The sequence below is a fragment of the Gossypium raimondii genome, chromosome 11 (genome assembly GCF_025698545.1).
Source record: "Gossypium raimondii isolate GPD5lz chromosome 11, ASM2569854v1, whole genome shotgun sequence".
NCBI classification, from domain to species: Eukaryota; Viridiplantae; Streptophyta; class Magnoliopsida; order Malvales; family Malvaceae; genus Gossypium; species Gossypium raimondii.
The window spans coordinates 39,097,960-39,170,048 of record NC_068575.1 but is presented as its reverse complement, the minus strand read 5'-3'; the positions used below and the strand labels follow the sequence as shown (position 1 = coordinate 39,170,048).

General features: G+C 32.5%; 2 protein-coding genes across 3 annotated transcripts; one reads left to right on the top strand and one right to left on the bottom strand.

Moving 5' to 3' along the window:
* The first annotated feature begins 48,072 nt into the window (after window positions 1-48,072).
* On the top strand, window positions 48,073-58,822 carry LOC105803947 (kinesin-like protein KIN-4A). 2 transcript variants are annotated; one of them, XM_052623805.1, is made up of 26 exons: window positions 48,073-48,629; window positions 49,291-49,437; window positions 49,540-49,689; window positions 49,858-50,111; window positions 50,293-50,480; window positions 50,563-50,687; window positions 51,221-51,257; window positions 51,924-52,015; window positions 52,168-52,275; window positions 52,365-52,478; window positions 52,664-52,757; window positions 52,950-53,062; window positions 53,479-53,577; window positions 53,654-53,767; window positions 53,880-53,996; window positions 54,095-54,175; window positions 54,701-54,772; window positions 55,255-55,348; window positions 55,426-55,457; window positions 55,823-55,920; window positions 56,001-56,099; window positions 56,249-56,470; window positions 56,870-57,032; window positions 57,532-57,687; window positions 57,766-58,052; window positions 58,213-58,423. In XM_052623805.1, exons 1-25 carry the CDS (start codon window positions 48,513-48,515, stop codon window positions 57,976-57,978), a joined length of 3,099 nt encoding a protein of 1,032 aa, XP_052479765.1. In that variant the 5' UTR covers window positions 48,073-48,512; the 3' UTR covers window positions 57,979-58,052; window positions 58,213-58,423. The 2 variants fall into 2 exon arrangements, with proteins under 2 accessions (XP_052479765.1, XP_052479764.1); XM_052623804.1 differs by lacking the exon at window positions 58,213-58,423 and adding an exon at window positions 58,430-58,822 and having other exon boundaries at window positions 48,074-48,629.
* Window positions 58,787-61,417, bottom strand: LOC105803948 (probable inactive receptor kinase At5g67200). The gene is made up of 2 exons (XM_012636406.2): window positions 59,971-61,417; window positions 58,787-59,496 (listed from the first exon to the last, which is right to left on the bottom strand). The coding sequence occupies exons 1-2, from the start codon at window positions 61,397-61,399 to the stop codon at window positions 58,934-58,936; spliced, it is 1,992 nt and encodes a 663-aa protein (XP_012491860.1). The 5' UTR covers window positions 61,400-61,417; the 3' UTR covers window positions 58,787-58,933.
* Between the last annotated feature and the right edge of the window lie 10,672 nt (window positions 61,418-72,089).

Here is a 72,089-nt window from a genome sequence, read left to right as displayed (position 1 = left end):
TTGATTTCACGGTTCACTCTTTCAACTTGTCCATTAGACTGGGGGTGATAGGCAGTAGCAATCTTGTGCTTAACATCATATTTGTCAAGCAACCACTTAAGCCATTTGTTCACAAAGTGAGAACCTTCATCACTATTAATAGCTCTTGGTGTCCCAAATCGTGTAAACACATGCTTATGTAGGAATCACATGACTACCTTAGCATCATTTGTAGGGTATGCTTCAGCTTTAACCCACTTGGACACATTGTCCATAGCAACTAAGATGTATTTGTTCCCATATGAAGAAGGAAATGGGCCTAAGAAGTCAATGCCCCATACGTCGAACAATTCAATCTCCAAAATGTTTGTCAAGGGCATCTCATTCCTCGATATATTTCTGGTTCTTTGGCACTTATCATAGTTCATCACATAAGCGTAAGCATCTTTAAATAGTGTAGGCTAAAAGAAACCTGCTTGCAAAATCTTTGCTACAGTACGTGAGCCACCAAAGTGTCCCTCACTTGGAGATGAATGGAAATGGTATAAGATCTCAGCAATCTCACTTTTAGCTACACGCTTTCAGATTATATTACCTGCACACTGTTTAAACAAAAATGGATCCTCCCAAAAATAATACCGACTATCATGAAGGAATTTCTTCCTTTGTTGGTATGTCATTTCTCGAGGAATTATTCCACATGCAAGATAATTGGCAAAATCAGTAAACCAGGGTATTTCATGAATTCGACTTACCTCAAATAAGTGCTCATCTGGGAAATTCTCGTTGATAGGCACACCAGACTGGGTTACCTTATCTTGCTCCAACCTCGACAGATGATCAGCTACGTGATTTTTGAAACCTTTTCTGTCTTGGATCTCAAGGTCAAATTCTTGGAGTAAAAGTATCCAATGAATTAGCCTTGGTTTTGCATCTTTCTTCGTAAGCAAGTATTTAATGGTCGTATGGTCAGTAAATACTATAACTTTGGTACCTATAAGATATGAACAGAATTTGTCAAAAGCAAAAACTATAGCAAATAGTTCCTTTTCAGTTACCGTATAATTGAGTTGGGCTCCCGTCAAGGTTCTACTTGCATAGTAAATGGGGTGGAGTACTTTATTTCTTCTTTGACCCATCACAGCTCCAACAGCATAATCACTTGCATCACACATCAACTCAAAAGGTGAGTTCCAATCAGGTGTAACGATTATTGGGGCTGTAATTAACCGATTCTTTAGATCTTCAAAAGCTTCCAAACAAATTGAACAACCGATTCTTTAGATCTTAAAAAGCTTCCAAACAAATTGAGCATTGTATCTTTTTCTAACAACAAACACAACGACTTAGAAATTTTAGAGAAATCCTTAAAAAACCTTCGATAAAAATCGGCATGGCCTAAGGAACTTCTGACTCCTTTCACATTAACTGGGGTCGGTAATCTTTCAATTACGTCCACCTTTGCTTTGTCAACTTCAATTCCTTTCCTTTCTTTGAGATCTTGTGACCTAAGAAAATTCCTTTATTGACCATAAAATGACATTTTTCCCAATTAAGGACAAGATTCGTCTCTTCGTATCTCTTCAGTACCTTAGCCAAATTACTCAAACAGATATCATAAGTGTTACCAAAAATAGAAAAGTCATCCATGAAAACCTCGACGAAATTTTTGACCATATCAGTAAATATTGCCATCATGCATCGTTGAAAAGTTACAGGTGTATTGCATAAACCAAAAGGCATTCGCTTAAAAGCAAACGTACCATACGGATAAGTAAAGGTTGTTTTATGTTGGTCCTCCGGGGCTAGAACTATTTGGCTATATCTCGAATAACGATCTAAAAAATAATAGAATTCATTACATGCAAGTCAATCTAATATCTGATCCATAAAAGGCAATAGAAAATGGTCCTTCCGAGTGGCTTTGTTCAGCTTTCTGTAATCAATATAGATTCTCCAACCGGTAACAGTTCTCTTTGGAATCAACTCGTTACGCTCATTTTCAACAATCGTGATTCCACATTTCTCCGGCACACACTGCACCAGACTTACCCACGAACTATTTGAAATAGGATAGATGATTCTTGCATCTAACCATTTAATCACTTCATTTCTCACAACATTTTTCATAATAGGATTGAGCCTCCTTTGCCCGTCAATTCGAGCTCTTTGACCTTCTTCTAAAATGATTTTATGCATGCAAAAAGAAGGGCTTATACCTCGAATATCGCTATGGTCCAACCAATTACTTTCTTAATTTTTTTTAGAACAGCAATTAGTTGCTCCTCTTGATCTTTTGTCAGTTCCACTGAAATAATCAGAGGCAAAGTAGAACAATCACCTAAATACACATATTTTAAATGGGAAGGAAGTACATTAGTTTGAGTTTAGGTGGTTCTTCGATTGACAACTTGGGTTGCACAAATTCTCTGACTTCTAACTCCAACAGTTCAAACCGTGTGGATTGAATATAATTTCTTGGATTGGCTTTCATCAAAGCCATGTTTTCTTCACCTTCTTCATCCTCCAAAGGGTCAAGGTTTAAAGCTTTCTCCAATGGATCTTCTTCAAAATTGCTTTCCAAAGAAACCAAGGTTTCTATCTCCTCTATAATTGAACACTCCTCTACCGGATCGAGAAATTTCATTGCTTTAAGAATGTTAAAGGTTACCTGATCGTCTTGAACTCGCATGGTGAGTTCACCTTTCTGTACATCAATTAACGTTCTTGTCATGGCTAGGAAAGGTCTCCCAAGGATAATTGGTACTTCCTTATCTGCTTCAAAATCTAAAATAATAAAATCAGTAGGAAAATAAATTTATCGACTCTTACCAAAACATCCTCGATCTTTCCTTCGGGATATGCTAAAGATCGATCCGCTAGCTGAAGCGTCACAGTTGTAGGTTTTACTTCACCTATCCCTAACATCTTGAAAATAGACTTAGGCATTAAGTTAATACTCGCTCCTAAGTCACACAAAGCTTTACCACAGTAAGATTCACCAATGTTAATGAGTATAGTAAAGCTTCCTAGGTCTTTCAATTTCGATGGCAGTTTGTTTTCCAGGAACGCACTGCACTCCTTTGTCAAAGCAACAGTCTCATACTCACTCAGTCATTTTTTCTTGGACAGTATATCCTTCTTAAACTTCACATAATTCAACATTTGTTCTAAAGCCTCCACCAACGGAATATTGATGTGTAACTACTTTAGAACATCCAAAAACTTCTTGAATTGCACCTCATGTTTCTGCTTGTGTTGCTGCAATCTTTACAGATATGGAGGTGATGGAACTTTCGGTTGAACCGGACAAATTTTTTGAGTAGGTAAATCTGCATCCAAAAAAGATGTTGAAATATCTGAATTCACTAGGTTAGGGTTTACCTTGTCAGACTTTGCAGATTCTGATTCCTTTGGTGTAGGAACTTCAACAGCTGGTTGACTTTCGTCCTTTTCAACATGCTCATCATCGACATCAATCAATCGGGGTTCCAGAGTCTTTCCACTTCGCAATGCCACTGCCTTGATATGTAGTAAAATATCAAACTTGTACTTGGACTATCTAGCATGCAACCTAAGAGTGATATTTAATTAACTCAAGTATTCACAAAGCAAACAAAATTAGTTTAAATGATCAAGAGGTTTATAAATCTAGAGGCAACTTAAATTTGTATATGTACAAGTGTGTTATCCATCAAGTTGAACTATGTAGATACAATATAAATACTTAAAGCAAATCAAAGATGTTCATCAGAGCAAACACAAGCAAGTCAAGATAGTTGTGCAAGTGAAAATTTTGGGTTGCAAAAGTCTTCTAGGCTTGTAATGTTTTGAGGCTCAGGACGGCTTAGAGTTCAAACGACAGGTAGCTCAAAAACGGTTTCAAGTACTAGAAATAATTAACTAATTTTATTTTCTTTGTGAATACTTGAGTCTAATAACTTGATCGCCCTCTCGTCTCCCTCGCGAACAGCAGGAGAAAATCAACACTAAAAACAACAACTGAATAAAATATTAAGTGCAGTGTATGCAAGTATGACTAGTCAGTTGTAATATTTATAGTGTTACAATGGAATACCAGAGTATTCCAAGGGTCAAAACCAAAGGAGTCAGCGATTTAATGATTTCTATTTAATCAAACATGCAAGAAACATAATGGACATGAAAATGAAAAGCAAAGAAACCATCAAATTAAAACTTAAGGAAAATATAAAACTTTTGATTTTATGCAAGAAAACTTAAAGAACATGAAACTAAAGACATTCAACCAGAGAATCTAAAGCAATAAACATAAAAGGAACAAAATTTAAGCGATTTAAAGTAAAAAAATTGAAATACATTAAACTAAAACTAGAAATATCTTACAACCAAGGTATAAGGATTGAAAATGCAAAAAATCTAACCTACATCGATAACTAACTTAAATAACATTAAGAATAAAAAGTAAGTGTAGAAAAATAAACTCTAAAACTAAGAAAGAATAAGAGAAAATAAAAACTCTAAAAAACTTATAGAAAAACTAAGAGAAAACCTAGAGAAACTAAAGCAAAAAACTAAACTAATGTGTGCGTCTTTCCTCTTTAGCCAAAATTGGTTATTTTAGGTGAATGCTGATGAAATTTTGTTGCCAAAATTGCCCCTACACGAGTCTTCTGTGATTGGTGGACTGGGTGGACAAAGACTATCTTTTTATCTAATTGTGTCCCCTTCATGATGTTGGTGTCGTGATACCCAGAAGAAAATATTGTGATACTCCAGTTAGTTTCGAAGTTGGGGGTATTCTTTAAGGGTGGATATTGCGATACCCAAAGTGGATATTGCGATACCACTGAAGGGTGATCTCCAATCTTCAGCCTGTTGGAGGTATCATGATTCCCAAATATGAATATTGTGGTACCCCTTCCTTTGGTACTGTTTTTGCTCATTTTCAACCTCCAACATATTGGGTCACAAAATTAGTAAAAATGAGACATTTACACTTATTAACTTAAAATCTAAAAATTATGAAAAACTATGAAAAATACGTTACTTTCCTTAATAATAAGGTCCTGAAGTATGCCAGGAAAGCCTAATTTACCATATCAAATTATGGCAGATCAATACCCATGCTTGGATATTGCGGTCTCATTTTTGAGTGCCTCGATCCTCTTCAATTCAGCACTATCAGGGGCATCATGACTTTCAAGCTTTGATGTCACGATACCCCCTTCTAGGTGATATTTTTGTTCACGTTCGAGCCTTCGATGACTCACTACAGGACTCAATCAACCGTTATGTTCTCAATGGCACATTTGGCCATCTTGGGTCTCAAAAATAGCGTAAAACAGGCAAAAACCATTTATTAAAATAAAATTTGAAAAGAAATAAAAAGTAAAGAAAAGACATCTAAAGTGCTTGAGAATAAACTCCTTATGTGTAATGGAGAGCCTAATTTGACGTATAGAATCACAACATATCAGAACTTGCAAGGCCTAGTCTTCTATGAGGAAGTTCTTGGAATTCTTTCCCACCTCCAACATTATGGTCGACGTTAACCACGTGGAGTGGAGGTGCATAAGTCATAAAATCTGAATAGGGTCCTCCAGTATTGTCCGAACCTTCACCATTAGAACCACTCTCTTCTAGTTCAGTAGGAATGACCTCTGGTTAAAAAATGCAATTTTTGAACATCCAGCTCAGACTTCCGGATTGGATCATCACCGATTTTAGATTCCTCTCCGTTTATAGCTTCATCTCCCTCTTCGTTCCTAGCTTTCTCTTTGTTATCAACCCTGGTTGCATGTCTAGGGTTAGATGTCCTTTCGCCGATGTAGGTTGTAGGGAGTAAATCATCCTTTCTTGTAAACCCTACATTAAAAACCAAAACTACTTGTGGATTGCCCACCAATGTAACTTGATGGCATACTCGCATAAGTGTTTCCAACATAAAACATCATTGTTGGGAAGTTGAAATTGAAAGAACTCATAGAATGTCGTTTCGGGGTCTCCAAATTTAGGTTACCAATTAACCTTGATTGTTTGCCAAAGTTGAAATCGAAGGCTGAAATCGATGAATGCCTTCCCATTTATGATTCCGACATTTCTTGATAGGAGCTTTGTAACAATGCTGTGAAACCATCGTCTAACTGTGTGGTTGAACTTTCTACTTATTGTTCTGGACATAAATTTATTGGACCTGTTGTCAAACTCGGACCACTTTCCTCGACATTGAAAAAGTGGATATATAACTCTAGTATAACATTTTCCATTAGAGCAATGCCTATCAATCATCACCTCGACATCAATGTCGCCTTTGACCTCAAATATGTCATATCTAACAGGGTTTAGTGACATTAGATATCTATAGTTCAAGCTTGTAATTTCCTTCGACTTAAAGTCAACACTTTCCTTCTAATTCTTAACCGAAGCTTATTCAATTTTATTATCTGATTGAAAGCCAATTATATAAATTGGGCTGATATAAAACAACCTTAATATTGACATCACAAATTTGATAGTCATAATAAATAACGACTCTAATTTGTCTACTTATCTTCGCCCAAATAACCTATTTCACATGTTTAAAATGAAAAAAATTAAACAGAAAAATAAGTACACATTATCCAAATTAAAACAATGACACTTATTTGAATTAATTTACTTTTTTGGGTCGATTTTTAAACTTTAGATTTTAGCATCAACAATTGCATCCTTTTGCAAACCTTCTTATGAAAACAATCTGCTCGGAATATGGAATCTCTACACAGAATGTCTTCAACTTACAATAAATTTTAACACTGAATATGAAACATGATTTCAAAATGTTAAAAAAAGATTGGAAATGATAAGTAAAAAAAAAACGCTTCTTATTAGAAGTATTTTCCTAAAAAGTTCTTAAAGATAACATATTATCTGCTATGGAAAAGATTGGATGGGATGTGTTAATTTTATCTCAGGATTTTCGGGCATCTGAAATTTTATCATGGGATTCTTGGGTGTAGGGTTGGGGTTTAAGGTTTTTTAGGTCACAGTTTTAAGAAACTTGTCGTGGAGGATGCGCTTAGTTGGGACAAAAACACATTTTATAGGAGGCATTTTCATATAGTCTTTTCAAAAATAGCCTATTTCCTTAAATTTTGAGGGAAAACGACTTAAAACCCTAATATCCTTTTAAAATCAACATATTTTCCTAATTAAATCAATATTAGTTCATTTCACATCTATTATGCGAATGGAAAAAACAATATATAAAATAATTATTTAATTAATAATTCTTTTAAAAAATAATGGTTATTTTTAAATAAAAAATAAAAAATTATTAAAAAATTGAAAGAGAAAAAGTAGGAAAAAAAAGAGGTAGGAGAAAGAGTAGGCAATTCACCGGCAACTAATCACGTCAAAATTTCCCTCATTTTTTCACTTTTTGTTATTAGTCCTTTTCTTTTCTTCAAAAAAAAAAAACAAATCTAGCCTTACAACTGACATCATTTCCTCCTGACTCTAGCGATGACCACCGTCAAAGCTCTCTTTGGCCTCTTTTTCTCATTCTTTTAATCTTTCTTGCCTGAAGATAACTTGAACCTTTTCAAACCCCCTTTTCAAATTGAAAATCTTATTCCTCCGATCTCAAATATATTCGCTAATCTGACCTAATTTTCTAGTATTGAATTGTCTTTGCCAAGCTCTCCCTTTTGACCAAACCGATCATTGACTAGAGCCCCAAAGCTCCAAACCTGAAATACTAATGTTGTTCTTCACTCCCCCATTTAATCCCTTTGTGATTTCTTCTCTTCTTTTTGTTTCCCTTTTTCTTCCAATTCCCTTTTTTTTTATTTTAATATTTTCAAATTCTCATTGAGGCTTCGAAACAGGTTTTCTTTTACTATTGTAGTCATGGTTGGGTTTATTTTGATTGGGTTTTTTGGTTGATGCTTGAGTGGGTAGGTATTTGTGGCTAATGGGAGGCATCAATTGTAGTGAGAGCGATGGGCTGTGAAGGTTTTTAGGTTTTGGTTGTTTATAGGCATGGATCGTAGGTTATAACTGTTGATAAGTCAGGTTCGGAAAATGCAACGAAAACTAAATTTAGGGAAAAGACGGAGTTTTAATTTTTTTTCAAAACAAGAACTTGGTTGTGATATCTAAAGTAATAAACACTTAATCAAAATTGTACCTTTTCGATTCATCTAGGATGAATGCTTCAACCGAGTAGTCTTCTCCGTCATCCTCAAACTCACGTTTGCCGAGTGTGGGCTTGCTTCAAATCAAAAAAATTTTCACAAAAATTACTAGTGGGGTAATTTCATAATTTTTCTAAAATTTTGGGACAAGATGTAAATAAGAAAAATATCTCTAGAAATTTTCTGAAACAATTTCTTCAGAGAATTTTCTCTCTATTACTTCCTCTTGAATTCAAATGTGTGTAAATAATGTCTCAATGCTCTTTTTATATGCAGAGAGTTTAGAGAGTTCAACCATGATTAAACTTAATGAGTTTAATATTAAATTAATAGAATATTTATCTACAAGATAAACATTAAGTTAAATTTAATATTAAGATATTCACTTTAAAATTAAATTAATAAAATAATATTCAGATAAATATTAAATTAATATTAATATTAATATTATATCTATTAAAATAATATGATTTTTGAAATAGTTAATCTCAAATCAAATTCTCTAGTAGAGTCCTAGTAGGAGTGTAACTCTTCCACTACTCAACCATCGAAGACCCACTGTCACTTACCTTTTTCGGCCACCGGAATGTTATAGTTGCAGTCGTCGGCATCCCCAGCTGATTCAATTTCTACCAGATTGAACCGGGCCAGTGAAAACCCGACTGGTTCAGTCTAGCCACCAGTGGGACCATCGGCTCGGTTTCACATACCAAGCCCGATTCCACCAGTTTTTGAGTCCTAGTCTTGGTTTTGGGCTCCCAAGACCAATTTACGATCTTAGGTCCAATTTTCAAGTTCAATTACCCATTGGGCTAATTGTCTGAGTTGAAAATTAATTTTCAAAAATATCATATTAATTTTAATTAATTTGATTAATTTAATTTTACTTGATTAAGATTAATTTTCTTAAAAATCACTTAGAGTTTCCTAATTAATTTTTCAAGAAAATTCTTTAATCAAATTCTCTAGTTGAAAAATTCTTACGACCACCCAATTTAATTCCGCATCGAATAAATTGACTCAATTAAATTATTTCCAAAGTCGTAAAATTTACTTCTAATTCAAATGCAGTCTGACCAAGCTTTTGTTTAGCCAGTGGAAGGGCTAATCGAATATATACAATTACACTATGTTTGGTTTGGTGCATTGGCTATGCCAATACACCCCTAATCGGTGGGCCCCACCTAATCCCCCTCTAATCTGTTACTTTCCTAATCGGTGAAAACCACCGATTTCTATTCCCCCTCTTTTCCCCAGATTAGGTGACGCTTCAGCAAAGCCTCCCTGTTTTACCCTCCCCCGATCCCCTTTGTTTCTCTTCTGTTCCTTCTAGCTTCATCCGATTTGCTTCCTTGTTTCTTTGCCTTTCATTTCTGCCGATTTACCCTCCCAGTTTCTTTTCATCCGATTTTCTTTTCTTTTCTTTTCTTTTCTACCGATTTGCTCCCTCCGTTTCTTTTCTTTTCTTTCTTTTCTACCGATTTGCTCGGTTTACATCGATTTGCGCCATCGGTCAGCTTTTCCTAACTCGATAGAATAATATCCGCTTCTCAAGTTTGATTGCTATTTTTGCTTGTAGCATTTTTTATTTTTTATTTTTTTTAGTTCTGACCTTTTCTTTAGATAAAATTTCTTTTGTGTTTGATACGTGTGATTTTTTTTTTTGATAATTAGCTTGGAGAAGAGCTTGGAGATATTTATGATATAGAATTGCTTCGTGTTTTCCTCCAAGGTTTGTCTTGCTACAGACCTGCTTCTTTTTCTGAGTTCATTTGGTTTGATGTTGAGCAATTAGACTATGTATTCCCCTCATTCTAGATTCCATGTTTACATTTCTGATGAGATATTTTCTTTGATATCCATTTTGCAATTGCATTATGCTCTTGATGGAACAATTTGGTATTTTGCCTTGAGTTTGCTTTATTGTCATCCCATTATCTTCATATGTAAATATGACCTGCTTTGTATGTTTGAAAACTTGGCCCTTTGACTGAGGTCTGGTAAATCCGCAGTTTTTTTTGGATGGAGCATATGGGATTGTCTAAGTTCTAATCCTCAATAATTGATTAGTGACCCAGAAAACTTTAGTTCAAGCAAATATACAATGGAGGGTTGAAGCTTTGTCCTCCTAGGCCTGGTTATTCTATTATAAGTTCTGGTTTCATTTTTGTCTGTTTCCTTTAACAAGTTGGCAACTCATGGACAAGATAAAAGGAAATCAAGCGAAATTCATAATATAACCAAAGTAGACAAATAGTTTTCATCATATAGCTACCTATTATACAAATTATTTGAATGAAACTTTTATAATTTTCAAAGAAGCATACTAAATGATTAGCTTTGTTTTAGACTTTTAAAGAATATTGTCAACTTTGCTACTACACACAAAGTGTGGTAAAGACCATTATATTGAATCTACATTTCTAACTAGTTTCCTCGACACACTAGATTTGTTTGGAGTGGATTATTAATGATCAAAACTTTACAAAGTTGCCGTAAGCTTGTGGGTTGTCATTTGTTATTGGAAGTCGGTGCAAATTTTTGACTGTTTTGTACATTGGTAAGAAATTTTATTAAATTATCTTGCATTAATAGCATGGTAGTTCCATAGAAGGGGAAAAAAAGCATGGTAATACTCTAATGTTTGGTTGTCTGCTATGTTACTCGGACTTGGGTGTGAGTGGCAGATTTGGGTGTGTATCTAACACAGATATGTTCAATTCTTTCTTAGTTTTTCCATATATTTGGAGGGTCCTTGGAGGGGGGTATATCCTCGTACCCTTGTCCAAAAATGTGCTGGACACGGGTGGTTCAAGAAAAACGAAAAGTCGGAACAACATAGGTTGTCTGTACCATACTATCTTATGCCGAAAATATTCTGTTTATGGAACCCACCTTTGGTTCATTAGTCCAATAAATTTAGTATTGCTCAATGCCTGCGAAATGATTATCTAGTTGCATTTACTTATTTATCTTGGTTGACTTGAGCATAGCCATGTTTGTTAGCTTTATGCATTGAACAAACACTTGCCCTTTCTCTTTTTGCATTCGAAATTTTTACCTAAGATAATTGTTGCCTCATGGACATAGGCCATGGCCCCCAACTAAACAAGTAAACCCATTGCAAAAATGATTTTGTTCTGTCAAGTTGGAACCGAGGTTTCCAAGATTTATCAAGTGTAATTGGTGACTGATTTTTCCAAAGTGGGAATCTGGCATTGAACTTTTATTTATTTCACTCAAGTAATTGGGTGGATTTACCATTAAAGGGACAGCTAGAATAAATTGAACATGGTGTAAGCATCAGTCGCTTTCACGACCAGAGATATATGAACTAGGTATAAGCATGTTGAAGTTCGGTGTTAAACATTCTATTTGCTGATTTTTGGAACTTGGCTTGTTCTCTATTTTAGCTAATGAGATTCTTGCTGCTTGCATAAATTGTTATTTGCTATTTCTGAATTAGGGGATGTTGAGTCAGTTTTAAAGTTACACTATTTGATCTGCACTAACTCCTAGGTGATAAAGGAAGTTGAAATTTAAGCTTATGCTTTGTGCCTCTATGCACTTATTCTATGGTGGTTATATAGACTTCTTAACAAAATGGCAATTATTGTGGTGTTTTTAAAGTCCCAAAATGGCAATTAGCCTAATTGCAATTATACTATGTAAACCTAGAATCTAATTTTAAAAAAGAAAAATAAACATGCAAGTTTCTTAACAAAAATATGATAAGCCGACAATTGTAGAAACCCCTTATATCATAGGCTTAGTATGATTTGATTTTCCTAAAGGAAGTAATAATTCCTCGTTGCAACTACTTAAATCATTATATCATATAGATTGGGATAAGAGTATGATTTCAAGAGCATGTGTTTTGAACATCGCCATGATAATACAAAGGAAAAAGTCACCATTAAGATCAAACAAGTAATTAATTTCATCAAAGAGCATTCAAAAAAGCATTCAAATTGGCTTTCAAAAAAATTGTAAAAGCATTCGAGAAGACTTGTAAAAGCAAGTAATTAATTTCATTAAAATACCTTTCCTTTAATTAATTTTCATGCCCTTCATGATGTTTTAGGGTGAAAGAGTTTGTAATCTATTTCTAAAGCTAAATTATCATTATATTTTTCTTTATATGACATTTCACCGACCAAAGTAAGCTAATTGATCGATATATATATATATATATATATATATATATATATATCTAAATCTAGATCAAAATAAATCATATATAATAAAACTAAATTAAAATAAGACCTAAATGAATGAAAGTAGAAAAATAATGTTGCTTAGAAAATCTTTTCACATTTGAACCTACCATGTGAAGAAAATCTAATTAAACTTGGGTCTCCAAATTCATATTTATTGAACCCTTTTTACTATTTATAAGGAAAATTATATATAAATTTGTTTTCAAAGTGGTCAATAATGTGAAATCAAGAAATAGCAATTCCTTCAATAATTATAAACCTTAATTATTTTAATCAATAATTAAAATAAGGACTTTAATATTTTATTATTAAATCAAATCCTCATTCTTTATTTTATTTGTTTTAAAATTAGAAAACCTTAATTAAACTAATCATAAATAAATATTTATTAATCAATGTTCAAACTTTGAACATGCTTTATTAAACTAATCAATGTTAAAACTTTGAACATGCTTTAATGAACTAATCAATATATTTATACTTAACAAAATGTTATAAAAGTTTTAAAACTTGAATTATACATATACCAACAATTAATTTTAGGTCAATTATACATACACCAACAATTAATTTTAGGTCAATTATACATGCTTTATAATTTCTTTATTGTTTGGGTGATTGATAAATAAATGAAATTAAAGTTGCAACGATATCATTTAGTAGATACTTTTTGCTTCGTGTGTTCTAAATTTGTATTGTTTATTTTTATTTGATAATGTGTAATTGCAACTTCAATTCATTGATAGTGTATTCCAATTTTAATATGTTGCAGTTATGGCTCGTCTGCCTTTAATTGCACAAAGTGTGAGGCGTAAAAGAATTGGTATTGCTGTGACAATATGGTTGGAAATCTGTAGAATTGCGATTTGGTTCTTATTTAGAATGGGTGCCAGCCTTAGCCTACATAGACAAAGGATTAGGTCCTATACCTTAGATTTTTATGCAAAACGGGATTATGTGAAAAGGCTTGTATATGCTAGTGATAAGACCTGTATTGAACAAGTTAGGATGAATAGAACTGCCTTTTTTAAACTATGTGAGATGTTAGAATCGATAGGGGGATTGAAGTCATCAAGGTTCATGCTTGTTGATGAGCAAGTAGCAATGTTTTTACATACCATCTCCCATCACCTGAAAAATCGAGTTATCAAGCATCACTTTAGAAGGTCCGGGGAAACTGTTAGCAGAGCATTTCATAGTGTTTTAAATGCTGTCATACGCTTAGAAGATGTCTTATTTAAAAAGCCGGAGCCAATTACAACCGATTCTTCTGACACAAGGTGGAAATGGTTTAAGGTATTAGACTGAGTTTTATATATAGCTTGTACAACATTTAGTTGACTTAGATTTAAATTAGTATTCTAACTCAAGGTTTTATATCATGTGATATAGAATTGCTTAAGTGCTCTTGATGGAACCCACATCAAGATTAGGGTGCCAACAGTTGATAAACCTAGATATCGAACCCGAAAAGGTGACATAGCAACAAATATGCTAGGTGTTTGTACACCTGAGATGCAATTTGTTTATGTTCTTCCTGGTTGGGAAGGTTCAGCCTTGCCGATGGACGGGTGCTTCGAGATGCCATTAGTAGAAGACATGGACTAAAAGTTCCTCATGGTAAAGTGTATAGTTAGAGGAATTTGAATTATTCATCAAGATCAAACTTTGTGTGCTGAATTAATCATTTATTAAAAAATTTATTTTATAGGTTGTTATTATCTAGTTGATGCTGGATACACAAATTGTGAGGGATTTCTTGCACCATTTAGAGGACAGCGATATCATCTGAACGAGTGGCGTCAGGGTTATCAGCCAAGTTCTCCGCAAGAGTTTTTTAATATGAAACATGCCTCAAAGACATAATGTCATTGAAAGATGCTTTGGCTTATTAAAACTTAGATGTGGAATACTTAGGAGTCCATCGTTTTATCCTGTAAGGGTGCACAATAGAATTATTATTGCATGTTGTTTGCTCCATAATTTTATTCGAACCCATATGAGTATTGATCCCATTGAAGCGGAGGTGGGAGAAGGATTACCTACTAATGTGGTGGATGACGATGAACCGAATATCAAAAATATTCATCCATCGGATGCTTGGGCTACTTGGAGGATGGAACTAGCCAACCAAATGTTCGATGAATGGCAAGCATCTAGAAATTAGTTAGGTTTTGGGACAAATTGAGTTACAATTAATTTGTTGATGTTATTTTATGTATCTAGTTTATGAAACTTTGGTGGTGCTTGATTAAAATTCTGTATTGTACTAAACTTTGTTGAATTATAATTTAATTATCTTTTCATTCAACATGTGTTATCTCATTAAATTTAGTATTGAGCTTTTGATTCATGATATTGAACTAACGATATAATATTATAAACTGTTCACCTTTTGATTCATGATATTAAAAACAATAAATAATGTTAATTTTTTTTTTCTTAAGATAATTATGTCAGGTGTTCCATAATCACATGCTTCTTCTCAAGCTTCTCGAGGAAGCAAAAGAAAATGGATTCTAGAAGAAGATGCAGCCTTGGTTTCTTGCATGGTGGATTTGCACAATGTAGGAACATTTAATGCTGATACCGGGTTCAAGGCCAGTTATTTGAACGAGCTAGAAAAAATGCTAGAAAAGGCTTTACCAAGAGCAATGTTGAAGGCGAAGCCAAATATTGAATCTCGGATTAGGTGCCTAAAAGGAATGGTCATCGCTCACGACATGCTTCATGGCCAAAACAATGTTTTGGTTGGGATTTACATAGGCAACTCGTTGTTGTCAAGATGCGCTTTGGGAATCCTATGTAAAGGTAAAATGTATTTCAAGTATTTATTTGTTTTTTACAAAACTTATAACTAATATGATTTCTCATTTTTTAGAGTCACAAAGAAGCCTCTCGCTCGGACATCGTTCTTTCCTTACTACAACCACCATCGCCATATACGCAAGAGATCAAGCGATTGGGAAAGACGCTCAAACAGCTGTTGATGTTCTTGAAGAAATACATGCTGAGGATGAATGTACTACAGATATGAATGACGAGAGAAACACATTCTATGACTACGAAGCTGACGTCTCTTTAGACGACATGGATGTTTTTGGTACAGATCCGCGAGGAGATAGAGACCAAGGGGGTTCCTCATCTTCAAACAAGAGAAAGAAGAAATCTGATGCTCGTGATAATGTGTATTCTTCATTTGATGAGGCTGCCACTTTGTTGGGGGAAAAAATCCAGGCCGTTGGTGATCAAATCAGTAAGAGTATTGCCTCCGAGGTGGTAGTTCAGCAGAAGTCAGAAGAACATCAAAAGATGGAAGAGAAAGCTTCAAATTTATATTCACCTTATGGTCAATTGAAGGTTTAACCGACGATCACAGTATGATACTTTGAGTAAAATTCCGATCATCCAACTCAAATGATCGCTTTTCTTTAGTTTACCTTCATGTCCCGATTGGAATGGGTCAAGATTTCTTTCTCACCATTAAATATCAATGTTCAAACTTTTGATGTTGTAAAACTATATAACATATGGATTATGATGTACAATTTCATTTTCATCTAACATTTTCTTAATATAAGTTAATTATGTTTATGCGAATATAATTCTCAAGTTATATATTGATTTTAGTAAATTCATATAAGAACATTTTATTATTAAGAATTTTATGAAATTATATATCACTATTAAATTATATTTAATATTAATTATTTTAAATTGTATAAATTCATATAAGAAAATTTATTATCAAGAATTTTATGAAATTTAATATTAATTATTAAATTATATGTAATAATTATTATTTTAAATTATACAAATTCATAAAATATAATTTATTAGTTATAATTATTTTAAATTTTATTAAATCATATATTTTAATTAAAATATATTTAATATTAATTATTTCAAATTTTCATTTATTGTATCATATATTATGATTTGAGTAAATTCATATAAGAATATTAATTATTAAGAATTTTATTAAATTATATATTTTAATTATAATATATTTAATAATAATTATGTTAATTTATATTTTACAAGATCATATATTATGATTTGAGTAAATTCATATAAGAATATTAATTATTAAGAATTTTATTAAATTATATATTTTAATTAAAATATATTTAATAATAATTATGTTTAAATATGATTAAAATATTTATTATTGATAATAATCTTATTAAAATTTAAATAACAATAACAATAATCATTTACCAAAACAAATTTATGCTAAGGGTATTCTAGTCATTTTAGTTTTTTCCATTATGCTATTACACCTCTATTCCATTCAACCAAACACAAGATTACTATTACGCCTCTATTCCATTACATTCAACCAAACAGTTGATTTGCTATTACACCTCTAATCCAATACAGCGAACCAAACGCACCCTTAGGCTCTAGTAATTGCAATTATGTCCAGAAGCATCATTCTGATAATTCGCAATTCCTTAATCACGGAGTCAGTCCACAATAACCATGATTGAAAACTCCTTATTGTATACTCTTTACAAAAACAATTCATCCAACTATTTTGTCCAATGACCTTATCATATGTGTTACCCTTATATGATATCCTTAATTCCTCTGAGTTAAATCTATTCACTCATTAAAATCCTATTTTATCTCATTGTCACCATTGTGTCTTCTTAATGATTAATATGATCATTTTAAACAAATGAATGTGATAAATTGCTCGTTCAAGAACTAGCAACCCGTGGCCACATTCCATATTTATCAATCCACACAATGCCAATGAGAGGATATCGTTAATTGTTTAATTGAGCTATGAATTCCAATTTTTCTAGTAAAGTCATGCCATACACAAGGAATCTACCCAACATACTAGCTATCAGCTTGATCATCCTTAGAGCATAAGCCTCCAATTATATCAATGCACATGAGTTATATACGCATGGTTACAGACGAACTCAGGATTTAGGTAAATCTCACCATGAATGTCACAAGTGAATTAATTCACAAACGAATTTAGAATTAATTCATGTTGGGTGCGGTCCAATGTATCATTCTACTAATGAATACATCTATGTCTCTACCCGTGGAGTATACTGCTCTGATAGCCAAGACTAGCCATCTCTTCAATTGGAATTGTAGACGACATAATAACCCTTCTCAGTATTTGAATCAAATGCTCACTTTGATTTTTTATGGGATTACGGACTTGTTTAGATTACATACTAAAGTAAGTTGTCTTTCTCACAATGTAAACGTTCTTACGATGCCACATATCATCAGTTTGAACTTAGACAATCAATGAACTAATATTTGTTTGTCACAATTTCGCTATGCATGCAAAATATGAAATACGAAAATACAAAAGACATAATAGTAAAATGTGAAACTTATTTATTTATCGTTCAAATACATAGAAAACAATTACATGTTTACTAAAATATGGACACATTTCCTAAGAATCTCCCACTTGTCCTAGTGAAGTAAATGTGTCATGTTTCGCATTCCCATATCCTCGACGTGTTTGTTAAAACTCCTAGTTACAAGAGTCTTCGTATATAGATCCGGAAGGTTATTTTCAAAAGCTACTTTCACCACATCTATAATTCCTTCAGCTACTGTCTCTCCTGTCAACTGATACTTCTGATTAATGTGTTTCGTCCTCTTGTGACTTCTCATTTCATTGGTATTAGCTATTGTAGCACTGCTATCAAAGTACAATGATATAGATTTTTCCATACCAGAAATGACTTGAAGATCGGTTAAGAACTTTAGAAGCTATATTATTTCTTTCGTTGCCTTAGAAGTAGCCATATACTTGGTCTCCATAATAAAGTCACCGGTGCAAGTTTGTTTTACACATCTCTATACTATGGCTCCACGGCCTAGGATAAAAACATTTCCTGATGTCGATTTCCTCGAATCTTTACAGGTTTGGAAGTGTAAGTCTGTGTGTCCAATAGGAGTAAGTTTCTCCCCAGAATACACAAGCAAATAATCCAATTTTTCATTTAAGATACCTTAATATATGCTTTACAACTTGCCAATGCCTGAGACTAGGATTCTTCTAATACTGACTAACCATTCCTACTACGAAAGATATCTGGATGTGTGTAAAGTAACACATACATAAGGCTTCCAATTGCCAAAGCATATGGAACCTTACTCATATGCTCTATTTCTTCTGCTGTCTTAGCACAATCATCTAGTGAAAGATGAAAACATGATGTGGTTGGCTGAGTGCCTGATTTCTCATTGATCATTGCAAAATATTCTTGTACTTTACCGATATATGAAGCTTGTGATATAGTTATCATTTTATTCTTTCGATCTTTAAGGATTCGAATTCCAAGAATATAACTAGCTTCACCCAAGTCCTACATGCTAAACTGTTGAGCTAACCACAGTTTAACCGATGACAATTCTTCTACATCATTTTCAATATGTAGAATATCATCGACATACAAAATGAGGAAGACCACCTTTTTGTCCTTTATACACTTATAAACACACGGTTCATCAACGTTTTGCTCAAACCCAAAAGTTTTGATTGTTTGATCAAATCTGTGACACCTTATACTCGACCAAGTTATTGGATACGAATATAAAATGCCACATTCTGTTGCCGAAGCAACTTACTTTTCTATATTACTTTTTTCTAGAAGGGAAAGTAGTGGTAAAATTATTTTATAAAAACTTCGGCAGCATTTCTACATATTTTACGTAAAAACCCTGTAAAAATTTAGATTTCACAATATATTCACATTCAAATCATCTTCCAAATTAATTCCCCACACTTCGATTTCTCAAAACATACCAACAAACTAGATTTCAGTGCTTTACTATTTCATCCAAAAATTAGTTATAAAGTACTAGCAAAGAAAACAAAATGAAAATATTTAAATTTAGTTTATGACATAATATTATATATACATGCCTAGGTACATGCCATTTATATCAACTATAAAGTTAACTTTTCACCAACATTATTTGAGTTGATCTTTGGTTCTTCGAATGCTATTGGAACGACCTACCGAATCTAACTACATGCGCACGAAAAAAATAGACAAATCGTACGCTGAACAATTTTTATGCTCAATGGTGCTAATATCATATAAATCATTTCATTTGTATTGAACATAAATTAAATTATAGAAATAAATTAAATATGATTATAAATATCATTAAGAATATTAGAATAAAATAAAGTTCTAATATTAATAAACTTTAATATTTTGATATTGACAAATCAAATAAATAAAATAAGCTTTTTAATTAAATTCAAAATCGCGTAATTAATTTAATTTTGACAATATGGAAATTAAAAAAATTCAAATTTTTTTTTCTTTTCTTCAAATTTAGACCTTGTACTAAAGTTTAGACTCATAACCAGATACACAAATCTGCCACCCCGAGTTGTTCGACAACGATGGCTATCACAGTAGTCCATGACCCTTTAGGAATTGGGACTGCCCACAACCCTTTGGGAATTGGGACTAATAATAATAACAGACTAATTTGGCCTTTCCTCCCTCGACCCTCTAGGAATTGGGGAGTTCTAAATCCTCTAATATAAAGACTCTATGACATGCCAACTATATCTGATATACTCTAACATAGTGTAACGGGGTAAAAAAAAATTTCATGATCCTTTTCAATTCCATTTTCATATAATTCTCATTTCAATTTCGTTTCATATTCAAATAACATATCGCTTAATGTAAAATTAGGCTTCCAATTCAAAACATATTAAATATTTTCTTGCTCAATCATCTAAAATTACAATACTTAACTCCAAATCATAACCATGAATTTGCTAAATATTAACTAAATCATTCAAACTCATCCAAAACTCATAAAATAAAATAAATATAATTAGTCACAGAATTAAATATTCTAAAGCTTTATGTAATGAAAATAAGATATTAGCACAAACAGAAGTTTCAATCGTTTTACTCATTCTCTTTGCCTTTTTCCTTCAAGATGCTCACTTCAATTTTAGCTACAATAGGAGCAATTCAATACGAAACAATGTCATTTATCCATTTTAATACTAAGACTAATAAAAACAAACTTAAATATGCATGACTAATAATGTTGGCAACTTAAGTTTCCTAGTCTGAAATTCACAAACCTTTCAACTCGATTATCCGTTTCAATTCCATCTTCACTAGAATACTCACTGCTTCACAAGCTATCATTTAGCCCTAATATTACACAAAATGATCAAGTTTCTCTACTTCCCCTTCACCACAGCCAAATGAACCAAGTAAACTTTCCATCCATTTTTATTTCTTTTTCACACTTCTAACAAGCTAAAATTTAATCCCTATACTTTCACTTTAGTTCCTATACTTTCCCAACTTATTCAATTTAATCCCTAAACTCAATAACAAATTTTTAACTTAACCACATGCTCCTACTAATAATTCTTTATGTTTTCATGTCTAAAAATTTCCTCTAAAAACGATCACAATTCATTATACCATTATTTATTTATAGATCCCTTATTCAAGGACTCCTACTATAAAATTTTTTTTAAAGTGGGGATGTTACAATTCTTCCCCTTTAAAAAAATTTTGTCATCAAAATTTACCTGAAGAGTTACGGATATTGTGATCGTAATGTATCCTCAAGTTCCCAAGTAGCTTCTTCTATGTTAAGATTCCTCCACAATAATTTTACCAAAGGAATTTATTTGTTTCTCAATTCTTTTATCTCTCTTGCTAAAATCTACATTGGTTCTTCTTTATACGATAAATCGGGTAGTACCTTGATGTTTTCCATTGATACAATATGAGATAGATTTGACCTATATCTTCAAAGCATTGATACATGAAACACATTATGGATTCGATCTAATTCCGATGGCAGAACTAGCTGATAAACAATAGGTCCGACTCTTTCTATAATATCATATGATCCAATGAACCTCGAACTTAATTTTCCTTTTTGACTATATCTCATAATATTTTTACACATAGAGACTTTTAGAAATAATTTATCTCCCACTTAGTATTCAATTTCTCTTCTTTTCAAATCAGCATATGACTTCTGCCGATCTGAAGTTGCTTTTAATTTTTCTTTAATTAGTCGAACCTTTTCTTCTGTTTCTTGTATTAATTTTAGGCCAACCATCTTTTTTTTCATCAAGTTCATTCCAGCACAAAAGAGTACAACATTTACGTCAATATAGAGCTTCATACGGTGCCATCTGAATACTTGATTGGAAACTATTGTTATATGCAAATTCCGTAAGTAGTAGATACCGTTCCCAATCACTATCAAAGTCAATCATACAAGCTCGTAACATATCTTATAGAAATTAAATCACATGTTTTGATTGGTCATCTGTCTGAACATGAAAAGCTGTGGTAAAGTTAAATATATTGCCAAGTGATTCATATAATTTCCTTGAAAATCTTATTGTAAATCGAGGATCATGATCAGAAGTAATAGACTTTCGCACACCATGAAATCTCACTATCTTAGCTATGTATAATTTTGCAAGCTTATCTAATGACCAATTCGTCCTTACTGGTAGAAAATGAGCTGACTTCGTCAATTGAGCCACTATAACTCGTATTGTGTTATGCTTCTTTCGAATGAAAGGTAAACCACTAACGAAATCCATAGTTATTCTATCCCATTTCCACTCGGGAATCGATATAGGCTGAAGTAATCCTGCCAAAACTTGGTGTTCAGCTTTCACCCTTTAACAAGTTAGACACTTTGCAACATATTCTATAATCTCTCTCTTCATACCTGGTCACCAATACAATTTTCACAAATCTCGATACATTTTCGTACTTCATAGATGCATAGTATAAGAACTATTATGCACCTTTTGAAGTATCTCATTCTTCAATTGAACCTTATTTGGCACATAAATTCTTCCATGAAATCTTACACAACCATTATCCCCAATATCAAAATCTCTCGAGCTATTATGGTCAATTGATTTTCATTTTTCCATCATCTTATCATCATTTTGTTGAGCCTTTCTAGTTTTCTCAATTAACTGCGACTTCATTTTTAATTCAGCTAATAATGCACCATCATCACAAACACTCAACTGTGCAAACATTGATTTCAAATCAACAAGGGATTTTCAGCTCAAAGTATAAACAATAACATTTATTTACCTAGATGATAATCAATCACACAATCATAATCGTTTAACAGCTCTATCCAATGACGTTGTCTCAAGTTCAATTCTTTCTAGGTAAGAAGATATTTCAAGCTTTTGTGATTTGTGTAGATGTAGCATTTTTCACCATATAAATAGTGTCTCAAGATTTTTAATGTAAAAACAATCGTTGCTAGCTTCAAAATCATGAGTTAGATATTTGCATTCATATGGTCTTAGTTGTTGTGAAGCAAATGCAATCACTTTTCTATCTTGCATCAAAATGCAACCAAGACTATTAAGTGAAACATCACTATATACCACAAACTCCTTTCCTGATTCTAGAAGTTTTAACATTAGAGCTTCTGTCAACAATTTCTTAAGAGTATCAAAGCTTTCCTAGCACCGTTTATCCCATTTGAAAGGGGCATTATTCTAGAGTAGTCAAGTCAAGGGAAACGTTATCTTTGAAAATCCTTTAATGAATATTCAGTAGTATCCCGCTAATCCTAGAAAACTGCAGATCTCTGAAACATTTTTGGGTTGTTTCCATTCCAGAATGACCCCAAATTTCTTTGGATCTACACGGATACCTTCGGCTAAGACTATCTGCCTAAGGAACACTAACTTAGATAACCAAAACTCACATTTTCTAAGTTTCCCATAAAGTTGCTTTTCTCATAATTTCTGCAGTACGATCCTTAAATGTTGATCATGCTCCTCCTCGGTTTTTGAATAAATTAAAATATCATCAATAAAAACTACTACAAATAAATCTAAATATGGTTAAAAAATGCCATTCATGAGATCCATGAATGCATCGAGAGCATTAGTTAACCCAAAAGGCATCACCAGAAATTCATAATGTCCATATCTGGTTCGAAAAATAGTCTTCGGTATATCACTTTCTTTCAACTTCAATTGATAATAACCAGATCTCAGATCAATCTTAGAGAATACTGCTGCACCTTTCAATTGATTTAATAAATCATCAATACGAGGCAAATGATATTTATTTTTTATTGTCATATTATTTAATTTTTAATAATCGATACACAATCGCAACAAACCATCTTTCTTATTTACAAACAACACTGGTGTGCCCCAAGGTGATACGCTAGGTCGTATGAAGCTCGATCTAATAAATCTTAGAACTATATTTTCAATTCTTTCAACTCTTTTAGTGACATGCGGTAAGGGGCAATAGATACCGGAGTAGTTCCCAAATAAAATTCAATTGCAAACTATACCTCTCGATCAGTCGAAAGTCCCGGTAATTCTTTTGAAAACACATTTAGAAATTCACAGACCATACGAATTTCCTCCAATTTCAGACTTTTCTCAGTCGAATTTATAACATAAGCAAGAAACACTTCACAACCCTGATTAATGAACTTATCTGCCTTTATTGTTGAGATTATTTGGGCAAGACCAACTGGTTTCATACCTTTCACTTCCATCTCTTCACCATTTTAGTCTTGTATGATAAACTTTTTCTTTCTACAATCAAGAATTACACCATGTTCTGACACCCAATCCATTCTCAAAATCACATCAAATTCGTCAAATGGCATCAACAGTAAATCGGTCAAAAATATTTTACCCTGAATCTTAATAGGGCACCGCCTACACACTTGATTTACTATCACCGAATGTCCCATTGGATTTGAATCATTTATTCTATCTTCTGATATCTCAACTATTAGTTTCTCTATATTAATCATCCTATTTCTCATGTATTAATGTGTAGAACATGGATCTATCAATGCATGAATAGATAGAGAAAATAGAGAAAAAAATACCAGAAACAACATTGGTGGCATCACTTTCCTCTCTAGTCCTGACTGTACAGACTCTAGCAGGAATGGTAGCCTCCACACGACTCGCAGATGAATCAGTGACTCTCCCCTGACTGGCTTTTCCACTGCCACCACATCGGGTACTACCATGACCTCGAGGTGAAAATTTTGATCTCTAAGATGACACAGGGGTAACATGAACCTTCAGAAAATCCCGAACATAATGCTTGTAACGACCTGTTTTTAGTAAAATTAGAACAGTAGTTTTGGGACCACAAATCCGAAGCCAAAAAATTTATTTTAACATTATTTTGTGTTCTATAGCATGATAATATGGTGGTATAAAAAATTTTTTAAGAAATTTTTCCGTTTACATGCTCAATTTGTGAAAAAGGACTAAATCACGTAAAGTGCGAAAGTTGTGTTCTATTAGCTAAATAGGTTAAATAGCTATAGAACTTTAAAGTGGAGGCCCTTATATGGTAATTAGACCATAAAATAAGTTAGTGGATATACATGGCTTCGTAATTGAGTAATTTTTAAAGTTAAGTATGGGTAAAATGGTAAAAATGCAATTAATGATAAAAATAAATAAAAAACAAAAACCAAAAAGCTATCATCTTCTTCTATTTTTCATGCCATAGCCGAATTCACCATAGGAGAAGGGAAGAAATTTTTGCTCAAGCTTTTTCTTTGCATGTAAGTGCTATTTCATCCCGTTTTCGTTGATTTTTATATTTTCGGAACCATTGTAGCTTAATCTATCTAAATAGGGGACTAAATTGCAATATGGTTGAAAGTATAGAGTTTTTCCATGAGAGCATATTAGTTTTTCTTGAAATTTACTAGAAGAAAATGAACCATTGTTGTTAAATAAACAACTTTTGTTAAGTGAATTTTGATGAAATTGTTAATTAGTGGGGTTAAATGAGCATATATAATTTTTGGCTAGGCTTGGATGTAGTGAAATTTCACGAATTTCATTTTTTACGAACCTAGGGACTAAATTATAAAAAGGTCAAATGTTTAGGGGCAAAATGATAATTTTGTCATAACATGAAATTTGATTAATTGAATAGAATAAATATTAAATTAGTTAAATTTGATTATATAGATTAAGAAAAGCCACGATCAAAATTAGATCGAGGCAAAGATAAAGTAGTGGATTGATCGGTCGATTGTCTCCGTGTAAATTTGAGGTAAGTTCGTATGTTTAATAAGCATTAAATTATATGTGCTTAAATGCTTAATTGATATAATTGTGATGATACGACACCATGGAAATTCTCGACGAGGTATCAGCAATGTATGGATCCCGATTGAACCTTAGAAATAGATAGGGTAAAATGACATATCATTAGGGGTTATCGTGTTTTGGGTGCTGGTCTCGTACGTCCTACCGGTGGCTGAGTTTCTGGCATGTGTTGCGGTTACTTTACAGCTTGTGTGAGCATCACCGTGTAGTTACGTCTTGACTGACAGCTTGTGTGAGCAGACCTAGTGATGGCTCGAGAGTGAGCATTTATATGAGATATGAGATAGAGGTGGTTTTGACCACGTATTGGCACTTAGTGCGCAAGATACCCGAGTATCCGATAGTATTCCAAATGGTTCAACAGACACAGATGATGATACGAGGTTATAAGAGTTTATACGAAAAAGTATAGGTATTTTTGTGAAATACGAAAAGTAATTCATAGTTGTATTAATACATGACTAACATGATTGCGATTATGTGTTAGGCTTTGGGGCAATTGAAATTTACCTATATTTTAATTATGCTTATCTAAATTATGGATGAATGGTAAGTTGTATTTATTAGCCATACGAACTTACTAAGCTTAATTGCTTACTCTGTTTTAATTTCTGTGTTTTATAGTGATTTAGAAGCTCGTTCAGTTTGGAAGTTGTTAGAGATTGTGTCGCATTATCAAACTCTCATTTTGGTGCTTTAGACTTTGTTATTTTGGTTAAATGGCATGTATAGGTCTTTTGACTAATGTGGCCTATATGTCTTGTTGTGTTTTAGCCATTTGAGATGGCTTGTAAGGTGGTCACATATTTTGATATGTATATATGTTCAAATGGCCCTTTGATATGTGTTGTATGATTGCTATATGAATGCCTTACTTGTGAAATTGTGTTTGGCATTAATTGGTTGAAATAGAGATGATTATGTAAGCTAAGTTTTAGGCACAATGTCTCATATATGTAATTAACCATTTAGGTAACCTTTGAAATATGTTTGGTATGTTTTAAAGTGGTCAAATGAATGTGTTTATGGATATAATGTTGTGGTGTGAATGTATATGCTATAAACTTGATATTGGTTGGACTTGAATGCCTATTTATGCCATGGTTTTATGTATTTTGATGTGTATAAGTTGACACCAATTTTTTTGAGAAATATGGCTTCGAAAATGGCCTATTTTTGTCCACACGGGCGAGTGTCTGCCATGTGTGACACACGGCCAGGTGACACAGCCGTGTGTCCTCTGTAATTTCCTTAGAAAGCAAGTCAGTAGCTTTACATGGCCTAGCACATGGGCGTGTGACTTGGTCGTGTGGCACAAGTTAGTATACCCTCCAATTATCACACGGGTATGTGAGCCCATTTCGAAGGGTACACGGCCTAGTACATGGGCATGTGGTCTGGCCGTGTGACCTAAGTTAGTGAGTTACACGGGGTCAAACACAAGCTGGGACACAGCCATGTGATCCCTTTTTGAATGCCCACACGGCCTGAGACACAGGCGTGTCTCACACGGCCTGGCCACACGAGCGTGTGTCCCCTGCACTTTAAAATTTCAATTTTTTTAAAAATTTATTGAATACTTAGTTTACTCTCGAACCCCTTTTAATGTCTATTTGGGGCCTCGAGGGCTCGTAATAGGGACTGTATGAATGTATTTGAATGAATTTTGATTTGAATAATAATTGATTATGAAATGTATGATTGTTTAAGTCATAAGTCCGGTAATGCTCCGTAACCCTGTTCCGGCGTCAGATACGGGTTAGGGGTGTTACAATGCTCCATCGAACCACATGTAATACATGCTCCAACCTTACGCTAGCACTCTTTTTTATGACTCTTCCCACAATAATCGCACTGAGGTATCCAAGTAGTACGATTAGGACAATCTGTTCTTGCTATTAGAGTAGATGACCCGTTTAGATTTTCTTTTGCCATCAGCACCAATTTGAAGTGTAGTGGATCTCCCTTGGATTCTGAAATTCCTGGCTCATTTAGAAGGTGGTTGTGAGCTATAACCAATCGGCCTCTTTCCTTGAACTTTATCATCCATTTTCTCTTTATCTAACCCCATTGGTTGCTCTACCATTTTAGCTCTTTCTACTATATCCTCAATCTCTGTAATCCTATGAGAAGCCAACTAAACTTTAATCTCATCTCTCAATCCTTGGCAGAAGCATTTGCAACTACCTTCCTTAGTAAAAACCAATTCTAGAACATACTTGGACAGACGAAGAAATTCTCGTTCATAATCGGTAATGTTCATCCTTCCTTGTTTCAGCTCAATAAAATATTTCTTCCTTTCTTCTAGCTACAATTCTCCAACATACCTCTTAATAAACTCAGTCTGAAACAACTCCCAATTAATTTGATCTGCACAGTGGGAATGGACCACTGTTCTCCACCAATGGAAGGCATCTCTTTGCAATAGAGACATAACACACTTCAAACAATCAGCTAGGGTGCATTCTAGTTGTTCGAATATCCTTTCAACTGATTCTAACCATTCTTCAGTAATAGAAGGATCAACACCTATCACACCTCTAAACTCAGTGGCCCTATGTTTTCTTACTTCTTTAATCAAAGACCCTCTTTGTCTAGTGGGAGGTGTAGGCTGAGCTGCAATACCAACAACTCTCTGTAACAAATCAATAACAATATGCAATAATGGATCATCACCTTGAGCTGGTTGTCTCTGTCCGAAAGTTGTCAGAGATTGATGAACACTAGTTCCCTCTTCACCAGGTGATAAATCTTGAAAAGAGTTATATTTTGAGCCTCTAAACTTGATTAAATGTCTATACTTAAGTAGATATATTTGCATTTTTAGGTTATTTTTAGAACATTGCATAATAAAGCTTGGATTGTGCCTTGAATGCCATTTTATGTTACTTTTCCTGTTGGGAGAAAGAGAAATGGTTGTTGTATGCAGTAGGTGCAGAAAAGATGAAGAAAATGAGTAAAAGAAGGAAGAAAGTGAAGGAAGTGAAATATTTCTATGGCAAAAGGTTGGATTGATTGCCAACATAAATGCCATGGCAATTCCAAGATAATGTTGACGCAACACTTAGTCCTTGTCACTCTCAGCCAACTGTTCGTGTACCACATAAATCCACCTAAAAAAGAGGGAGAAAAGTGTGTACTGAAAGAGGGGGACCTATTTTATAAAAGAAGAAAGAGAAGAAAGAAAATGAGGATTTTTTGGAGAGGAGGAATTAGAGACGATTTAGGGATTAGTTTTCTCTCCAGAAAAATCTAGTGGAAAATTCCAGAGAAAAGGGAAGAGGGTAGTAGCTTAAGAGGAGAGAAGTGACGCAAGGGAAGGGGCTAGCAATCAACCCTGGGTCTTGCATGATTTAGCAGCATCGATGTGAAAGCTGAAGTGGCGAAAGCTTCCTGTAGTTCTACCTTAATTCTGTTAATTAATTTCTATGATTTCTAAATTGTTGATGATGATGTTATAAATATGAATTTGCTAATTTAATCATATGAAAAACATAATCTTCATCTCGAAACATAATTTTATAAATATGAACTAAATCATTCAAACTCATCCAAAACTCATTAAAAATAAAATAAATATAATTAGTCACAATAACTAAATATTCTAAAGCCTTATGTAATGAAAGTAAGATATTAGCACAAACCGAAGTTTCAATCACTTTACTCCTTCTCTTTGCCTTTCTCCTTCAAGATGCTCGCTTCTGTTTTAGCTACAATAGGAGCAATTCAATACGAAACAATGTCATTTATCCATTCTAATACTAAAACTAATAAAAACAAACTTAAATATGCATGGTTAATCATGTTGGCAACTTAAGTTTCCTAGTCCGAAATTCGCATCAACTCGATTATCCGTTTTCAATTCCGTCTTCACAAGAATACTCACTGCTCCACAAGCTATCATTTAGCCCTAATGTTGCACAAAATGATCAAGTTTCTCTACTTCCCCTTCACCATGGCCAAATGAACCAAGTAAACTTTCCATCCATTTTTATTTCTTTTTCACACTTCTAACAAGGTAGAATTCATCTTCTAATCATTTCCTATAAAAAATATACCTACTTCACTTAATTTTTCTAAGCTTCCATCAATGTCCTTTAATGCCAACTTTCAAAATACTTGATAAAATAAAAAATATTAGTATATATATGTAAAACAAGCTTCAAAGATTCAAAATCTATGAAAAATTGAAGAAAACCATACATTATACTTGAATTTGAAGGAAAATATTGAAGCGATTTTTTTCTTTCCCTTTTGTTTTGTGAATAAGAAAGAAAAGTAAAGAAAGTTGAACATCTTTCTTTTATTTATATTATAATAATAATTAATAAAATAATAATATTTTAAATAATTATTAAAAATTATTGTTTAATTAAAATATGATTTAAAAGCCATCATGAAACCTTTGATTTTTTAAGTAATGGTAAAATTGTCGTTAAGTATTTTCTTTCAAAATAAAATGAAATACTTGCACTTTAGTTATTATACTTTCCCAACTTATTCAATTTAATCCCTAAACTTAATAACTAATTTTAACTTAACCACATGCTCCTACTAATAATTCTTTATGTTTTCATGTCTAACAATTTCCTCTAAAAATGACCACAATTCCTTATACCATTATTTATTTATATATTCTTTATTCAAAGACTCCTACCATAAATATTCTCTCTATTTTTTAAGTGGGGATGTTACAAAATCTTTTATTTCATGAGCGGGATGCCTACTTAACAAGATAGTCAGAAGGTTGAACCATATAAATGGTTTCATCAAGATAGCCATTCAAGAATGTTGTCTTGACATCTATTTACCAAATCTCATAATCGAGGGCAGTAAAAATGGATAAGAATATAAAAATTAACTTGAGCATGACTACCAGAGAGAATGTCTCATTGTAATCGATGCTTTCTATCTATGTGTAGTCTTTCCCTATAAGTCTAGTTTTATATGTTTCCACTTTTCCTTCTGTATTTCTCTTCTTCTTGTAGATCCACTTACACCATATAGGTTTAGTCCCAACCGATAAGTATAGAAGTTCCCACACCGTATTGGATTTCATAGAATCCATCTCGATATCCATGACCTGTTTTTGATCAATATCCTACATAGCCTCCTCGTAAGTGAGTGGGTCATCATCCTCATGATTGACTTCTGTATTATAAATACTACCATTATAGATGAAGAAGTCTGGTTTCTTAGAAAATCTCCCACTATAAAGGATTCCCCTACGGTGTTGATTGTTTGTAGGTCTTTCTAAAAATTTCTCAAGAACTGAACTTGGTGATTGTTCTACAACTCCCGAAAGTTCCTCTACTACCACTTTACTTTGATGCTGAAAGTTATCCATGTAGCTATCCTCGAGGAAAGTAGCATGAGTAGAAAATTTGATCATATTATCTTTCGGAATGTAGAATAATCCACAAATTGTTCCTTTAGGATATCTTACAAACATGCACAATTTAGTCCATGCATCTAACTTCTTTGCATCTTTATCCAGAAACTGTGCTAGACAACCCCATATTCTAAAATGATTTAGAACTGGCTTCTTTCCATGCCAAAATTCATAATGTGTCTTGCAAGCAGACTTGGTTGGCATATCATTCAAAATATAACAAGTCATTTGTATCGAATATCCTTAGAAGAAAGTAGGGAGTTGTGAATAGCTTAACATTGAACGAACCATGTCAAGCAAGGTTCTATTCCTTCTCTTAGTTATGCTATTCTGCTGTGGAGTGTCCAACGTAGTCAACTAGGATAAAATCCCATTCTTTATAAGGTATCCTAAGAACTCATCAGACAAGTATTCCCTACCTCGGTTAGACTAAAGATTCTTTATGGATAAACCTAATTGATTTTCCACTTCTGCACGAAACTCTTGAAATTCATCAAAGTTTTTGCTTTTACAGTGCATTAAATGCACATATTCATATTGAGAATAGTCATCAATGAAAGTCACATAATAATCATAACTTCTTCGGGCACAAATGCTCATAAGACCACATACATTAGAGTGCCCCAGTTCTAAAGGTTGGTTGGCCCTTGTACCTTTCGTATTAAAAGACCTCTTAGTCTTTTTTCCTTCTAAACAATATTCACATTATGGAATACTAACTTCTTTAAGCATACTTAAGAGACCACCTTTCACGAGTCTAGTGATTCTTTCTTGATTAATATGACAAAGTTTGAAGTGTCATAGGTACCCCTCATTAGAGTGAGAAGTTTTAAGCTTTTTATTCACTATTTCAACTTGAAACATCGAGTAGTTATTTGAAACATCGAGCAGTTTGATCTAAAATGCCCTTTCCTGTTGCAAAAGAAACATTTGATCTTTTTAGGATTTTTTAACTTCTTAGCCTTCTTTCTATCCACAAGAGGTGAAACCGAAGACTTAGTTGGATTCTTCTTTCTCTTAACTTTGTACTTCCTCTTAGAGGACAATGGGCCCACAACTAAGTTTGCCTCAGGTTTCTCCAGCATTAGCTTACCACCATTCAACATCAACTTATAAGATTGTAATTCTTTCATGAGTCAAGTCAAGGTAAGCACCTTGTTCCCCAAGTTATAAGCAGCCCTAAAACAAGCAAACTCTTTGGTTAAGGATTTGAACACTATTTCAATCAAAGTGTTCACGTCTAGTTTAGCCCCATTGTCCTTCACTTCCGCAAAGAATCCCATAAGGTTAAGCATATGTTCTTTGACTAGAGTGTTGGGTTTTTATTGATAGTTCATCAAATTTGTAACAACGGATTGTCAAGCCAATGCGACTTGGCCTCTGAGCAAATCCTTCAAATTCATCATGATCTCTTTGGCAGTACAGAAATTATCGTGTTGCTTTTGCAACACACTACTCATGCTCGCAAATATTTAACATCAAGCAATCGAGTCTGAATCTCTTCAATAATTTCTAGCTTTGGGCTGAGCTTTAGGAGGGCACATTTCGTCAAGAATGAACTTGTGTTTCTCATAGCTGAGAACCATTAGCAAGTTTTGTTTCCATTCTTGAAAGTTATCCACATTCAATTAGTAAGAATGCTGATAAGAGGAGTAGGAGACATATTTGAACTGACAAAATAAAGATTCATTAATTACTATCTTTGTATTAATCAAATATTTTCATTTCAGCAACATATTAAGAATGCAGTATGATGTATGCGTCTTATATTAAAACTTTGAAAAAAATATTTTTCTATTTCTACGATCATTCTCACACCCATCAATCATGTCACCTTGGGTCCCATGATTAACTAGCAAGAACATGGATTACATCCAACCAGTTCTCGAATCTTAATTCTCAAGACTCTACATGAACCAACGACTATTTAACGTTTGACCATCATCTATAACTTAAATATCATTTAATGTGAAACTATTGAATAAGAGAAGATCTTCAGTGTGTAACCATTGACTCAACACCCATCATGAACACGATTGCATTTTTGAGTCATCTTGGGACAATCTTATTAAGAGTCATGCATGATAGTTGTCCTTAAAATGAAATCTCATCCAGTGAACCCACATAATAAAGTTTATCTTGAGGTACAGCCAGGGTAGGAGCCGACTCGAAAATTTATCACACTATCACTTAGGGACTATCAATGGAGGTTGTAGGTCTTATTCAATGACCTTCTCCCACTCAATATTAAAATAACATGCAATGTTTTTTAACTTATATTTCAAGAATGATCATACAATAGTCCTAGTAGCATTCTTACCTAATCTATATGACATTCTTCCAATATATGCATGGCATGCCATGACAATTTTATAAAATTCACATTCATTTATTCACAAGAATCAATTCAATCATAAAACAAACAATTTTGATTCTCCACAATTTTTCTTGTGAGGGAAAAACTGAAGAAGTGAATGTGAACCGTGCACCAGGTAGGGTCCCAAGAAAAGGAGATGAGTCAAATTTGACCGCTTAAAAACCAAGTCTTTCCTAACCAAAGTCAATCCTAGACATGTACCTTCTCATTACTACACTTCTCACAATAATTGAATAACCTAAATAAGTGAATAAAACAATACAATACATGTATTTTCTCATTACCACACTTATTACTTTTTAATCAAAGAACTATGGATCATCTCATATATATATATATATTACAATTATAACACTACATAATATAAATATTATACACATTTATAAAACATATATATAAGGAGATAAGTAATTAAAATAAAATTGCTAACCAAGGTTTCCATTATTCTATTTCTAGAAAATAAATGAAAAAAATAAAATTACATTATTTTTTGCCACAAGGCATTCCTTAGGTCTTCAACCGCTATTGTTCCATCTTCTCCTCGTCATGAATTTCTTTTGGAAAAATTACATTTAAGTCTTATGTTCGTTTCTAGCTCATAAGAATTCTATGAATTAAATAAAACAATCTTACGTGGAGATGATAGTTTACGGTCTATTTCCTAAGAATCACAACCTTGACAAAAAAATAATTATATAACAAATATATAATATCGCATCCATTCTCATATGTAACTTAAAACATGCATAAGATCTAAATAATGCCACTTTCTATATAATAAAATCATTCAAGAAAAAAGATAAATTTATTTTGATTATTTGTTTATACTTATAGATAGAGCACAACTTGGTTCTAATACTAATTGTTAGAAAATTAGGTTTGGAAAATATAACGAAAATATATTTAGGGAAAACTAGGGTTTTAATTTTTTTTTCCAAAACAAGAACTTAATTGTGATATCTAAAGTAATAAACATTTAATCAAAATTGTACCTTTTCATTTGTCTAGGATGAATGCTTCGACTAAGTAATCTTCTCCGCTATCCTCAAGCTAACATTCGTATCAGAAAATTTTTCACAAAAATTACCAGTGGGGTAATTTCACAATTTCTTTAAACTTGTGGGCCAATTTGCAAATAAAAAATATATCTAGAAATTTTCTAAAATAATTTATTTAGAGAATTTCTTCTCTACAACTTCCTATTGAATTCAAATGTGTAAATAATGACACAAGGCTCTCTTTATATAGGGAGAGTTTAGAGAATTCAACTATGATTAAACTTAATCACTTTAATATTAAATTAATATGATATTTATCAAGATAAAAATTAGATTAAATTTAATATTAAATCTTATTAAATTACTAGAATTTTATCTACAAGATAAACATTAAATTTAATTTAATAGTAAGATAATCATTTTAAATTAATAAAATACTATAAAGATAAGTGTTAAATTAAATTTAATATTAAATCTATTAAAACAATATTATTTTTGGAATAGTTAATATAAAATTAAACTCTCTGACAGAGTCCCAATAGAAGTGTAATTCTTTCATTACTCAACCACCGAAGACCCACCGTCCCTGACCATTTTCTGGCCACCGGAATGTCATCATCGCAGTCTCTCATACCCAAACTGGTTCAATTTCTACCGATTTGGTCCGGGCCAATGATGGCCTAACCTGTCTAATCCAACCACCGGTTGGACTGTCGGCGTGGTTTCACATACCAGACTCGATTCGACTAGTTTTTGGGTCTTGGTCTCGATTTTGGGCTCTCGTGCCCAATTTACGACCTCAAGTCCAATTTTCAAGTTCAATTACTCATTTGGCCAATTGTCTAACTTGGAAATTAATTTTAAAAAATATCATATTAATTTTAATGAATTTGATTAATTTAATTTTACTTGATCAAGATTAATTTTCCTAAAAATCACTTAGATTTTCTGAATTAAATTTTCAAGAAAATTTTTAATTAAATTCTTTAGTTGAACAATTCTTACAACCACCCAATTTAATTCCACTTCGAATAAATTGACTCAATTAAATTATTTCTAAAGTCGTAGAATTTACTTCTATTTCAAGTGCAGTCCGATCGAGCTTCTGTTGAGCTAGTGAAGGGACCAATCATACATATACAATTAGGCTCTAGTAATTGCAATTAAGTCCAAAAGCACCGTTCCGATAATTCGCAATTACTTAATCATGTAGTCAGTCCACAAGAAGTACAATGATTGAAAACTTCTTATTATATACTTTTTACGAAAGCAATTCATCCAACTGTTTTGTCCAATGATCTCGTCATGTGTGTGTTACCCTCATATGATATCCTTAGTTCCTTTGAGTTAAATCTCTTCACCCAATTCAATCCTATTTTATCTCATTGTCATCGTTGTGTCTTCTTAATGATTAATATCATCATTGTCGACAAATGATCGTGATAAATTGCTCGTTCGAGAACTAGCAACCCATAGCCACATTCCATATTTATCAATCCACACAATGTCAATGAGAGGATATTGTTAACTGTTTAATTGACTATGAATTCCAATTTTCCTAGTAAAGTCATGCCATATACAAGTCATCTACCCAACATACCAACTATTGGCTCTATCATGTTTAGAGTATAAGCTTCCACTTATATTAAAACAAATGAGTTACATACGCATGGTTAGTAACTAGCTCAGGATTTAGGTAAATCACACCATGAATGTCACAAGTGAATTAATTCACAAATGGATTTAGAATTAGTTCATCTTGGGTGCAGTCCAATGTATCATATTGCTAATGAATACATCTATGTCTCTACCTATTGAATCAACTGCTCCGATAGCCAAGACTAGCCATCTCCTCAATTGGAATTGTAGACGACATAATAATCCTTCTCAGTTTTTGAATCAAATACTCACTTTGATTTTTTACGGGATTACAGACTTGTTTAAATTATCTATTGAAGTAAGTTGTCTTTCTCGCAATGTAAACGTTCTTACAATGTCACTTATCATCAATTTGAACTTAGACAATCAATGAACTAATATTTGCTTGTCACAATTTCGTTATGCATGCAAAATATGAAATATAGAAATACAAAAAACACAATAGTGAAATGTGAAACTGATTTATTCATCGTTCAAATACATAGAAAATAATTACATGTTTACTACAATGTAGACACATTTCCCAACAATAACAATAATGGTGAAATTGTTAGGGGCTTCAAAATGATGCTAATAATATGGAACGAATTTTAGATGATGGGATGATGGTGAAGAGGTAAGCTGAGGCAATGTTGGGGGCGAATGGTAATAACTTTGGTAAAAAATGGCAAGCCTTAGGTTGAGGGTAGATGGTGGTGATGGGTCGAGAGTCAATGGCTGTAACACCCCTGACCCTATCCATCGTTGGAACAGGGTTACGAAGCATTACTAGAATAAACAGATCAAATACAGACATTTCATATTATTTAACATTCATGTCAGATATTATTCATAAAGTCCATTATAAGAGTTCTCAAGACCTAAAACATGCATTAGAAACAAGTCGGGACTAAACCGGGTACTCAGAGAATTTTTCGCGAAATTTCAAAATTTATCCAAGGTGCAGGGGACACAAGCCTGTGTAATCAAGCCGTGTTGCCATTCGAAATAGGGCACACGACCGTGTCCCAACCCGTGTTCGTATCCGTGTAACTCTCTAACTTAGGTCACATGGCCAAGTCACACGCCCGTGTGCTAGGCCGTGTGAAAAATCCTGAGCATTCTATTTTGAATTTTAAAGATGCAAGGGACACACGGCCAAAACACACGCCCATGTGCTAAGTCATGTGTCACACATGGCCAAAACACACGCCCATGTGCTAGGTCATGTGTCACATACGGCTGAGACACACGCCCGTGTGGACAAAATAGGGTCATTTCCAAGCCTTATTTCTCACCCATTTGATCTTCTACCTACATTAACATTTTAACATATTCAAAAACCAATCCAAGACATTTGAACTAAACCAAAACCAAGTCATAAACATGTCCTATACCACATTTCTCAACATTCAAATTTACCATATTAATCAAAACATCTATTTGCTTACTTTTACCAACTATACTATCTCATATCATACATCAATATGCCTATAACTTATCCATCATTCAACCACATCAAACATAACAAACATGAAGAAGCCACACATATTTATACATAACATAAGTATGTCAAACTTAGTAATTCCAATGGCTATTTATAACCAAAACACACATTTACCATCAATGGCCCAATAGAACCTATACATGCCATTATACCAAAATTTAGTTCGTTACATAAACCAAAATGAGCCGAAGGATAGTGTGATGATGCTTTGACCAGCTTCTAACCACTTCAAGTTTTCGAATTACTATAAAACAAGAAAAATAATACAGGGTAAGTATATTATTCTTAGTAAGTTCGTATAACGAAAAATTTACTTACCAATCATTTATATTTAAAGTGAGCATGCAAAATTCATCCAAAGAAAATTTGGCAATTTGCCTAAACACATATAATTTCAAGAAATAAGTTAGTCACGTACTTCATGTAAATATCAAGAATCAAAGATGAACTCATCATGTAAAATTTTCATATACATATGCTTTCCACATCATATATCCATATAACATGTACATTTCCATAAAAATTCATCTCAAATTCAGATTATTCCATGTCGGAACTTTGCCCATTGAATTTTTTAGAAATATCGATGGATACACAGGTAATACACTTGAAGTGTATTATTCTACAATCCGTCAATTCATATTCAGAAGTGCTCATTAGAGCACATAATCGGGAAGCCCTCTCTCGAGCCATATAACATGAAACTCATGTGAGCCATTTAACGGAAAGCTTATCTAGGTTGTATAACGGGAAGCTCATAAGAGTAATAATCGGGAAGATCATGTGAGCCAATAAAGGGTAGCTCCGAAGAGCTATTAACAGGAAGCTCTGGATAGCCATATATCGAGAAGTTCAAGCTGTAACATCTTGATTTTGGGCCTAGTCGGAACAGTGCTTTCGGGACCACAAATCCAATGAGGAAAAAATTTTATTTTATTATATTTTTATGGTCTACGATTTCACAAAATGATTTCGTGAAAATTTTGTTCAAAAATTTCGACATTTGGGCACTCAATTTAGTCAAAAGGACTAAATTATAAAAAGTACAAAAGTTGAGTTCTACAAGTTAGAGGTGTCCAATTGTTATGAAATTTTAAATTGGAGGTTCTTATATGGTAATTAGACCATTGGTTAAGTTGGTAGACAAAAATGGACATGGTTAGGCATGTTTCCAAATTTTTTTCATTAAGGGCATTTTGGTCATTTAGTTATTAAAATGAATTAAAAACAAAATTAAAAGCCAATTTTTGTCCATTTTCAACCCCATGGCCGAATTTCACAAGGGTAAACCATGGCTAGGATTTTTCAAGCTTCCAAGCTCGATTGTAAGTCTGTTCTAGCCCCCTTTTTAGTGTTCTTTACATTTTTGGAGTCCGTGTAACTTGATTTAGCTTATTCTAGCAATAATTTAACCTAGAGTTCATATTTGGAAAAATACCCATAGGTGAAATGTGTTTATTTTGATTTTTTATGGTAGAATATGAAGCTTGAAATTATGTTAAACAACTTTTGCTAAGTGATTTTAAGTGAAAACGAGTAAAACGACATAATCGGTAAAAATACCTAATGTTCATAAGTGTTAGAGTGGGAATTTGATGTTGCCATAGAATGAAAAAATGTTCATCATGTCATAAAACATAAGAATAAGGGATGAAGTTTAATTTCCGAGCTTTGGGACAAAAATGTAAATATGTAAAAGTTTAGGGGCAAAAATGTAATTTTGTCAAATTTTGAGTTAAGGACTGTTTTGATGAATGTGAGTATTAAATAAGCTAAATTTTCTATTATAGATCAAGAAGAACAAAATTTGGAGTTAGACCGGGGAAAGAAAAAGGTTGAGGACTAAAGTGCTAGATTTGATCCTATTTTGTACCGAGGTAAGTTTACGGTAAATAAATGTAATATTTTGATAATTATTATTAATTCTTTTATTTTTCAGCAATTATGCATTTATTTCATGAAAATATCTAATGTTAACTCAAGTATGAGATGACAGAGAATCAGTGTTAAAAGGCCCCGTTGAAACATGAGGAATGTATTGGATACAAATGTCATGACATTTGGGTAAAGAGATCCCATGTAAGACCATGTCTGGGACATGGCATTGGCATCATTGAGATTATGAGAGGTCCCATGTAAGACCATGTCTGGGACATGGCGTTGGTACCAGGATGAGAGGTCCCCCGTAAGACCATGTCTGGGACATGGCATTGGCACCTATATGAGAACTCCCATGTAAGACCATATCTGGGATATGGCATTGGCAGTACAAGAAACATCCAATGAAAGACTATGTCTGGGACAGAGCTTTGGCATGTTATATTCAGACAGGAGACCCGAGTATCCTTAGTATTCCAAATGATTCAACGGGCTAATAAATAGACGATGTTACATGAAAGTTCAGGTGAGTTAACAAGATTAAGAGCATCTCAGTTATCAGTTGAGAAAAGAAATTTCAGCAACGAATGAGTAAGTTAAGCAAGCAAGTAAGTAAACGAGTAAGAGAGTAAGTAAAGAAGAAAGTAAAGATCTTAATGCTTAATAAAAATTTATGAATATGATTGTTTATGATAAATGTTGTTATTTATTTACTTGTAAACTTACTAAGTTTTATGCTTATTTCTTTTATTTCTTTTTTTTTTCATATAGTATTATCAAGCATAGTCGGGATCTTGAAGACGTCGGAGAGCGTTCACACTATCAACCACCACAACTCGGTATTTTAAGACGATAAATGTTTTGAGCTATGGCATGTATAGGGACTTGGTCATTTCAATTGTATATTCTTAAGATATGACCAAAAGATGATATGTAAATATTTGATGATGAATAGTTATTAAAATGGCTAAGTATGAAGGTGTTTGTTGTTATAAATGTCTAGGTGATAAATTATTCATAGAAATCATGAAAAGTAAAATTGGTAGTGAATCGCTTTTGAGACAATAGTAGTGACGTGATTTTGAAAAATCACCAAGGATAGTAGAAAATGAATTAGAGGGTGGATGAGATATAGAATTAAATCTTATTTAGTCTATTTTCATAGAAAATAACGTGTAGACAAAGGAATTATTTATTCGAGATATTTGCATTTTAGTTAGACAAGGTCAAAATGGTTTTCGAAATCTCCTGTTCTAACTTTGGAAAATCATTAAAAATTTTACAAAAACATTTATGAGTTTTAATTTATATTTATAGATTTCTTATTGAGTCTATTTTCTGTAGAAACAAGTAAGAACACTATATGAAGTCTGTACAATGAGATAATTGAATTTTAGTGACGAGAGGTCAGGACAGTTGATCAGTGAAACAGGGGAGACGTTAACTAATAAACTGTACTAATTGGCTGAACCAAAAATTCTAAAAAATTTATGGTCAAAAGATATATGAGTCTAGTTTCAGGAAAAATTTATGGATCTAAATTTTGAGTTTCATAGCTGGAGTTATAATTGATTTAGTGACTACTGCGCAGGTGGACAGCCTTATTATGAACAGTGAAATAACTTTTAAAAGTAAATTTTTATGCCCCGAACTTTTAAGTTAAGTCAAGTATTGCCTCATGCTCGACTCCGAAAATGGTCTCGGGTAAGGGGTTTTACACAAGCGAGCCATATTGAGAAGCTTTGGAGAGTCATTAATCAGGAAGCTCAGAAATAGCTTTTAATCAGGAAGCTCATGAAGAGCCATATATCGGGACGCTCATAAGAGTTACGGTGTGTCCACAACACATGTAAGATCACAACCGATCTAGATGCTCTTTCGAGCTATGGTGTGTCTACAACAGATGCAGGACCACAATCAATACGGGAAATCCTGTATCCACCAAATTTCATTTATTCAAACGGGACTTAACATTTATTGGGTTTTGTCAGATATGTATTCAATTTCATACAAATAGCAATTACGCAATTCACATATACAACATTCAATTCAAACATATAAATATATACAATCTGGTTACACGAACTTACCTCGACAATGTTCGTGAACTTGTATGCTACTAATTTGTTACTTTTTCTTTACCTCGATCTAGCTCCGTATGTGATCTATCCGGATCTAATTAGGCCAATTAAGTTTCTCTTTATTCAATTCTCCATGGCTAGGGTTTCCATATTTTATTTGGGAAAGATGATGATAAATGATGATGTTTTTCCTTATTTTATTATTTATCACATTTATTTTTTCATCTTTCCAATTTTATCATTTTCTTTTTCTAATTTTCCATTGATGAATCATCATACTTATCTATTAAATCCTCTTAATGGTCTATTTTCCATATAAGGACCTCCAATTTTGAATTCCATAGTTATTTGATCCTTTTAGCTACTAGAATTCAACTTTTGCATTTTATGCAATTTGGTCATTTTATCAATTAATTATGTAATCGGTAAAATTTTCTTAACGAAATTTTTATACGATATTCCTATCATAATGCAGACCATAAAATAATGTTAAAATAAATTTTCTTTCGGACTCAAATTTATGGTCCCGAAACTACTATTTCGATTTCACTGAAAACGAGTTGTTACAATGACACTAGGTTTAGGCAATCGTTTTGGACAATGATTTTTATTAGTGAGTTAGGAAGGATTGTGGATTAGTCCATTTTGTTTAGGGTTTAGTTATTTAAAATAGTAAAAAGAGACTAACATATTTTAAATTTATAAATTTTAAACTAAAAACATGTACAAATTATGTAACAATGATGTGGAAGCCACGTTCGTGTTTAATGATTCAATTCCTACCACATAAGATTTCTATAACATCATCAACGTCAAGTAATGGCATAGCTAACAAAATATTACAAATTGATAACATACATAAGTAACTATTTTTATTATTTAGACCATATATAAATGACTATTTTATAATTTATCATTTTCTTACTTTGAGTTTCTTGCCCCAAGTAGGTGTCTCAATGCATTTTTCAAACATTATTTCTACAACCATAAAAACCACCATGATGTAAGCAAAAATTGTGTATTAGGGACGAAGATAAAGTTTAGAAATTTTAAGGGCTAAAATTAAAATAAAAAAGGGTGTTAAAACGATTTAAATTGAATAATTAATTTTTGAAGGGACAAAAATGCCAATTTTTTCATTTCAACGAAGTTAAAAAATTTAAACTAAATTGTTATATTGAAAATTATTAAAATAAAATCATACAGAGACCAAAATTCTTTGTGCCATACGTAAATATAAATGTTTAAGACGAAAATATGTTGATGTAAGGATTATAAAACTACGCCTAACTATTAAGGTGATCAGGAGTAAGGAAAAAAATTTTAGAGGTCAAAATTAAATTGTAATTTTTACAATAGTAAAATATAATTTTATTATTTTAATAGTTTATATCCTTATAATATTTAAAAGATTAAATCAAATTTTATAATTTTTAGATGGCAAAATATAATTATACCTTTATTTTTACTAATTTAAAATTTTAATAATTTTAAAAATTAAATAAAAAATTATTTTAGGATATCCCTGTCGACCTCTAACTACGTATATTAATCCCTTTTAAGGTTAAGTATTATGAATAAATATATGTCTAAAGAAGAAAACATTTCATTCATGTCAGTTACAATCCAATTGTTGATATCTAAAAACATGAAATATTTTATATGAATACATATTTCACAGCAAAAGGGGAAAAAGAAACAAGGATGTTGATAAGTATGAATAAGACCTCCAGCTAGACATGATTGTGTTGAAAGAGGAGCAATCATCTGTTTGTTTTAACATGCTTGCGTTGATTGACTTGGATTTGCTCATTGATTTAAACCCAAAATGCAAATCATGGTTTTAGAGATATGATGATCAGTTTATTAATTGTCTCATTAGTCCTTTATATATAAATATATTGTTTTGAGGTCATTCAAACGAAAAGAATTTTTTCTAAATTTGAAACTTATTATTACTGAATTTAATGTAATTACTTGTAATTATATATGTGTGTAACATATTGTAATTTATGTATTCCATCGAATTGAATATAATTTGAGCACTCCAATTCATAGAGAGGTTGAGAATTAGGTAATTATGCTCGTAGTTACAATCAATTATTAATTACCCTATGACTTTCCAAACACATATATGATTTAAATTTAAAATTTATTTTTATATAAATATATAAAATTATTTTTATACAATAATAAAATATTTTAATTTTAGGATATATATATATATATTATTTAAAATATAATTATATATTTATTATTAGATAAAAATTGTTTTACTATTGGATACATCAAGTCAAAGTGTTTCATGCAATTTTTGACCTAATAGCAAATTTAATTTATAAAGGCTATAACATTTTTGCATGGAAACCTATTTCAACATGCATTAAAAAACTATTGAATATTTTATAAAACATTTTTATAAAATTTATATTATAAATTATATATATTTACACCTAATTTGCATGGAATATTAATAATAAACCTTATAGAAAAGGTTGTAAAGTTGGTTTGTTATTCAACACATTGGCAAAAGTCAACTGCAAATTAAGTTATAATTGAATGATTGCAAAGTTGGATTGCACCTCAAATCCTTGAGTGTTAGGAAATGTGGTTTGAGAGGAATTCCAAAACAGGTTAAAAAATTGCATTTGATAATTCACTAATATTTTCATTACCTCGTTATTTATTTTATTTTATTTTTCTTATAAATTATTCAAATAGTTACATATTATTTCTGTAGGAAAATATTATGCTGTGGATATTGGATATGCAAATACAAAAAGTATTTTTCACACTATATTATGCGGTATGATATTATTTTAGAGAATGGAACTAGACCCAAGCACTGAAGATGGCTTGCGAACTCTTTAATTTTAAACATTTAAAGTTTCGAAACGTGGTTGAGAGGACATGTACAATTCTAAAAAACAAAGTTTTATAACTTTATCTCAATATAGTCTTAAAAAACAAAGCTTGATCATGCTAAGCATGTTGCATATTTCATAACTTCATTCGTAAGTGGAATTGAGATGATTTGCACTTTAAAGAGTGCATAAAAGAAGAAGATCTTGATAATTTTAATGATATGAATTCATATTGTGATTTAGATGATGAAGAAAGTGATCAAGGATTAACGATAATGATAAGGAGTATATGTTAAAATGTTTCAAAACGAATAACCTAACAAATATGGTATGCTAGAGCAATTAAATAAAATTATAAATATTGTCAATTTTCTTGTTTTTTATTAGTGATCAAATTGTGGACTAACATATTACATATGATGATTTAATTTTGATTTTTGTTACTTGTTTAGAAACTTTTTCTCCAAGATATCGATAATTTTTTATAGGAATTAATATTTTTAAAAAATTAAATTATATAACTACTTAATTACAATTTGTACTACTAAACATGACATAAAGAAATTATTGTTATACTTTACCTCGATAATGGTAGTAGGAATAATCACAAAGAAATAAGAAAGAAAAATAAGAACACATAGATTTTACGTGGAAAACCCTTTTTGAGAAAAACCACGGACAAAGGAGAAATTCACCAATGTTGAAAAACAGCAATACAAGATATTTTTTACTACACATATTTTAAGGGTTAAACAACTCTATTATAATTAATGCCTATACGGATTCAACTTGTGCAGCATGACCTGTACCTTGGCACCTCATGGGCTCACTTCACCTTAAGTTCACAAATAATTCGAGCATTTCGTTGCATGGTCTCTTATTGCGGGTTGTATTTCTCTTGTAAGAGCTTAAATTGCTTTTGAATCTTTGTGTACTGCTACATCTTTGAGTTATGGTTTTGCATAGTTGGATTCTTAACCCCTTGGTGTTGTGGTTGATGATTACCTTCTAAGGAGTTTGGTCGATTCAGGTGCTCTTGTAATGTCTCGACGGTCGTTCCTATTGATCTCTTTCTTTGGTCATTCGGTTGGCCATTTTGATTGTGATCTAGATCATCCCTAATGTTGTTCCCTAATTGTTATGGATAAAATTGTTATTAATCGTAGTCATGTTGCTAGTATCTTCCTTCTCCATACTGATCACTTCAATATTCTTGTTGGTCATTATATTGATCCTCTTGTTTGTTGTCGACCTTGTTGATCCGTGTGGGTAGATTTTTTGCACTATATGTTAGTCTATTCCCTTTTCTTTAAGGAACGAGAGTTTTTGTAAATGGATAATTTTTTTTTTATTTTGTTGTACTTTTAAATTAGTGTTATTCAACTTGCGGCACCAAATGAATCACTCAAATTATAATAGTTAAATAAATAATATATATTGCATACATTTTTTAGAAGTATGTACGCTTTATTTATTTTTATGTTGTATATTTATAGTGTTTATTTATACAATATGCGATCTTAAATTTGTGCTACATCAATAACGGTGTTAATAGCTTGTGAAAACTAAATTTAAATTAAAATATCATGTATACAATTATATAATCAAAATTCACATATGTATATTAAATTAAAATTTATTTGTACTTTTGAGATTTATTTCAAATAGAATTGGATTCAAAATTTACTGTATAAAATATATAAAATACGTTATGAAACATGTTTTATTCTAAAATTAGGATAAAGTAACATTTAGTCCTTGAATTTGATAATATTTTTCACCTTGGTCTTTAAAAAAATTTTGTTCACATTAATGTCAAAACTTAGTAGTTTTCTCAATTTAGTCCCTGAACTTGGATATTGTTAATTTGAATAATTAAAAAAACAATATATATATTAAAATTTAAAATCATCATATGTAAGAATCTAAATTTAGAAAGTAAATTAAAAATTATGAAATTTCAAAACTAAAATGAAAATAGAAAAAGTTGAAAAGAAATAGTAAATTGAAAGACTAAATATAGCCTCATCCCTCTAAAATTATTGTGACATTCATAAAATACATCACATTAAAAGATGTAAAATGTATTTATTATCTTGAAACTATAACAACTAAATATTTGATCTCATCCAACTCTTTTAATGTTCATTTTTCACTTTTTTGAATCAATTTTGGTCCAAGCATTTCAGGTTTGCTACTGTCACAAACTCACAAATTCAAGCAATCTTTTATCCATGTCCTCATGCTTTAATTTAATCCTCATTCAAACCTGCCATTAACTTTTCTCAAGAAAAAAAACCAAAACAAGTTTGTGGTAGGAAACAATTTACACGTTATTTTAATGAATTAAATTTAGTAACTGTAATGTATATATGAAGTTTGTACTTTCTTATATGCACTATTTGCTCTGAATTTAGCATTTCTTTTTGGTAATTATTTTTATATTAGGTTTGAATTTTTGTTTTTCAAATTTTAAAAGAAATATTAGGGACTAATTTGAATAAAAAATTCAAACTCTAATATGAGAACAATTATCAAGTTAAGGCTTCAAATAGTGCTTTAACCCTGTACTTAACCAAAAGACATAATGATAAATTTAGCACTTAATATTTACATTTTCTGTCAAATCATTTTTCTTTAATTAAAACACTATTTTTTTAACATTGTTGATGCGGCAATCAACGTGCACTTTATAAGTACATGACACTATTTGCCATATATGTCATGTCAACAATTAATTTTAAAAATGGTAAAATAAAAAATAAATCAAAGTTCAAACAATTATAAAAGTTCATAAAAATTCAAAAGGAAAATTAGTATGAAATACACATGGACTGTCTTGCAAGATACCACATGTAAAAACTTAACATTTTAGCCCATGTTTTCAGTTAAAGAAATCATTTCAACTCTTTTTCAAAATGTTAATGGTCAAATTTTAAATTTTTCAAAAATTAAAGGTTAAATTTAACTAAAAGATTAAAATCAAATTAATAAAAGATATAAGGATAACATTATCATAGCCAAAACTATTACCAAATCAAGTTGATTTTAGTATAATTGAGAAAGAAAAATTTCCGCATTATATTATTGATATATATAATGCCTATCAAAATTATTTGTGAAGTTTAGGTGCATAGCCACAACTATTTAAGTTTATTTTAATACATTTGTACGTATGTAATTATTTTATTGGGTTATTTAAATAATAAATTATATCTTATTAAAAATATTTCAGATCATCTTCATTAATTTTTTTAACGGTACTTTTATCAAATCTGTTTGAAAAAAATAAAGGTTAATGGCCGAAAAGCTCAAAATACAATTAAAGTCATTTTGACAAAAACATGTAAATGTTAGTAGCTAAATTTATTATTAAGCCAATTTTTATGCACGAGTCATGTTATTTATTATATTTTATATCGGTTTGATTTTTTATATATATATGGTAGTATTATATTTATAATTGCAATATTCTCAAAAAGGTAATACAATATTATAAGATGAAAAATGTAAAATATAATATATTAAATTGGGTAATAAAAGAACACACACACAAACAGAAAATTTTTGTATAAAGAGTAACAAAATAAATAAGAAATACATAAAATTTAAATCAAGAAATCAAAATGCACATTAATGATGATATATTAAAACTACAGCAACCAAAGCTATGGTTTGACGTACACACACATACGAATGATCAACCTTATAAAGTTCAGTATCTTACAATCTTCGATTCCCATCCAAACAATTCAGCTACGCTATTAAATCCCATAAGTGTGGTCACTGTTTAATCCTTCCCGCCACCAATTCGTGATCTAAAACCACTCCCACGTAATTTTTATGCATTTAATTCTTGAGTTTGTTACTAATATGAGCTGATGTAATACAATTGAACAAAGCGTATTCCGGAATTTCGCTCCTTTTTTTTGGGGGGGGTTATAAAATGGACACACAAGATGCTGGGGTGGAAGTTATAGGAGCAGTGAAGAAGAAAATATTGATAGCTTCTAAACTGTCTTTGTCCTTACATTCTATTCCAATTCGTTATATCAACCGCCACCACTTCCACCATCTCCACCACCGCCTTCCCATTTTTGTCCTTTTTCTTTAAACCCAAATCGAATCTGAGCTTATTGAGAATGCGGTTGAGAATACTCTGTTTCTCAGAGAAATTAAATTAAATAAATATTGTTTCGAGGCTCTGGCTTTGGATTTTTTTTTTTGTCGTCGCCGTCGTCGTTGTTGTTAATAATAATGGAAGCAGCTGAGAATTGCTCGGTGAAGGTCGCCGTTCATATTAGGCCTTTTATCGGCGACGAACGGACTCAAGGTTGTAAAGAATGTGTTACTGTTACTCCTGGAAAGCCTCAGGTACTCCGTTTTTAGCTTTACATTTTTTCTTTTTCCTTTTTTAACATTTCTGCATTTTTGTTGTATGCGTCAGGCTATTTTTTGTTAAGTTCAAGCATGATTTCATTTAGTATTAGTTTTCGACTTTATTATTATTATTCTTCTTTAATTATAATATTTTTAAACCTTCTTTTATTCAACCCTATTATAGCATTTTCGTTTTGTTTTTTGTTTTTTAAATGAAAACTACTATCTAGTGTAATGATGCATTTGAAGTTTCTTCCAAAATCATTTTATTATTATTATTATTATTATTACTATTATTGCCATGGCAGAGTGAGGATTGAAAGGTAGAATTAATCAGAAAATCATGCCTTCTAAATGCATGCACGAAAAATCTAAGACTGAATTTACTTAAATTTTATGCTGAAATTGTAGTTATTTAAGTTGGAACGGCTTTATTTATTGAAGTACAAGCTTATTTGGAGTATAGTATATTTAAGCACTGTGGCTCTCCTGGGTTTAATAATTTCGCAACTATAAAGTACGGGAAAAGTTAAAAGCATTAATGAAGTTTTTATTTCTTTTAGCTTATTAGTTCTTACCTTACAAATGATTTTCTTTAACGTTCTTAGAATTGATTTTTTTTGCTGGCTGCGGCTTTTTTGGGCTATGTGTGCAGGTGCAAATTGGGACACATTCCTTTACATTTGATCAAGTTTATGGAAATGGTGGTTCTCCATCGTCTTCCATGTTTGAGGAATGCGTTGCCCCTCTTGTCGATGGTTTATTCCAAGGATACAATGCTACTGTACTTGCATACGGTCAGGTAATATGAATTGACATACGAGAGCTGCTCTAAGTTCGATCAGCCTTTTTTTTTTTAAATGTCTTTAATTATGTTCATGGTTGACTTGCGCAACTGCTGCAGACAGGATCTGGGAAGACATATACCATGGGAACAGCTACCAAAGATGATTGCCAGACAGGATTGATTCCTCAAGTTATGAATGAGTTGTTCAAGAAAATTGAAACGTTGAAGCGTCGAACAGAGTTCCAGCTACATGTTTCATTCATAGAGGTACATTACTTGTTGCCTGCTGGCTGCTTGAAAAATCGAAATGGATTTCTCTCCAATCACTGTAAAATATGTTTAATGAATTGAAAATATAGTAGACTATTTGTTTCTTTTCAATGTATACTATGACATTTCTGAGGAGTAACCTAATTTGCTGGTTTGAATCTGAAGATCCTGAGGGAAGAGGTGAGGGATTTACTGAATTCAGAACCTGTAGGTAAACTTGTTACTCCTAAAAGGAATGCTGTGAAAACCACAGTTCCAGGAAGGCTACCTTTACAAATACGTGAATCATCAAATGGAATTATAACACTAGCTGGATCAACTGAAGTTGCAGTTAGTACGCTGCAAGAAATGGCTACTTGCCTGGAGCATGGATCAATAAGCCGGTCTACTGGGAGCACAAATATGAATAACCAGTCCAGGTATAATCTCCACTTCTGATGTTCTCCACTTCATCTCAAAAGAAATATTTAAATGAATCAATAAGTTGTTATATATCTGAAACTTCTAGCTATTTTGTGGGAATGGATTATTTCATTCTGAAACCCATCTGTTAATCTCCATCATTTAATGTCATGTGTCCCGTACTTATGGTTTTAATAGTCGATCCCATGCCATCTTCACAATCACATTAGAACAAATGCACAAAACGCAATCAATTTCTACTGTTAATAACACAACGGATGAAGATATGTCTGAAGAGTATTTATGTGCGAAGCTCCATCTGGTGGACCTTGCTGGATCTGAACGGGCAAAAAGAACAGGTTCTAACGGTCTTCGGTTGAAAGAAGGTTTGTATATATGCATATAAACTTAATACATCCTTCTTGTGTGATGGCGGTGTTAAATATCCTATTCTATTTTCATGAGCAGGTATTCATATTAATAGAGGGCTTCTTGCACTGGGCAATGTCATCAGTGCCCTTGGGAATGAGAAAAAGCGTAAAGAAGGGATGCATGTTCCATACCGTGATAGCAAACTGACTCGACTTTTGCAGGTTAGATTTATTTTTTTAGATTCATGCAGAATTAATTTGAACTGATGAAACCGAAATGTCCAAAAATTGACATAATTTCAAAGTATGTGCAAGTTTAAAGCAATTTCTAGCTTTCTCAATTATCTCATATACATATATATAGAGGCCCTTAAACTAAGGATCATTCAGCCTTATTGAATTTTGCATATATCAAATGCTTTGATAAACTCTCACCACACACTACTCATATGTGTACAGCTATAGCATTTTGTTGGAAAACTTAAGAGTAATGCTCTCTAATTGTTTTATTTTCTCTTTGCTACTAATTTTCCAAATTGAGGCTGAACACTTATTTGTTGTGAATTTTGGTACGGCAGTATCTAGGTTTTTGGTTCATGATCTTCGATCTTATGTTATTAATCTCAATCTTACATGTTTTAAAAGGCCTTAGTTATTAGAGCCTTTAAAAAGGTTTGTAATTTAGGAACTTCAAAGAAAGTTCAAAAGTTCTGTTTTCTGCCTTTTTCTTCTGATCTGGTCTGCTTGTGTTTCAGGATTCACTTGGTGGAAACAGCAAAACAGTTATGATAGGTACATATCTAAATAACAATGTATTGTTTTAAAAAAAGTAACAATGTATTTTCTTGCTGAGAAAAAAAAAACAACGTATTTTCTTCACCAGAAAAATTGATACTGGAATGCAAGAGATCTGTGCTCCAGTTAGTCATTTTTGTAAGCCTCTCTGTTGACAACTGTTGCTCCATATTATCTTATCATCCCAAAATCATACTATATATTCTCTGTATCTTTGGAAGATATTTCATATGTTTGATACCCAGGTTGCAAAAAAAGAGAAACAAAAATGTGGAGGCTATATGGATTTACATATAAGCTCTGCACTCATCTGGATCCTGCTATTTCTTTAGCTTATTCCTTTACTTGGTTTTTTGGTCAAGCATCGTTTTTTGCTATTATCAATCTAGTTACTGTTCAAAAAATCTAAGATGTGATGGTTGGATTCAGATCTTTTGCCAGGCTTCATGTGCTTTCTAGACACATGTTGCCAATGCATATACTCTAAAACCCATATTTTATACTCTGCTTCCTAATTCTTTTATCATGTTTTTCATTCTTGCTCCGTCTAATTTGTATCACGTTTTACGTAAAATGGTAGGATTGTAAATCTTGCTTTTGGTCGCTTAAATTCTTTAATTTTCCTACTAAGTGTCATTGTAAAACGTTGATTTTTTTTTCCAGCTTGTATAAGTCCTGCAGACATTAATGCAGAGGAAAGTCTTAACACTTTGAAATATGCTAATCGTGCTCGCAATATTCAGAACAAGCCTGTTGTAAGTGTTTTCTTGGTTTTTTTCTTATTGCTAGTCCGTTGTAATTCTACTGCTTCCCTTTCCTTTTATTAAAAGTTCTGGATCCTTGCACAATTTTATGGATCATAAATGGTCACCTTAGGTAACCGGACAGCTTTCCATTTATTTTACAGGTGAATAGAGATCTAATATCCACTGAGATGCAAAAAATGTGTCAACAGTTACAATACCTACGAGCAGAACTTTGTGCTCGTGTAGGAGGGCCTACTTCAGACATACAGGTATTTTCCTGACATCTGTCAATGTAATGGTTTCTGAATGATTTTTCTAAGGAGATATTACAACAATGGCACATAAAATGCCTTAACAGGTTCTCAAAGAAAGGATTACATGGCTGGAGGCTACTAACAAGGATCTTCGTCGAGAACTTCATGAATACTGCAGCAGACATGCTGTTTTAGAGTGTCGTGAGAGTGGCGCTCAAGTATGTTGATGAGTCTAGGTTCCTTTTCCTTTTATTCTATGCAAATCTGTTATAGTATGCTTTGAACTAGATCATAATATTTTATACTAATTGAATTTGTTATTCTTGTTTGTTTCATCTTAAAATAACCTTCTAAAGTGAAAGTTGCTTGGTTGTTATGTTACCCTTTTTGTGCTGTTTCTCAGGATGGCCATGCATGTTTTATGAAAAGCGATGTACATAAGAGGGCCTTTCAGAGCATGGACTCATCTTATTGTCAAATGGATGAAGTGGTGTCAGGTAGACCACTTATTTAATTAAATGGCCTTTAATATGAAAAATCCATCTTCAATCCCATCTTGTGTTGGTGATGTTGGGAACGGATAAGATGCATGTTACCCTGTGACATTGAAAAATCCCTTTTGATTCTGTCTTATTCTTAGAAAAGATAAAACTACAGCATTACTAATTTGAATTTGTAAATTTCTGCAGATGAAAAACCTGGAGAAATTGATGTAGCAGCAAAAGAGTTAGAGCATGCACTTCGGCAAAATACCATGGATAGAGAATTGAACGAGTTAAACAAGCACTTGGAGCAGAAAGAGGTTTCTGCTGTAAACTTTGTTTTTTGTGCTCAGACATATACATTTACCAGTTAACGAATTATAGTCTTGAAAGAGAATGTTTATTATTCCAATCGAGATTCAATTTTTATAAAACATAAATGTTGATCTTTCCCTAGGTAGAATCTTATTTTATGATCTATATAGGCTTTCAGCTGGAGTTCCAAAAAGATATGACAGCGTTGGAATTTTAATCTGTTTTTAACCATTTTCTGTGCTTACAAATAGTTTTACAAGAAGAATTTGTCTTTTCAAAAGCATGGAAAGGCATCAAGCTTGGATCTCTTACAAAGTCTTTCCTATCTTCTAAAATAAATTTGTATTTTTCTGGTAGAGTTCTGGCAGAAATAAATTGATCTTCTCATGGGCTAATAAGCCAGGCCATTATTTTTGTGCAGTCTGAGATGAAACTTGTTGGAGGAGCTGACACTGAAGCACTAAAGCAGCATTTCCAGAAGAAAATCATGGAACTTGAGGAAGAAAAAAGAATTGAGCAGGTACTAGGACCTTATTCAGTTTCAGTTGTTTAATATGCCTTTGTGCTAGTTCTTAATTTATATGACACAACCACAGCATGACAGAGATCGATTGTTAGCTGCGTTTGAGAATCGTGCTGCTAATTCTGATGCACAACGGCAAAAGAGGCAAGAGATAAATGTGCAGAAAATAAAAGCACTTGAGGCACAGGTGACTTTGTGAATCTAATCATCAAACTTTTACGAGACAATATTCTTTTTTGATTATTGACATCTTCTTGTTCTCTCTCTCTTTTTCTTCGTTCTCTCTTTTCCAATTTCAGATTTCTGACGTCAAGAAGAAACAGGAAAACCAGGTTGAACTCCTGAAGCAAAAGAAAAGAAGTGATGCAGCAGCAAAACGATTGCAAGCAGAAATACAGTACATAAAGGCTCAAAAAGTTTGTCTTTCACCCGGTGATATTTCCATGTTTACATCTATACATTGTAGCTTAAAATTTCTAACTATTTTTGGAAATGTGCCTTCTCTTCTTGGAAGGTTCAATTGCAGCGCAAGATAAAACAAGAGGCAGAACAATTTCGTCAGTGGAAGGCCTCTCGTGAGAAGGAATTGCTACAGGTGCTGAACCTTTCATTAACAACAAATCTAGTTCCACTCTTCCCTTTGTTCTTTTCAAATGCAGAAGGGTTACCTGAAAAGCCATTTTGCTCTGTTGTGAACTATGATGGAACACAAACTAGAGTTAGAAAGGGAATGAGTATGCATTAACTTGGCTATTATCATCTAGATTTTGTTGAAGTTATCCCGAAAGGTGAAGTAGTATCCAAATGTGCTTGGGTCCAAAATAATATTTCCTCATTGTATCCAGGCATCTATCCACCACTTTAAGCAATATTTTTCTTTAGTAACTACTTTATGTTTGGACCTCCTTCTATTGGGGCATTTTACTAGGGTTTTTCTTCTCCAAAAAGTTTCAGGGTGACCTAAACTCGCCTTCTAATAGATGCTTATATTTTTGCTGGTGACCTTTTTCTTCCACTGCCTGAAAGTTCTGAAAGTAGCTCCCGCTAGTTATGCTTGTATTTTGTATCTTATTGTCTTTTTATACTATAATTCTATTATCATTTTACTTTTCTTGAGCAGCTTAGAAAAGAGGGAAGGAGGAATGAGTATGAAAGGCATAAACTCGAAGCCCTGAATCAACGCCAAAAATTGGTAACAATTCATGACGGACACAGCTTGTTTTTGATGTTTTATGATTTCACCTTTATTTAAATTCTAAATTATTTTAATATGGACCCCCTTGTGTACCCATTTTGGAGTCCTAAGTTGGGCATCCGCATAAGGTATTCATTCATTCCTCGCCTGACTTGTATAGAGCAGACTTCCATTAATACTTGTGTTCTTGGTAGGCCTCTAGACATTTGCCTTATTCATTAATCCCTTGCATTTTGAAGGATGAACCAAAGTCTAAATTTCTTTAAAGCATTCAGTTTATCAACCTGATCTGGTTAAACATTCCTTGAAAGGATCACAGACAATTCTGAGGATTGATGCAGTCAAGATTCTCAGGAAATTTTCCCCTATACATGAAATTTTTGGACATGCCTTTTGGCATACTTCTTTACCTACAGGACATGGCAGAGTTGTCAAGGTTTTACCTATTCCCTGACCAACAATCACACTTTTTCCTGCAGGTTCTTCAAAGGAAAACAGAAGAAGCGACAATAGCTACCAAAAGGTTGAAAGAGCTATTAGAAGCGCACAAGTGTTCTGTACGTGACAACTCAGGTAATTGTTTTTTTTGTGAAATTAACCTGTTATCGGTTCTTTTGTATGATATACTAATTTTTTATTACTATTTTCAGTTAATCACAATGGACATTCACCAAATGGACAGGTAAACGGTTTGTAATTAAGCATTTACTCATAGACAAATTTGTTACTCTGGGTCAGCCATATCTGATGAAATCTACCAGCATGTTATAGTTAAATGATGAGGGTTAGGCTTCCAATCCTGATTAAAGTGTCAGGATAGCAGACTAGTTGGGAAAACAAATATTTTTGTTACAAACAAAATGCTTAATATACTTGGATGGAACAGAGAGTAAATTAACCATGGTGCACAGTTGAGTTTGCAACTTCTTTTTCACCTGATCACGAAAGGAATGGCAATTCTAAATCCAACCTTAAGCTAGTTGTTTATTGTGTTAAATTTTCATAGCTAAATTTTGGCCATTTTTAATTTTGATTATGCATCTGTAGAGCAATGAAAAGTCTCTGCGAAGGTGGGTTGACCATGAGCTAGAAGTAATGGTGAAAGTGCGCGAAGTTCGTTTTGAATATGAAAAGCAGATCCAAGTGTAAGTACCCATCAGTTTGTTTCTCTTACACTCAGTACTTGTATGCTTTCTAAAAGCGTGATACTTTAATCATTGTATAGGCAAAGTGCTCTGGCAGAGGAGTTAACCTTACTAAAAGAAGTGGATCAGTTCTCTTTGAATGGGGACATTCCTCACAGAGTAAACAATGGGCATTCTAGGTAAATAATCATTTTGCTTAGTGTGCATATGATGGAATGTGCAAGATCAATTCTTAATTGTACATCTTATGAAAACTATATAAGTACATCATGTAAATATAATGGATAGCTTATGATTTCCTTTTACCTTGTCTTTTCCTATCAATTAGATTGTTATCTATGTCACCAAATGCAAGAATGGAAAGAATAGCCTCACTTGAGTACATGCTTAGCATGTCTTCAAATGCACTCAAGGCAATGGTGTCGCAACTCTCAGATGCAGAAGAACAGGAGTGTGGTTTGGTTGGTCGCAGGCAGTGGAATCAAGTACACTCATTAAGTGAGGCAAAGAGCTTGCTTCAATACCTGTTTAATGCTACCGCAGAATCAAGGTGCTTATACAAACTAGAATCTGAATAATATTGCATTTTAACTGCCCTTTCTTCTGTCGAATTGATTATCTCACACTTGAAGTAACATGGCCCATCTGTAAAATTTATTGAGATAAATAGTTACATATAGATGGTTAAATGTAGCTGAAGATTTATTCCTAGCTCAGATATTGGAAATGCCTAGATTCCCATTTTCTGTCTGCACACATACAAGAAGCTAGTAAAAATGTACCTTTATGCCCACTAACCACCTACAAACAGAAAATATGGATACTGGGGTTGATTACTGCTTTTGCACATTCAGGATATAGAATGAAAACACAGGCATGTTTTTACTAACCCCAAGTCCCAATGACCTTACTACCTGCATGTTGATTTCCGTGGTACTTGTATGAACAGATCTCAGTTGCGGGAGAATGATTTGGAGATTAAGGACCTCAAACAGCAATTGAAGGATCTCACAGCTCTATTATGGAAAAGTGAGGCAGAGAAAAAAGAGCTTGTAAAGGAGCAAAAGATGAGGGAGCAAGCTGTTGTTATTGCCCTGGCTACATCAGCTACGGTGAGATTATCATCTTGTAGTCTCCCATTTTTTCTTTTTAATGTTTAATGTTAATAAACTAAAAATGTCATTCAAACTTGGCTCAAATCAAGCAACATCCATTAACTGATGTATGGACTGAAAATATTTAATTTCATGTCCAAAAATCCTAGTAATATTTCAAGAATTCCATAGCTCGTGATGATTTCTAAATGACCTATAATTTCATGTCTTTGTCCATTAGTAATCTGTGAATTATGGGTGTTGGATGATCCTATGAAACTTGATGAAGGAAAAAACAATCATCTTCACACCAACTCTTGGTACTCACCAATAACACTTAAAATAAATCAAATGGATGATCCTAAGAATCTTGACAAAGGAAAAAACAGTGATCTCCTGACCAACTAAGCACTCACTAATAACACTAGAAATAAATCAAATGTTCAGGAATCCAACAATATTCAACTTTATAATGTACTCCTAATTTTATTTTCTCACTATAAATGTAATTCCACAGGGGAACTCCCGCAGTTCATCAAAACACTTGGCAGATGTTTTAAGCCCCTCCCTTTCACCAATGTCACTCCCAGTCCCCAAGCAACTGAAATTTACACCCGGGATTGTTAATGGATCTATTACGGACACAGTAGCATTTCTAGATCAGAGGCGGAAGGTAAATTATCTGCTGCATGTGGTCTTTTAGATTGTTGTCTTTCTGCTTGATCAGAAAGTAGAGATATTGTGTGCGCAGATGGTACCAGTGGAACATTTGTCAATACAGAAAGTAACAGCCATGGGACAGACTGGAAAACTTTGGAGGTGGAAGAGAAGTCATCACCAGTGGCTACTTCAATTCAGATGGAAGTGGCAGAAGCCATGGAAACTCTCAGAATGGATTAAACACAGTGATGAAACAATAATGAGATCGAGGCCTCATGCGCAAGCTCTGATTGAACTGATATGATAAGCTTATATTCACTATCTATAAATCTTGACTGGCAAAACTGGTCTGCACGGTTTACAAGGAAAAAAAAGCAGGTAACTCCCATCCCAGTTTGTTGATTGTTTTTTGACATGGTTAGAAACATTAAATATTCTCTTATCCATGGTCTAGGCGATAAACTTACATTGCGCTTTAGTGACCTGACCTTATGCACTGATTGAGTTCATTCATCTGCATTGTTTTCTGTCCTTGCAGTATTTACAGCCAAGCCATGGTTGATAGATTATAGATAGCTAGCTCATTCTCCTGGATGAATACACATATTTGCTGTCCTAATTAATTCAACATAATTTTCTTTTTCTGTGGTTCCTTCTGGTGTCCTTTAGTTGTTTTCTTGATTAGCCAATCTGATGTCTATGCTCGACTGAAAATTCCCATTTCATGTATTATTCTTTTTCGTCTATCAATGCAGGCAGATTGTAAATAGCCATAAACAGGTCGGTGCTTGCCATATAATCTTTACCAACAGTAGCTAATATTGAGTTTCAAATTTTTTGGGGAGGGTTAAATCATCACATTTTGAAGCATGTCCGCAAACTAATAGGCCTTGAGGGTGCTGGAAATGGCTGATAGCTTGACTGAGTTCATGAAGAGTACTGGTAGAGTTCCGTTATGTTTTTTTTCTTCGTTATCATGAAAATGAAATTTCCTGCCAAATTGTATATGGCTGGCTTTTCATTTTATATATGTGTGTGTGTGTGTGTGTGTGTGTGTGTGTGTGTCATATTTAATCTTGTCAAAACTTGTTCCATAGATGCAACACGTAAAATTTTCATCAAAAGCTTATATGAAAATTTGCTGATCATTTACATATATGATATAAATCTCACGTAAATAGATGACATCAGATCATATACAAGAGAGTTTGAAAACCAAATACCATAAATCCCAAAAGATGGAACTGAAAACGTGATCGCTATGAGTAACCAAAAGATGCACTATCTTCCATCATCGCACTCTCCTTGATCTCATGTATCATCTTTAACACCTGCCACATTGCTGGCCGTTGTTCCGGAGATGTCAAGCTACAAACACTAGCAACTTCAGTAAGCATCCCAAGCCAGTGATATTCCCCACCATCATCTTCACGTGTTGCTCTAACCCATTCCAGCATGTCCCGAGGCACAAGCACCGGATGTCGTGATGGAAGTTTGCCTGTCAAAAGCTCCAATAGAAACACACCGAAGGCATAAACATCCGACTTGGGAGTTAGTCTGCGGCTGGATTTTCGAATCTCAGGAGCTTTATAGGCTAAAGAATCAGGATCTTCAGTAAAACAAGAAGAGTCTGCAAGGAACACAAGGCTGTAGTCGGTGAGGCAAGCTTCGAAATCGGAACCAAGGAGGACGTTGGACGATTTCAAGTTGCCATGGAAAAGCCTTGATGCTTGGTGGATGTAGGCAAGGCCTTCTGCAACATCTTCTGCTATCTTTAAACATGATGTCCAATGAAGTGGCTTTGCCCTAGTTGATCTTGAACCTGTTCATTCATTAATCTCGCATCTGTTATAAGCAGTGGATTGGTCTTAAAAACTTTGTCTAAGGTACTAACTAAGCCCACCCTTGCAAATAATTCAATTAGCAAATTAACAGCTTCAAATATATAAAACTGAATAAACCTGCAATGGACAAATTGCAAGCTTTTGATAAAAAAACATCGCTGGAATTGTCGGTGTCAGCCTAAAAAGTTGAACATTTTTCTCAGTACTTTCACTACTTTTTCGCCATAATTTTAGCTTTAACTTCATCCAGAATCCGAAGGTCGATTGGTCCAGAATATTACCAATTATCAAACAACAATAAAGAAACAGAGGCCCCACTTTAGTTTTCTTTAAACCCTACAGTCTCAAACGGCAACTGCAACTAAATGCCATAAAACTCGGTCATAACTCACTTAACAAAACCCAGAAGCAAAAACTCGACAAAAGGATAATTTAAAAAAAAAAGAGCATACCATGAACGAGATTGGAAACGCTTCCGTTGGGTTGATAATCATAGATCACAAGCCTTTCACCTTTAGCTTGAAAATAAGCTCTAACCGGCACCAAATTGGGGTGTCTCAGCGCCCCAACAGCATCCATATGCTGTTCAAAAACTTCACCGCTGGTTACCGCCGTTTTCCCAGCATCCAATCTCTTCACTGTCAAAATCAATTGCCCATCAATCACTGCCTTATACGTAATCCCCATGCTACCCCTCCCTAATAACTCAGCTGAAGCTCTCATTAACTGCTCTAAACTGTACCCTTCCACTTCCCCACCAACAAAAACTAAATTCCCACTCTTTTTCAGCTTCTGAATTTCGTTTATCACTGATTTTCTCTCCGAAACTCCTTCCACTTGGGTTTTTGAGCTCGTTGCCTCGGATGAAACTGTTGTTGGCTTTGTTTCTTTCGACTCTACTCTCTTTTTACCGCCTTGCTTTTTAACTACAGCTAAAGCTAACAAAACTGAAAATATTATCAACGCAATGCCGACAGTAAACCCAAGGACCATCCCAGGTCTCTGGTGCTTCTTCTTTGGTGAAGGCGGCGGTAGCAGAGCTACAATCCCTCCGGAGTTGGCCTTCGGGCGTTGCACTGCCGGACTCGAAGCTGAAGAAGAACCGAAAATCGGTGCACGCGTAGTGCAGGCTTTGTTGATAATCTTCCCACAAAGGTGAGGGTTCAAAGAGAACGCCGTCGTATTGAACTTGGATAAAGTGGGCGTGGCCGGTATTTTTCCAGTAAGATTGTTGCCTGAAACATTGAAGATGAGTAGGAAGGGTTGGTTTAAAGGCGGGACCGTTCCGTTAAACCGGTTCCACTCAAGGTGGAGGATGTTTAACCGGTCCAATGCGGTTAAGTTAACTGGAAGGGGACCAGTCAAGTCATTGTAAGAAAGATCGAGGGAGGTTAATCTATGAAGAAACAAGATAGAAGAAGGGAAGGTTCCAGAGAAATGGTTGCGGCCGAGAAACAGGGACTTAAGGTTGTAAAGAGAGGACAAGTCGGGGATGGGACCGGAGAGGGAGTTGTTATGGAGACTGAGAACACGGAGCTGGTCGAGGCGGGAGAGGGAGTTGGCGGGAAAAGTGCCAAAGAGGCCGAAATTGGGGAGGAGAAAGCGGACGACGCGGCCTTGAATGCAATTGACGCCTCGCCATTGACAGTAGTCGAAACGCTCGTTGAGAACGTAAAGAAGCTTGTTATGGAGGTCGGCTTTGGATTTGAAGGAGAGGATGGAAACGGCGTCGGATGGCAACATTAAGTTGGTCTGGGGAGGGTAAGTTATAGGCTCAGAGAAACAAGTAAGGAAGAAGAAGAGAAGAAGGAAAGGTACGGGGATAATTTGGGGCATTGTTCCTCCTGTTTGTGCCGTCGCTTTTGTTTCCCAATTAACCATTATATTTGCAAGAGTCACGTGAAGCTGTGGGGGGACTTGGAGGAATTTTGATGCTTGTTTTTTTGGACCTATATTATTTTATTTCTTCTAGTTAACCCCACTACCATACCTTCTTTTATTTTATTTTGAAATTTTATTTTTATTTAAGTTAGATTCTAAATAGGATTTTAACATTTTTTACTAAATTAATATTATAATTGTTAAATTTAGAGATTAATTTTAAATAAAAAAAAGTTTCAACCGAATAGGTTCCTTAACCTGAAATAGGTAATAGAGGCGCGAAGACATAGGTGACTGCATGGAAAACCGAGGTGGAGAGGAGACAAATATTAGTCATGTGAAATGTAGGGAGGGATGGAAGTCAAACATTAGTCAAACTCTAATTGGTTACCCCGTGAGTGGGGCAGAGCAGAGACCCTAAGATCCTCACGTTGCAACGCTTATCAACATTTCAAACACATCCACCTAAGCTTCATCAATTATTTAACCCAATTAATCCAAATAATTAGAGAATGTTATGAGATTGTATTTTATTTATTTTGTTTAATAGATTAATAAATTAGTTTCTTTTTTATGTTAGTCAATTTTTTTTAATTTTTTTTAAAAATTTATCCATTTGTAATGCTAAAAATTAGTACGTTTCGATAATAATACTTTACATATCATATATACATCACGCTAACGCATACATGGATCCATTTTTAATAGTAAAATAAATAAAACTTTTAACAAAAAAATAATTTGTTATTTAATTTGACATACATGTACTAATTTATCTATTTTTTAATAAAAGAGTCAAAATTTAGGCTAAACTAGTCATATATGCAAAAAAATTGCCAAATAAGTTGACTTTTGAAAATTAAAGAAAAGAAGTTATTTTGAAGAGATAGTGTGAAAGAGCATCCATCTCGGTGCTTTCTACACAGTTAGACTCATTTTCCTTTAAATTGTATTTTCGACTTTTTAATATAATTAGTTTCTTTAACCGGATAGTTAAAATTAGTGATTTTGTTCTTAAGTCTTGGATTTGATTTCTCTTCCACTCACATTTGTATTTTTATTTTATATTGTTTTAAGTTTTTATTATTTTTAATTAACGTTTTAACATATTGGATCCTTTGGTTAAATTATTAAATAATAATTTCATCCTTGAATCTAGGTGCAATTCACATTTTAATTTTTATTTCATATTGTTTCAAGTTTTTTTATTTTAAATAATAAATATATTGTTTTCAATTTTTTATTTTAATTCATCTTTTAATTAATAACTCTTTTATTTATAAAATCAAATATAATTTTTATATGTGTAATATTTATTTTTCAATCATATCATGAATGTAGTAAATTTTAGTACTATATATTTTTGTATGTGTATTCCAAATATTTCAAATATAAACATAATGATCTTTAAAATAATTAACTGAAATATTTCACGATAAAAAATATTTGATTACATATTTATTATTTGATTTTATGAATAAAATATTTATTAATTAAATAGATGAATTAAAATAAAAATTAAAAAATATTTATTAATTAAAAAACTTGAAACAACATGAAATAAAATTACAAATGTGTTTAAAAAGATGAATTGAACCTGAAACTTAAGGATAAAATCATTATTATTTAACCAAATAAGCTAATATATTAAAAACATTAATTAAAAATAAGAAAATGCTTAAAACAAAATGAAATAAAAAATACGAATGTGAGTGAGAGAAGAATCAAACCTAGAACTGAAAGACAAAAACACTAACATTTAACCATTTGACCAAAGAAACTAACCATATTTAAAAAGTTAGAAAATACGGCTTAAAGGGAAAGTGCGCCCAGCTATACGTGCTTTCACACACACTCTAAAAATGATTTATTCCATAAACTTTAAAAAAAAAAAACCTATTTGGCCAATTAACTTTTTTTGGGGGTATATATAGCAAATTTAACCCAAATTTGAAGAATGATATTTTTAGGCAATAATCAATTAAATTTGAGGTTTAAGCATAAATGATGAGCTAAGTAGTTGCGCTATTCATTGTGTTAATTTTGGTATGCTTGCTTTTGTAATATTGACATTACATCATCATTCCACCAGATTGTTCATTCTTCACATGTTATTGTTACTACTAAAATACATTGAATTTTGGAGGTATTACGTAAAAGAATATTTTGATTAAAAAGAAAATTGTTTGATATGCCAAAATTGTGTTAGTAGTTTCTAATATTTTTATTTTAATCTCATATTGCTTGAAAATGTTAAAATAAATTGGATTTTGTTATCTTGAATTTAAATTTATAAGAAAGAATCATTATTAAGTTAATTATGAATAAACATTTCTTAACATTTTTAATTCAGAAATATTTCATTTTAATTTTTATTTAAATATTTCGTATAAAATTAACAGATTATTATATTAATATTTAATTATTTATTAAAATAAGGTTTTAAAGTAATTTTTTAATTAAATTGGTGTGTATCAAATTAATTCATGATACCAACACATAAATATATATTATTTATGAATAAACAAATAAAGAATGAAAGCACCTAACGCAAATATATTAATTATTAAAATATATGATTTACTTTTTCTAGTGCATTAAAAGGGCAATACTTTGAATAATTACGCTACGCAGAAATACAATTTATATTAATGAAAGTAATGTTACCTTGATTAAAAATGAATAATACACAATTTATGTTAATAATTAAGTGCTTATAAAAAATTATATATAATCAACTGTTTTTGTTATTCTGATTATTTCACGACTTTATTGTATCTGAAAGGCATGATAAAATCTTAAAGAAAGTGTTTCATGCTTCAAAAGTTTTTTAAAATATTAATCTCATTATAGATTTTTATTATATTTGCTCTTATAGATACAATGCCTCAAAAGCTTTTTTTCTTTATTATAGTTTTTATAGATTAAGTACTAGTTTAGTTGGCATCATTGTTATTGTATGCAGTTAATAAGTTTAAGTGTGATTAAACGCATCATATATCTTATCTTTTAGGATTTTAAAAGCTTATTGGTAATTTAAAATTTGTATTAAACGTTTATTTGATATTAATTATTTTAAACAACTCTTTGCAATTATATACAAAAATAATTTGATGGAAATTTTTAACTTTTTAAAGAAAATTAAAAATTATATCACACCCGTATGAATGTGGAAACCACAACTATAGAGCACAAATGTAACACCCCTATACCCGACTCAATAACCGAATCAAGTGTAAGAATGCTACATTGAGTATAGATCCACCATTTAACTTTTCCTTCATTATAATTGAAGTATTACTTGTTGAGTATTTAAATATCCATTACAAAGATTAGACCTGAATCCGAAAATTTATTTTTAAATCAATTCCGCGTTTAAAACAATAATTAAAGGTCAAAAATAAAATTTTGAGAAAAATAGGGCACACGGTCGTGTCTTCAAGCCGTGTAAGTCTCTGAAGCCGTATGGTAATAACCATTACCTCCAATATTCACACGGTCGTATAATTGGCTCGTGTGAGTCACACAGCCATGTGGCTAACCCGTGTAACAAGCGGGAAATGTATGGTTCTAAAATCAACCTCTTTCCAATGGTCACACGGCCATGTCACTGGCCCATGTCTATCACAAGGTCGTGTAACTCTCGGGAACCATGTCCCCTACTTTTTTGAAGAAATTTGAAATTTTAAAATTTTCACTACTACTTAGTCCCAGCAAGTAAAATTCAATTTCAACTCAACCTAATCACCAATTCAGCATAAAAGTCTTTCATAATTTTAACATATTACCATACTTAATAGGCACATTAAGTTTTAACTCAATTCCACCAAAAGATACAAAGTTTTCTAGATTTACATTTTAATGTTACATATTTAGACTCATAACATAACACCTATGTATATGCCATTCTATACCAAAATTAGTACCTACTTTTTTTGGACTTGGCTGTGTGATGAGATGGGCAGCTAACAACCTCGACTCTAACTCGACGAATCTAACTGTACCTACACATTGAAATAAACGTGTTAAGCCGGTGAATGCTTAGTAAGCACTACAAGATAAAAAAAAATAACATTGTATATAAACTTACTAATTTAAAACATAGTTACATACATGCACATTTCTACAATCATACCTTTACCTTGTCAAAATCAAACTTACTTTTGAATGTAATTGAACTTAACACGATACTTTGATGGTTCGTTTTGATTACATTTCATAACCATTACCCATAGTAGACTACGTAGAACATTCAAGATATACGGAACAAATACAGAGGTGCATCCTTATGCACTAATAAACAGAGAGCACCGAGGTGCTATACAGAGAGCACGAATGTGCTAAACATATAACACTAATGTGCTAAAAATCGGAAAGCGCGTTGAGGTTCCTTAATGACATGTTACTAATATCCAAATAGTTCTAACTCGGTCTACTTGAGCATTTGAATTGGATTATAACAAATAACTATTCTATTTTGACAATAATATGTTCATTTTCCATTTTTTTGCAAATAAATCCTTAAATAATAAATATCAAGCCTTTATGAAATTTTTCTACATTTTCTCGTTCACAAAATGGACATCTAAATACATTCTTATATACCACTTTGTAATTCTTCTTCATATTCACATAGCCTATTTCATGATTTTCACAATTAAATCCTTTTATTCAACATGGAATCATAATTATTCTAACTAATTAGCATACTAAATAATTAACAATTAAAGCAAATAAATAAGTTTCCTTGTAGTACTTACAAAAAAAGTTGAGATGATGTATTTTCTCCTCTTCTCACTCATTGGCCTTCTCTTTTCCTTTTCCTTCAATTTGGTTTTCTCCTTTCTTTTCTTTTTCTTCCATTTCATAACAAACATATAACATTTGCATGTTAAAAACCATAATCAAGTGACTTTTCTATGCTATTTAATAGAAACAAACATGTATGGCATGAAAATTTTATCATCCCTTACCTCAACCCCTTGAGATTAAATACCTAGTTATTACTTTCTCTCTCCTTTAATGCATCTATAGATACTTTTTTCATGAAACTAAGATGCTCACTAGTCTTCTCTATTATTTTTACTAAGGAAACACTAAAGAAAATGAAGGTTTTAAGCTTGGATTTGTTCAAAAATGGTAGGACTTGTTTGGGATAAAAGCAAAAGATTGGTGAAGGTGAAAAGGGGGTGACGATTTGACTTGTTTCATTTTTTTCTCTTCCTTTCTACACAATTCTTCTAAAATATTTCATGAATTTTAATTAAAATGGTCAAATTGCTAATAAGTCCTCTAACTATCCATCTTTACAATTTAACCCCTAATCATTATATCTAAAAAAATCTACTTGACTAATTGTCATTTTATCCTTCATCATCTTTTATAATTTCTTGGATGACTCACAATTATCTTTCGGTAAACTTTCACCTTAGTCCTTCCTTCCTTTCTACCACAACTATGAATCTCTTAACTTTTTGTTTCCATACTTTGGCCACAACAATTTCTATGCTACTACAAATTAGTCAATAGCCCAAATTAAATTTCCTAACCTAGAGAACATTTTTCTTACTTACTATCGGTTCTAACCATTTTCCAAATCCACACTCAAAATTATTATTTTTTCCTTTTCGAAAATTTCCAACTAAATCCTGACCTGATACCTCTCTATACCCTGCTCCGAGGATATTGCGGATGTTACAACAAATGTCTGTTTAAAAATAACATATAATAAATAATGAAACGTATGCCTTGAAACTAATTAATAAAATAACATTGAAATATGCACGGATATTAAATTAAAAAAATTATATTGAGTTGTTTATGAGTCGGTGTCGAGTTAACTTGTTACACCAACTCAATCAAATACATTATTAATATAGAAATTTTATCACATGTAAATGTGTGTAGAGACCACACATATAGAGCAGATGTGTGTTTAAAAATAACATACAATAAATAATGAAACATGTAGCTTTAAACTACTTAATAAAATAACACATGAAAATGCATTATTAATAAAATAATTAATAAAATAACACATGAACTATGTACGATATTAGAATTAAAAAAAATTAGATTAAATTGTTTATGAGTCTGTGTCAAGTTAATTTATTACACCAACTCAATCAAATATATTATTAAATATACAATTGATGGAAATAATAAAGTGTGCATAATAAAATTAAAATGTATAAAATTTTCAAAAAAATTGTAACACCCCTCGCCCAACCCGGTCACCGGGTCCGAGCTACAAGATGCTACATTCGTTGTTGGAGCAACTTCAGTTAATTATGCAGTAAAACAATCATTCGCACATGCAATTCAATGTCAATCACATTCCTGTATTCAGAGAAGCTTTCATTTTCGTGTTTATCCTAATTGTTGGTTCAGTTTATGCATGGCGAAAAGGAGCATTGGAATGGCCTTAGTTCCTGAATATTCAGATAATAAAAAGAAAGAAAAAAGTCAAAATAACAATAACATTAAGTATGAATTCCATCATATTTCCCTTACTTGATCGAACAATCCAAAATTCAGTTATTTCAACTACATTAAATGATCTTTCAAATTGGTCAAGCCTCTCCAGTTTATGGCCGCTTCTTTATGGCACCAATTGTTGCTTTATTGAATTTGCTTCATTAATAGGCTCACGCTTCAACTTTTATCGTTATGTTAAACACTCATTTACGAGTCCTATACAAGCTTACAAAAGCTCTTTTATTAGCCTGAGCACGAAATAAGATCAATTTGTAAAGTTTTAAAAGTTCAAGGTCGACGTCGTGACATCGTCAAAACAATAAGTCACGTCACAACCTCATACTGTTCAACATCACGATGTCACTTACTGACGGCCGATGTTGTGACGAGGGAGGTTAGTCATTGAGATGTGGCTCCTATTTTTTTGGCAAAAATGTACAATTTGATACTTATTTCAAAGTTTCCAACCAATCTTAAAATATATACACCAAGTACCAATTTCATTTAATTCAAAAACATGTTAAACAAGTGCATTATACATCAATTAAACTTAAACATTTAATGTCATTACAACCTAATAACCAAGTCAAGCAATTACCAAACTTTTCCTGTGTCATGCTATAATGAAACTTACCATTTCAATTCATATAAAAACACTTATGCACATAAACACATCTATAGTATATAGACCTTAAATTTCATCAATCAAGATTAAGTCATCTTATACTAGCACATTTCAAGTATAAATTATCAATTACATAACTCTTTCGTTCATCTACTAACCAAGCTACCATTTCTACTTTATTTTATGCCATTCCACATGCCATACATATAGCTATAGATCATCAATCTTTAACCATGAAATACATATATGTCCATCTCCATATATGAATCAAAACACCAAATAAACATAATATATGAAATGGTTAAGTCAAACTTGACAAGTTGTAAACACTCACTACACAACAAGTCACTAATACACATGCCACAACCCTAACTCAAAATGATCATATAACTATCGATTCAATGATACTGTGTGAGCTTCGAGACGATCCAGCTTGACAAGTTTCGCAACGTGACAATTTACAAGGAAAAAGGAAAACAAATGAGGTAAGCATAAAGGATGCTTAGTAAGTTCATAGGTATTACAAAAAAAACTTACTTTATCTTTTATCAAATTACAATAAGCTTCTTTAACTTGGCATAGTTTGGCTGGACATGCTAAAACAAAACATCAACAAGGAGAGCATATTCTTATAATCAAAACCATTTGATGTCACAATTACTTAACGTGCCAATTCATGTCATTTTAGATAACTAATCTTAAAAGCTCATTCAATCCAAAAATAGTATAATCACATGTATATCAAGACTTTATTCTTAATTTATTCAATATTCTTCCATTAGAACATCAAGTTCACTTTATCTCATTTCAATTTCTCATTTTCACATTAATCGTTTCACCTGATAAACCCTAGTAAATGGACTCGAATACACATGTATCTTCACCACACCAATTCCTCGTCCGAGATGAATATATAAATGTCAGGTTACACGTTCAGGCTAAACCCTTATAACAACACATCAGGTTACTCGTCCGAGCTAAACCTATGTCACTTATATCTTAGAGTCCAGAATAAATGATGAACCTCAATAACATCTATAATCAATCTTGTATAAGCACGCACAAGACCCTATTGGCATGCCAATCGTATCCTAACATTTACTAAGTTCACACGGGCATCTATCACACATATAAACATCATTTGTCAATTTAGTCCAATTCACAACCAATTAATTTACAATCAAACATATATATGCAAATCAAATACATAACAACCTAAGTAAACTAATACCATATGAACTTACCTAATCAAAACACCAAATAATTTGATTCTTCAGGGACTAATTGTAACGCCCTAGACCTAACTCGATTCGTTGAGTTCGAATCTCGGGTGTTACTTTATACAATACTTAACCAAATATCGAATAGTTGACAAACATTCCTTACTTAAAACATTTCTCTGTTTATTTTATTTAAAAATTCCATATAAAAAAACAAAGGAAAGTAATTAATTAAAAATATACATATTGCTTCAGACTTGTTACAATTTATTATAACACATGGTTTACAAAAGACAACCTATTAGGGCGTAATCCTACTAAATGCTAGATTTTTCCAAAACACCCACTGTATGCATAACATCCCCATTAGCAGCATTTCTGGCGCATTCCTGGCGTTTTCTCTCCTAGTCCTCTCACTTGAATAATAATACTTGAAACATAAACATATCACTAGTAAGTTCAATTGGAACTTAGTGATTTTTAATCACAATATACCTTTTAACTTTTCTTGATCATGAATGTTTGAATCTCCCTATATGTATATCTTTGGTGGATACAATCACACTGTCAGTTATATAATTTCGCACTTATACGATACTTATCATTCATGCCATATCCTCATTCATCCAACTACTTGGCTAACTTTTGGTCATGTCAATCGATACTATCTTTTTCTTTTCTCTTCAGACAACTTTCAACAGTTATTCTCGAACAGATAATCACAGGTACTATTCTTGGAGATCCACTTACTATTCGTACTTTTGGCTGATACCCATGTTGATCTTGCTAAATCAAATTATAATTTAGACCATACACTAATTCAACCCTCATACTGATGGAGAACCCTCTAGATCATTTAGAAGAATTATGCACATCTTTATTACAAGCACAAGAAATCCAATATAATGAACAACTCAGATTCCATCAAAGCTCAGAACAAAACATAATACTATGCAGATACAATGAATACCAGTTAACTCAAAATTCCACTTTAATAGCATAGTAATTCAAATTGATGGACTTTTATATCGACTACGCCCATTTACTATGCTGATAGATAACTACGGCGGATACCCTCTTTGAACATACTGAATCATACTTTTTTTCAAGAAACTTCCTTTAAGACTCATTCAATTTATCACAAAACTTTTCAAACGAAAGCTTCAGATAGATCATATCCTTAACATAAACTTACCAGAGTACGCCACTAAGACCAGATAAAATTTTCCACAAAGGCTAACATAATAGCACAAAGGCAATATATAAAGTACACCACAAAGGCTAACATAATAGCATAAAGGCTAACAGAATGCCATAAAGGCCCATTCAGAATACGCCACATAGGCTAACAGAATGCCACCTATGTGATAGCCCGAAATAGGGCCTAATCGGAATAGTGGTTTCGTAACCACAAATCCGAAGTGAAATAGTTTAATTTTATAAATTTTTATTAGTTACTGATTGATTGAAATATTGTGTGAAAATATGGATAGAAAATTTTAATGCTTTAGTGCTTAATTGAATTTTTAGGACTAAATTGAGAAAAATGCAAAGTGTGTCTAATTAGTGATTAAATGACTTAATTGAATTATTGCATGAAATTGGAAGTGTTTATGTGGCAATTAGACCATGAATTAGTGTTATGGACACAAAAGGGTATTTCTAGAAAATATCTAAGTAATGGGTCAAGGGCATTTTTGTCCAAATTGAATAAAAGACAAAATAAAGATGAAAACAAGTGTTCATCTTCTTAAAATCAGACGTTTGCTGCCAAAAAATTCATGTCACCATAGCTAGGGTTCTTGAACTTCCTAAGCTCAATTGTAAGTGATTTCTTGCCCGCTTTTGATTATTTTCGTATTTTTATGCTTATTGAAGCTTGAATTTCATGTTTCTACCATTTAATTTAAATGAAATTAAAGTTTAAAATTGACCCATTCATGATATAATTGTAAATTGATTAGTGATGTTAGATAATGAATGTTTGAAGTGTTAATTACAAGTTTTACTAGATGAATTTTGATGAAAATGTTGAAAAGGGCTAAATTGTGAAAGATGGTAAAGTGTGCATAAAGTTGTGATTTTGTGAAATTGAGGGCTGTTATGAGCATGAAATATGATTTAGTGAAGTTTGAAATTTAAAAATTTAGTGAATTTTATTTTTACGAGCTTAGGGACAAAAGTGGAATTTTGAAAAGTTTCGGGAAAATGTAAATTTGCCAAAATGTTGTGTATGAATTGTATTTGAATGAAATGTTGATAAAATGTATTAAATTGTGTTAATATAGATCAAGAAAGAAGAAATAGTGGAAGTGATCGGGAAAAGAAAGTTATCGGCTAAATTACAAAAAATAGTCGTTTTGCATCC

Bases quoted from the DNA above. Each gene is read 5' to 3' on its own strand.
- LOC105803947 (XM_052623804.1), top strand. From the start codon at position 48,513: ATGGAAGCAGCTGAGAATTGCTCGGTGAAGGTCGCCGTTCATATTAGG. The intron at 48,630-49,290 runs GTACTCCGTTTT...CTATGTGTGCAG, and splicing joins TTACTCCTGGAAAGCCTCAG to GTGCAAATTGGGACACATTC. The intron at 54,176-54,700 runs GTGCTGAACCTT...TTTCTTGAGCAG, and splicing joins GTGAGAAGGAATTGCTACAG to CTTAGAAAAGAGGGAAGGAG.
- LOC105803948 (XM_012636406.2), bottom strand. From the start codon at position 61,399: ATGGTTAATTGGGAAACAAAAGCGACGGCACAAACAGGAGGAACAATG. The intron at 59,497-59,970 runs GTATGCTCTTTT...ATGAATGAACAG, and splicing joins CGTTTCCAATCTCGTTCATG to GTTCAAGATCAACTAGGGCA.